The sequence below is a fragment of the Coturnix japonica genome, chromosome 5, assembly GCF_001577835.2.
Source record: "Coturnix japonica isolate 7356 chromosome 5, Coturnix japonica 2.1, whole genome shotgun sequence".
In the NCBI taxonomy this organism is placed as follows: domain Eukaryota; kingdom Metazoa; phylum Chordata; class Aves; order Galliformes; family Phasianidae; genus Coturnix; species Coturnix japonica.
In genome coordinates this window covers 9,891,064-9,950,210 of record NC_029520.1, presented here as the reverse complement: position 1 = coordinate 9,950,210, position 59,147 = coordinate 9,891,064, and the positions used below count along the sequence as shown (strand labels likewise).

Sequence of the window (59,147 nt, the reverse complement as noted above, 5' to 3'; positions counted from 1 at the left end):
GTTGCTCAGAAAACAAAAGACATTACACTAAAAGAGTGCCAAGCTGTACAGTAGGCAAATAGAAAAAAAGAGCCAAGAACCTGAGGCCACTGTGCACCAGTGAGCAGATCTGTATCTATTCATCAGGTTGCCATGCATAGCAGTGGCAAGTGCAAAAGATAAGCTTTTAAGGAAAACAGCTCACATGAAGTTGTTTCCTGACTTAAAACAAAAGCTTGGGTGAAAACTGCAAGGCAGGCGAAGGTTGGCAACAGCCAGCACACCTGACAGCTGAGCGTAAAGCGAAAGGATGAGATTCATCTGGTGAGGAAAAGTAAAGAAATGAAGAACAATTTGAAGGGTAAGCAGGAGACTGCTTATCAGAAGGCAAGGAGCTACAGGATTCTGATACCAACAATTGCACAGGGAGATGGTTTTGGAGAGTTGCACATTGAAGCTTAATTGTTGTTGCATGATTGGTCTAAATACTAGTTTTGTATTACGTATGAAAAACAACATCTTCAAAATGTATTTCCTAACTATGTCAATAATTTGCTTAATTTAAAAAAACAACAATGCACACACAAAAACACACAAAAACAAACAAACCAAAACCCCCAATATTAACTAAGGGAGAGGAAGAGGGAAAGGGAAAGGAGAAAAGAGAAATTAAGAAAATGAAGCTGAAGTTTCTGTAGAAGCATTCAAGCATCAGAAGGTCACAGTTCTATGCTCAATAGGTGAAGCCACTTTTCAGAGAAAAAGCCAGCCTGCTGGGAAAGCCTCCAGCAAAATAAAGCAATGCGTGGATGGAAGTTACCAGGATGACCAGAAGTGAACAGTGAAGTATTTTTTAAATCCCCATCTGCTGGTGATAAAAAAATGCTGAAATAAAACTACAACATTGTAGCAATTCAGTGATTGAGCTGGAACAGGAAGAAAGTGTTAACAGCTGGTTGAATAAACAAACTTTTGGAAGTTTGACTCTGTCACACAGGTTTTGCTTTTGATTTACTGGGTGAGCTTGGGCAAGGCACTCTGACCAGAAATTCCCAAACCAACTACTGGGTTTATGTGTTATACGTGTTTGCTGCCCTGCTGCCAGGGGCCCCATTACTAAAACCTTCAGAGCTCCTGCCCTTTTAAACATTGCACCTGTTTAAATTAGCTAAACTTAGATAGCCCAAAATTGAGATATCTAAGGTCTCGTTGTTTGCCCTTAGTTTCAATTTCTTCATTTTCTCCCTTTTCAGAAGATATTTCTAACTTGCCTGCTGTATTATCTACAATGAGATCTTTGAAAAGGATCATGGAAAAGTTTGAGCTCTTTGAAAGGTTTCTCAGAAATGTTTTTTTACATTTGTTTTTCACCTGCCTAGAAATGGGAACAAAAAAAAAGAAAAACACTCCAGTGGCTGGACTGAAGAACTGTACTTTTTGATACTGTCAGTTCTCTGTTGAACTTCTGAACACTTTTGCTGAAAAACTGGTAAGTAAATACTTTGCAGGATGGTCCAAAAAACCCCATGGGAGTAGCAGCACATGCATTAGAATGAGAGCTGCCTTGATATTTCTTCTGCCAAGGTGAAAGTTGTTCTCTTAGAGAAGCAGTAAATCAGATCACTTGCTCTTTTTTCACCGTGGTTAGTAGGTCACACACAAGGATAGATTGTGCCCTCTAGGCACAGGCCTGCTGCAGATACAGCCCTGTGCTTACTAGAACAGAAGAGTCACATAAGTTTTGTTTTTGGTGTTTTTTTTTTCCCCTCTGCCTTTTTAACCACGATCTTCTTACGTGTTCTTTGTATCACCCCTTTCTGAGTGTTCAGAAATTCAAGAAGTGCTGTGAATATGGCTGGAAATAACGATGCAATGCTGTGCCTTTGAAAGACTTTTAAAAGGAAAATTACAAATACCTTCCCTACTTTTATATAAATGTATGAGAAATTGGTAATCACAGCCTGAACCTCTGATTAATCAGCTGAGGCAAGTGGCAACTGTGGGAGCACAGGTGAGAATAATTTAGCTGTGCTCCCTGAAGGGGTGGAGCTTGAATCCACCTCCTCTAGACCTCATTTAAGGGCTGACCACCACTATGGCAGCATCTCTTGGAGATTGTTCTTTGGTGGAGACTTTCTCAGTGGTTTGTAGTAGGCCAAAGGCTTCCATACAGGTGAGTTTTTCCTGAAGTGGTTCTTTAGGTCTTTACTATTGTCTTTTCATTATTGTCACTATACAATATATGAAAATGATTTTAACTGTTTAGGTATGGATTTACTATTAAAACCTCAGAAAAAGCTTGTAGGATTTCCACGTTATTTGTTATTGCCTGGGAGGATTTTCTTTCTTCTTTTTTTCCTATCACAGTTCCTGAGATGAAGCTAGTTGATTTCAGAATGGCAAATATGTTGTGGCAGAAATGCTAAGTTGCAGCTTAAACCAGTGATTGTGCATCTAGTGGGAAGGTAGGGCCAACCTGGGGGAGCTCAGCTGTATGTATTGCAACTGAGTGTCTGGAAGCAGTGGGGCTGGGATTTGCCCCCTTCCCAGATCTCATTTAAGGGTTGGCAGTAGGAGCAGGAGGATCTTGCTGGGGTACTCTGTGTACCTAAGGCTTTCGGAAGGTAAGTTGTTTCTTTCCTTTGTTTATATGCCTATAGCTGTTGCACTTAAGTTTTTATTTTCTGTAGTTTGGGACCCTGCTATTCTGTTGTCCTTGCTGTGTTTTTTTTCTTCTGTTTATGTAAAATGGAAAAGTATATATTCTGGAGAAGTTCTGCTGAATCTATATTGTTTGTTATGGTAAGCTAAAAAGACAAAGTTTCTAGAGCTTCCTTTGTGGCTAAAGTTGCATGACACTTTTTTTAATAAAAAGGGTTTGAATTCAGTCTGTCTCTTCATCAGCTCCTAAATATTAATGTTAATGAAAATCACATGGATATTCCAATGGGTTATGAGACCCCTGATCAAGTTAAGTGTCTGTAGGAAAAGGAAAATAAAGTAGTTTCAGTACAATGTGTTTCCTCACAGTGCTTCAAAAGATATCCTAAATATTCACAATAGTTTCTTAGTTCTGCAATGACGGGCATTTTCAAACACCAAGTATTTCATTAGATAATGTCACCTGTATTTAAAATGTTTGACTCAAGCTATGTTTTCCAGCATGAAAACTGAATACCAGTGAATAAAGGAAAGTTTTATAGCACTGCTTAACTGTGACCATTTCTAGAACTGATAAAGAGCTGCATAAAAGGTTTATTCTGTTTTTCAGATGCAAGTGCTGTGCATCATTTTTACAACATGTGAGTCAACATTGATATACTTTGTTACTGCAGGTCAGAACAGCTTCACCCTGGAAGATAAATCGCAGAAATAAATAAATCCAGCACTTGCAATGTACAGAAGTAAGAAGATATGGAGGAGGTATGTCATTGGCTTTCCCATTTTTTCCTGCTTCTAATAAGGGGGAAAAAGCTTAAAATAAAGAGTATGCAACTTGCACGAGAAGAATTAGTAGTGAAAGAGGCCTAAACTGCAATGCAGCAGGAGTGCACAAAATACCTGAAATGAATTCAGCTAGTATTAGTGTTATGTATCTCTTAAAAGTCCAAGGCCTGGGTCCTGATCATGAATAAACAGGCTTTTAAAAGTATTCCAGGTAAACTAGCATCAGTGGTGGTACAGTTATGACCTGATCTCAAAGCTGTTTTAATTGTGGTTAATGTTATTAGTAAGAAAAACACTTCAAAAAATAATAAAAGGGGAATTCCCACTGCATGTATGTTTTGTGGTACAACTTGATATAGGGGTCCAAACGTGACTAAGAGCTGAATAGGCATGAAATGATCTGTCACCTAGCAGTGAGACTCTTCAGTTTTCAAAGTTAAACATGTGGTAAGGAGAGAAAAAACTATTTACCCATCTACAACTGAAGCAGGATTGGTTTTTGTTTGTCCTTGTTTTGTTTTCCTTATTTATAGCTAAAAGCCATGAAATCTTGGCACAGGGAAGGGGAAAAAAATTTCTTTTTAAAATTTTGTGATTTAGTGTGAGTTCTAAAGTCAATATGATGTATCACTGATGTGAAATCAAGCCTGACTCTCTCAAAGGAGGCAAGTAGAGACCGGTTTGCTGTAAAACAAAGTCAGGAGGAAGCTGAACACCAGGAGGGTGAAGATACTTTTCTTATTCTCACAGCAGAAAAAAAATGCACTAGCAATTACGACTGTTGAAGTTTCTTCTTACTCATAAGCAGTCTGGACAGAGCCCAAGGTGAGAGATGCAGGGACACATAATAAGACAAATGAGAATATGACTTACAAAGATAGGGAACTATTTAGATCTGTGGACAAACTACACTGAATCCTAATTTTTTAAGAGATTCATCTGCAGTGTGTACCTGCTTATTTATGACAGGCTTCTGGCTAGCTTTTTGACAGCAGCTCAACTCTGTGTATGAACCTAAGTCAGATGTCTGAATATTAAGTTCACTTAAATATATATGTATATATTCCATCCCACCTGTGAAGATTTGTATAATTACATGTCAAAACCTTCTTGTCTTCTCATGAAGAAATCATGCAAGTAGCTGTGCCAGCATTAGTGATGGTACAGTGGATTTAAGCTATTCCCAGCTACCCTTACAACTGCAGGAATTAATATGGCACGTTACCTTTGTGTTCTGCATTGTCAAAGGTGTGGTCTTAAAAACAAATACGCATGACAAACTTGAAACATGGAATCTCATAGGTGGCTTTCTTGGCTGGCCAATTATTTTGGATTTCACAAGGAAGTAGCAGCAAATGATTCTTCATGCAATGAGGCCTGGTTTAGTTTCTGGAATGGGCAACACATTCATGAGGTCTGGTACTTCCTCTAACCACTTATTTTCTACTTTAGCATCTTAATCCACTCCCTTATTCATAAGGTATGTAGTGCAAATGTATATGACTTCCCTCTAGTGGTCACCGTGGCACAGTTTAAAGTCTTTCTGCTGAAAGCAAATGGGGAGAGGGGTCCTCATCTCAAATCACAGGCAGGTTTTACTGCTGGTAATGCTGGGAAGCAGCATTTGCCTGACTGCACTGTCGATCATGTTGCAGCACTGGCAGTAGTTCTTTTCTGTTATTGGTTCTAACACCTTAAAGTATTTATGTAATGTATAGCTCTGCATGAATACTATAGAACTCTAGAAGTGCACACAGACAAGCTCAGTTCTTTAGCTGGTGTAAATTATTATCAGTACCACTGACCTCACAGACCACGTTATTTGAAGTGAAAACTTACCCAGCTTTGTGGTTTTTTTGCTGAAAGGAACTCCTCTTGTCCAGTAAATACGTAGACTTCCTTTTAGAACAAAGGTGCCAGTAAATTCATACATTTGGTTTATTTGTTTTAAAATTTTAATGGCTGTTACCCGCAGTTCCCTGAAGTACTTCAGAATCATGTGTGTCCTTTCATCATGAATTTGTTAATCATGTGGTAACACACTGAAGAAGACTTAAACAAAGGCAGTTGAGCCTTCCTGGTAGTATGAATGGCAAAGCTGTAAGCCATTCTCTTGGTCCTAATTCCATAAATAAGTAGTGGAGTGGCTTAGTGACTGCACCTTATGAACAGTTTGCATACATTATTCTGTGTAACTGTACATCTGGTGACAATAGAAAACATGGTACATAAACAGGCACAGCCAGGGTTACAGACAATGTATTCAGGTAATCGCTGTATTGAAGCTTTTGCAGTTCCCCATAAAAGCTAGACTATACTGGTACAAGAAAAAGCTCTAACAGCTTTCTAGGACAGATGAGAAGTCAAAAGTCAGTAACAAACTGGGTTTACCATTTTGGGGAAGAACAGGTCAAAGCTATGGGACAGAATTGCATCAGAGGGCTTTCTTACTTCCCTTCAACTTCTACAGTCTGGAAGTAATAAGATTTTAGCTTTCTTTTATCTTTGTCTGTGGAGACCATAGTTCTTTTAACTGTGCTATGCATCTCAGTACCCAACTTTGTGATCTAAAGGAAAATATTCCTTTCAGCCAACCAAAGATACAGGATAGTTGACAACATGAGGACAAAGAACCGAAATGAGAAATAATCACCTGAAAATAATTGCAGTGAAAACATTTTTTTTATGCTGTGGTATCCATTCACAGTAGTGTCCACCTTGCTAAAAGTGGTATTTTGTTCACAGAAAAATCAATTTCTGAGAAACTTGGATTGCTGGGGAGCTAGAAGTTCTGCTTACAATGTATACAGGTGTTTCATGGGGCGCGTTATACTGTGTAAGTCAGGCTGAGGGATGAACATTACAATGCATATTTTTAAAAGAAGTCTGTTACTTATATATAATGACATCTTATGTCTAATGACAGTTTTAGGACAGGGAGGTGCAGGTGGTGTATGGTGGCAAGTCTGATGTTTGAGCTGTAGATGGTGGTGTTGCTTTATGGGAATTCAGTGAAAATGGGTGACTTGAAAGGGATGTAAATAGAGGCTAACAGGGGTAAGAGTGGCTAATAAATTTTCTTTGGTTGCTTGACAGCAGTCACCTTTCTTCATCTCCAACACACTTATGCAGCATATAAGAAATGTGAGCAAGTTTGAATGCTTTACTTTCCAGTATGATTTACCAACAGAGTAGAGGAGCAATTCTAGCATGAGTAGAAAGATCCCTGTCAAATCCCATCTAGAGATTTTCTCTGTCAGTACAGCGCTTAATGATGATTCTTGTTATTTTGCCTTTTTAATGTAAACTGTCATACTTCATTTAGGTGGTGGTTTAGATTTCAAAGTATCTTTCAGAGTAGCCTTGGGTTTGGTTTCAGACAACAAGTAGGCAATTTGTAGGTAGTCTAATCTAATACCCAACACAATCAACTCATTTGGATTTGGCATTTGCGTGAATCCCATTGACTTAATATTTGCATACAAACAGTTTTAGTCTCTCCATGAACCTGTGCTCTGATCTCACTTAAGGTAATTTTGACATACTTTGTGGAGTAGAACTGGTCTGTAAAAATGTCTGACTTCATCAGTAACCGGTTTCCACTGATCTACATGGCAGAAAAGGAGGCAAGAACTGAAGCCCCTGTGTTTGCTACTGGAAATAAATGCTATTTCCAGCTACAGTCCACAGACTGGTACTGAAATGGCTTGTTTGTAGACAATCAAATGAGGGAAATTCCAGAGTGGACTGGAGTCCCTTGGTATGTCTAGGAAGATTGTCACCTTCATTGTTCTTTAGTCTGAAGGCACCTTAAAGAGAAACTGTGTGAGAAGGGTGAAGTTAGAGACTTCGATGGTGAGAAAATGCTCAGAATCCAGAGAATCAGGGATACAAATTCAGTAATGCATTGAAGTATGAACTTTGAACAAAGTGCTTAAAGAAATTTCTTAGAGCAGTTTCCAGACAGGGACAGTACTTAGATGTCATTCCTGAAACATTACTTTCAGATGTGGTGCTTAACCTAGGTTTTACCTCCTTCATAATGCTCTGAGAAAGCCTGCATTGCTCCCAGCTCTTCTGGGGATACAGAAAAGACAATGTGGATATTCGCACGAGGATCTGTCTCTTAGGCTGTGATTTTCTTTTTTTCTCCCCCGATGTCAGAGCTTGCTGTGTCCTCCTGGCAGTCACTTTTCAGCTTAATCATCACTTAAATTGCAAGTTTGTTCCTCTCCTGAGTCTTCATGCAAATAAACACTTTTACAGTTGCTTTTCCCTGCTCAGACTAAGACACTTAAATTCCTCCTTTGCTTGATCTCCTCAATTGCTGACACATGCTAACTTAAATCAAGCTTGTCACTAGCCTGAATAATCATAACAATTGCTGACCTTCGTTTAATGTCTTCAAAGAGAGGATTTTACTAATTTTGCTATCTGAAAGGTTGGAAGTGTCTATGTTATTTGTTAGGATGGTTATTCAAGTCCATTTCAGAAGTGTCACAGATGATAGATCTCTGGTAGAATCCTGTTTTTAATTAATTTAACTTAATCTACTTAATGGATTTACTTGTAAGTTACCAGAAAATTCATTCAGAGCTTATGTGTTGTAAGTTTGGGATGATACGTGGAGTCTTTTTACACACTGCGTAGAGGCTGAGTCCTTATTTTTTAAAAATAGCACTGTTAGGATTGTACTGAGCAGTGTATTTGCAGTGTATCCTACAAATAGCACTAGATCCATCATAAGTTTGCAAAGCCAGATGGCTTAAATTTGCAAAGTTCCTGAATTTAAGCTGATTATATTATAACACAATCCCAATTCAGAATTTTTTTAAGTGACCATAACAATTTCAGTGCTAGAGTATTTACTTCTAGCTAACAAACATTATTTTTATTCTCATTGCTCACAGGTCAGAAAGTTGGGTATTTACTGAATATTAATCAAATCCTTTTAAGAATACAATTATTAATTTCCCTTTAGGTTTTGCTGTCTATGGCACTCATTATAGTACCGTGCCAGTATTTCACACTTTCCTCCAGCAGCATTTATTTTTATTCACATTCTCCAGATGGAAACTGAGACAGAGTGATTTAGATGCAAATTGTTTATTCATTTTGTGTTGGGCTTTATAAATTAAATAGTTTTCACTGATGCTAATTTTAGCTGCAAGTACTTAGCACATCTGATCAGATATTTAAGAAGTAGGAAGTAATTTATGAACCCACATCAAACATGTGACTTCTTATCTTGCAGTATGCTATCTGAGGACTGTTATGCAGAAAAAGAATATGGTTTTCTGGGGTATTCTTCATTTCCTTAAACATGAGCCCATTCCCTCGTTTTTGTTATATCCACTACTTGCTGTCCAGCCTAGGAAGCAAATGGAGGAATACTATGAGGGGAAAAAAGGATAAGCCATGAAATTCAAACTGGCATATACATGAAGAACAGAAGAATTGCATTTACTTGTAAAGAACATAGAGGGATTATTTATTAAAGCTATTAAAATAAGACAGAATTCTTAACTCACCTGCTACTGTAGTAAAGGGTTTCAAGTTGAATGAGAACAAGCGGTGTGCCCAGGCATCCCAAAAAGCCAACTGTACCTAGGGTACACCAGGCCCAGAACTGCCACTAGGCAAGGGAAAGAGTCGTCCCATTTTGCTGGGCCTCACCTCCAGCACTAGGTGCATTTTGGATGCCTCAATAGAAGAGGGACATAAAACTGTTAGAGAGCTTCTGAAGGAGGGCTGCAAATATGGTGAAACTGCTAGAGTTCAAGGAGTGTTTGGACAATGCTGGTACACATAGGATTTGAATTTTGGGTGGTCCTGAGTGGAGCTAGCAGTTGGACTCAGTGGTCCTTGGGGGTACCCCCACAAATCAGGGCATTCTGTGGCTGGTGAGCTGAATTGCCATAAAGTCTGCTTGAATTAGTATTAAATGTTCTTTGAAGTAAATTAATTGATTTGCTTAATTTAGCTTTGTTCTGTCAGGGAGAACTTAGCCCAAGAAGGCTCAGCTCTTGACTACCACGATATTCAGAGGAGCACTGAATGTCCAGGTAGACTACAGGTGGGATTAAGGCTGATTGGAGAAGAAAGGTGGAACAGTTTCTGTGTTGCTGTGACAATGGGAACTATGTGTTAGTGGAAAGCAGGATAGATCTAAGTAAAATATACTTAATTCAAACAACAGCAACAAAATCCCAAACAGTAAGTTAAAATACAAAGTACTTGAATGCTGCAGTGGTGGGGACTGCTGGTTTTCTTTTCCATTTTGCATTTGAGTTCAACAAGGAAAAGTTGAAGAAAAACTGAGACAAAAGTGATTGGGTGTGAAAATAAATGGCACTGTGCATTCTCATCTGATTGCTAATAGTTTATATCAAAGCCTAATATTGTTTATACTCAAGTGAGATGTGGTTTAATATTGCATGCAATTTTAGTATGACTGACTTTGTACTTGCTTGTTTAATGAAACATGAATCTTCAGACCTTTTCCTATGTTTCTTCTTCTGAGAAAGCTCTATGAAGTGGAAGGTGAATATTCCCAATCATATAATGGGATCACTTATTTGTTTAATTTTTTTTTTCAGAATTAGAAATATTACATATCAAACTCTATATCAAAGACAATGTGGGGGTGCAAGTAGTCATAGTAAAAAGCTCTTCAGATGAAAGTAATAGGCAAACACTGAGCAATTATGCAAAGTATTCAAGATCTGTATAATTCATTGCATGGAAATCATGCTTCCTTAGCTCTACTTTCTTTATTAAAATATTATTCTACACAGAAATTGCCAACATAAAAGTAGTTAGAATTTTGCTATTGCTGTCCTTTTCAGTGGGTGTGATCTGGATCCACAGAAGTTAAATGGGATTTTTTCGTGTGAAAATGGATTGGGCCCAGTGTACTGACTGGTCCCGTAGCTTGCACATTTCAATACAAACAAGCCAAACGAAGCAGTCTGTATACCCCATTCTCCTGTTTATTATCTGTAAGGATGGTGCTTTCAGTATGGCAAGATTCAAAACTCCCTAGAATAGGTCTAAGGAATATCTCAAGGTTAGTATACCACCATAAGGAACCAGTTTGGTCACCCAGCTGTTTTCTACAGTTGCAGAATGCCCCCAGTGTTGTAGCTTATCCTAGAAATTGTGGCAGGGCAAGCCATACTTGTTTTCCATGGGAAGAGGGACTTGGTACGAAGCTGAAGGCAGCTGTGGCCACAAGATGTTTATGTATATGGCAGGAGATCTCATGATTTCTGTATGAAATCCAAGTGCAGCAGAAATGGATGCAAGTTCATAAATGCTGCTGTGCAGAGAGGCTTATGTGCTGCTGTTTGTTCCTATCCTAGGGACTACAGGTATTTATAGTTTGTAGTAAAACTGCTCTAACTGATTCCTTTTTCTTCTACTAAGTGCGGACGCGGACCAGGCATCTGCAGCCCTTACCCTATCCCTGTGGAAGACATTCAACCCATGACCTATTTTATTTATACTCTAACAATTCCTTATGAAGCACCCCTAGAAATCTCCATCAGGACAGCTGCAAAGGAGTCCCTCGGGTAACCATATCCCATAAATTTAGAGATTCTCAGATTGATTCTAACTTTTATTTTTTTAATTCCATCTAAAAACCCAGTGGCAGCTGCTACAGATCCAGAATTATTGGTATAATATTTTTTATCATGATGCTACTTTGAAAATTGTTTGTGGACTTCATGCTTTGCTTCGGTTTCCCAGGGGCATTAAGGTAAAGCCCTGTGTAAAGGGTAATGCAGCTAAGCAATCTGGAAGTGATAGAAGCAGGGATTACTATGGCAGGGATTACCTCTGAAAGAGTCACACTCTTCATCCATATTTTTATCTATATCACATGATAATAAATCTGATTGAGAAAAGCTTTAGCATCTTTCTATTTTACCTAAGCAGTAGGATTCAGCTGGCATCTTTCCAAGCTAACGAAGCCATCATGTGGGACACTTTCACGGTGGCAATGCTGTGCTAGGAATCTGGCACAGCCCTTAAGTGGTGTAAATCACCTCTGTTATCTTCTCCCTAAATTGCTAAGTACTGTCATTCTCAAAGCCTCCAATAGCTTCAGGAATCAAGCTACCATCCTCAACTTTATATGTCTGCTTCGGGACAAAATGAAAGTGCTTCTCTTAATGCCTATAAATCCCTTGTCCTCACCCTGCTCATTATTACAACGACTTGAAATTCAGCCAGAATGCTTAAGTAACTGAAGAATAATCTCCAGAGTTTAAGAGATCTGCATCAAAAACAATAGGCAAGTGATCCCTAGAGTAAGGGGCTTTGTGATCCTTCTTTAGCTTATGCAAGTCCACAGCAGCTTCACAGAAGTTACAACAGCTGAAGAATCAACTGAGAAAAGCTTCCAGCTCTATAATTATTGCTAATTGAGTCTTTTAAAATGAGGATTTTCAAATGTAGAGGGGGAATTTGAATGCGGATGGAAGGGAATTGAGTTTTCTCACATAAGGCTGGCTTATCCTTCCTGTTTTCTTTTGATCTGCCCTTGCATTCTGTTGCTGTTTTTTGGTTTTTTGTGTTTTTTTTCCTTTCCACTCTCTTCCCATATGGGGGAAAAGATTTGGGCATTAGTCTTTTAACCAGGACACTGTAAATTCTAGAAACGATGGGGCACAGACAACTTTTTTTCCCTATAAAATGAGAGCTTTTTCAAGTTTCATCAAGTACTAAACCAGCTTCGGAGATACCAGTGCTATTTCTACAGACAAGCAACTGGTTGCCCCTTTCTTGGTAGTTAGCTGTTTCACTATTTCTCTGCTGAGCTGAGCAGATCCCTAAGTCCTGGATTTGCCCAGGTGAAAGACTATATCACAAGTAAGTGGTACTACAATTACAACATTTTCTTCTCTTCCCTTCTCAGCTTTCAGACATGCTTTCTACACAACCTCCTTTAGCTTTCAAAGTCTGCTGATATTTTTGCTTCTGTTTTAAGTAGAGCAGCCCTAAGCATCTTTCTTTCCATAACTCATTTATTTCTTAAGCAGACAGATTTCTTTCCCCCGGATCTTTTCTAGGCTTCATTTTCTGTCTGTCATGGCTTTCATTCAGCCTACGTGACAAATACTCTCTTGCTGTGCTCCCCAAAATCTGGCTTTTGATCCAGTGCTCAGCCATGTCACCTCTGGGCTTCCAGTCCTGTAACTTCGAAGATACAGCATGCAGCAAGCACAACTAAGAATAATCCTTAAAATGGGCTAGATAATTCTTCTCACTATTTTCCCCCAAGGCAAACACATTGATATTTTAAGTCATATTCTGTATATAGATAGATATATTTAAAAATACGCTGATTCTCACCTGTCAAGTTTCTGCTGGCTAGTAGTATGAGTCCTTCCGAAGGCAAAAACTGGGGCAGAATTTGCTCCTGTTGCTGAAAATTTTCAGTGGTTTTGATTCTGAGTAATGGCAGGGAAAATCATTCTTCTTTTATATAAGCGAAACTTAACTGCTCTCAAAGGAAAATTATTAATCCTGAAACAAACTAATCTTATGCTAGTGTAAGTAACTAGCATAAAGATACTCTCTGAGGCCAGTGGAGTTACGAAAATGCATTAGGAAACTCCTAAGGCAGGAATCCCCAGTAATAAGGTGAAAATAGGGGCTAGGAGTCTGCCTCCTCACGTCATGCAGTTGGCATTTCTGAACTTGCTAGCTTGGGGAGCAATGAGAGGAGCTGGGAGGGCTGTGCTATATTCCATAGTAGGTGACAATGAGGAGATTGTTTCACTTCCATGAGCCAACACTTCCTTTTTCACCTTTGGTTTTGTTGGTCTGTAAATTCTTTGATCTCAAGGAGCCTTCTAAGTAGTGCCATAATGTAAGTTATAGCAAACCAAATCATAGAGAAGTCTAACTAAAAAAAAAAAGGGGAGGTGGGAAGGGGTTTACACACATAGGAATTCCTTCAGAGAAATACGAATTATCAAGGCATGGCTTATTAGCACTGGGGTTACATGACTCTAGAGCAATGAGGCTGTTTTGTTACCCCAGGACTCATTTGTCACCAACAGTCACAATGGTTTCTTAAGATGACAAGAGATCAGTCTATCAAACTTGCAATTAAGGATTAAAAAAAAGAAGCTTGATGAAAATATTTGACCTTAATTTAAAAAATTAGCGCTGTGGCAAAAAGCAAACGGAGTGCATTTTCAGTTTAATTAAAATGCCACAATTACAATGTAAATAATTACGTTTTATTAATCATCAGCATTCATGCTTGAGACTGCAATGATATAAAGATAATTAAGTTGCTGGTGCTGAGGTTGGTGCCTTAATAATTACATAGTAGTTAATATAGAATGCTAACTAAAACTGGGAACTTCTGCATGGCAATTATGTTATCTAAGGCTGCTAATTAGTCATGTTAATTTAGAATTACTTCAGTTTCCTGTGTAGACTAGGCTTGCTAAACTGCAAGTGCCTGTTGTCACTTCTGTCTGATGTAACAGAACTGTTTGGTCTTCTCTTTGTCTTTCTGTTGAAATGTATGCGGAGATGTTTCTCATCATCAAAGTGGTCTGTACATGAGACAGATCTGACAGAATCTTATTCTGAGACTGTTATTTGTCTGGGATGTGCACTTGCCAGTGTGTTCATAGCTCAGGATGTGTAATCGTTACAAGGATCCTTTTGCTTGTTAATGTCAAGGCAGAGTCCACTTTTTCCAAGTTGTTCATGTTAGTCCTATTTCAAAGATAGAAAAAAAATAAGGCTATTTTAAGGAGCGTAACAGGAATGATAACGTGAAACTACATTGAGCAGGGGATAGATCAGAGACAGAAAATAAAAGACATAGGCAACTCCTGTGTGAACTCATAATTCTGAGGTCTGTGTTTTAAGGTCTGGACTCCTGAGTCAAGATATGGGCAAGGAGCTGTGAAGCCTGAAATGCGAAATCAGTTGAGCTAACAGTAGTGTAAAGCAGACATTGAAAATAGCTTGAGCACACAGGGTCTCACAGGCAAAAAGAAACAGTAAATATGCTGCAAGGGAAAGTGAACTGGTCAAAAGGCCACACCTGTCAATTTCTTATTCTCCAGAAATGTGGAAATACAGTTGAGGAGGATAAACAAGTGATTTTCCTGTTTGTGTAAACAGTGACTGCCAGGAATAAAATGGACATGAGATGGAATAAAATAGAGGTGTGGGCTTTTTTCAGATGATTCATCTGATGGTTTAACTGTCACTGTCTTTACTAAAATGAGGCAGAAGGTTTTAACTGTGAAATGACACTATTTATGAAAGCAAGGTATACCAGGGAGCTGTTCTAATCAGAGAATTATATATATGTATATATGTGTGTGTGTATATATATATATATATGTATGTGTATATATATATGAAAAATATATATATGTGAAAGAAGAACAGTAAGTTGTTTTTTGATTGGGCTCTGGCAGATAAGTCAACTTATAATTTTGAAAGGTCCTTGGAAAGGAATCAGGTTATAGTGGGGGACTTAAGTTTTGTAGGATGTTTCTCACATAGAGGAGAGACAGCACTGCAGTCCCTTTGGGATGCCTCTACACAGGCTGGATAGAGATCTTGGAGTGTGCTTTGGAGAAGGTGACCAGGGTAATGGAGGAACTGGATCTTCATCTGTTTTGGATGATGGGAGACCATTGGGCAATGCAGGAGGAGGAGCGCAGTAAAACCCTTATTGGCACATGTCAGCATGAGATGCACCTGCATTAGAAAGTGGCTGGAAGATGGTAAGTTGATGTCCTCAGCAACTTTTATCTCATTACAGGGTTGCTGTCCCCCAGTTTGTGAATGGAGGGACATACCTTATTTGATCCTTCCCATTAGGTTTTTGAAGATACTGAGATCTCCTGTTTGCTTTTACTTTCTCTGACTAACGAACTTGTTTATGGTATCCACGTTTATCTGCTAAGATCCACATCAGCACTTGGCTCCTACATCAGCTAAAAGCCTTGGGATTATGGTCTGATTTCTAAACTCCAGACAATCTCCTCACATCTGTAGAGAAACAATCTGAGCGTGGCCAATGCAAAGCTGCAGGGAACATGTCTTTTCTCCTTTCAGAGTAAGGGACACAAATCAGGACTTACTGAAGTATTATTGCAGTATCAAAAGCTTTATACCTTGATCTATGTATTCCTTTACTTTAACAGAAGTTTATATTTTATGTTTAATACTTCTGATGTGAGAATAAGTTTCTAAAATGTTGCTCAGAGTTTGTTTTAAAAGGCACTGTGGTTGTGGGGAGTCTTCAGTGATTAAAAGAACAAAAGAGAACAATGCTCTTCACTCTTCACTCAGGCTTTATGCATGCAGGAGCTACTTTTAATATCAAATTAATGCATATGGGGGGACAGAGTTCACTTTAGAAGTCATCAGAACTTGGAAATCATATTTTGTTTTTCTAAGAATGTTCCCTGGGTAGAAGCATGGAACGTAATCCTGGCATTATATTTGTGGATTTGCCTCTGAAGTTGTTTTTTCACAGAGTAGAAGTATTTGTCAAAGAGCAGACGCTGCTCAAAGGGGTGGACTTCAGTTTGCTGTGGACCATTTCAGACCTCAGTTTAACTTTTCCTGAGTATCCATAGCTCTGGAGGCAGTGAGACCATTCATTTGAGAAGCTCAGTAATTACCGTTACCCCAGTTTTGCAGAACATGTGGATAAAAAGACAGCCTGAAAAACTCACTTATTCTGTCCTCTGGATCTGTTTCACCTCCAGAGTTCCATGAATACTAGAGTGAAGTTAAGTGCCCCGTGTTCTTAGGTACCTAGAAAATGCTCCTGGTCATCGGTAGTTTCCCTTGCAGCATCACAAAGCCTTTTGTAAATGTAAGCTAATTACATCATCCTAGGAAGACGGATATCACAACTGCAGATTCACCAACGAGGGAAACAAGGTTCAGGAAGGTTAAATAAATTTGTTAACAGGAAGTTTGTGGTTAAGATACAGACTCTAGAAATCTTTAACAAGTTTCTCATGCTCTAACTGCTGGGCTGTTCCTCTGAAGGAAATCTCCCCTGAGGAACTGCTGCTTTACAACAGCTCTCCTAGCAAACTGCTGCAGACCTTCAGGTCTCTGTCTGAGTTTGTGTGGTTATTTTCATTGTCTGTGATAGTGTCATCAGGTCTAGTCCATGCTTTTGATCTTCAGGTACAAGCAGAAGGGTCTGTTTTAGGAAACTCACCTGTCATTTGTTAGTTGTGTGTGTACTACCATGGATACCAGCTAAGAAATCTCCAGGTGAGTCACCTGAAATGCAGACCCTGTGTGGAAGCTCTGTCTAGGAATTTGGAATGCAAAACACTCCAGGGCCTGAACTGCCCTGATAGTAAAGGCATTTCCAAATGCCTGAGATATGCCACTGTGTAAGAGCAGTTGGCACAATTCAGCTGATGTGCCACAAAGTCATGCCTGGCTTGGTTCAGTACATTCAGCTCTATAAAGCCCCAACAGAACACACACTGGGTTATTTTGAAAATTTGGTCTTTTTCTGAAGACAAGTCAGCTTGCATCTGCTTCCCCTTCAAATCCCCCCAAAGTACAGACATCTGGACTTTCTCAAAAGCAATTTGGCATCCAGCTCCAAACATTTCTCAAGATCTTCTCCACAAACCCTTAGAAAGACAGGTTCTTGTGCTCATAATGTTCTCTGTATATTGAAATCAGTGGAATTACACCACTGTAAGGTAGAAGTAGGGGGAGGAAATGGCCCCGTGAGAGGCCCTTCTGGATCGCAGTGGTGAAAATGAAGCCGTTAATCATCACGCTGCATGGTGATGAGACTGCTGCCAGGCTAATAAATACTCTGATTCGGCATGGTGTGGGTACAAAACCAGATGTGTTCTTGTCTGCAAAGACAGCAGAGGGATTTCAAGGTCTACAGTGGGTCTACTGGAGACAGACGAACTATTAACAGTGTTAGCAATTTGAATAGTCAAATTGATGAGGGGCTCAGGGAAAATGTCAGTAAATTAGAAAGCATTAGAGGTGTTTTGAAGAGCATTAAGGTTGAGAATTTTGTTAAAGGACACGTTACGAAGATGACTGAACCCTGTTTGATATTATAAAATGTCTTTCAATTTCTCTTGATAGGAAGAACAAGGTCATACACGTGTCTGTAAGTGCATGCACACTCACATGCACTGACAAGCTTTTAAAAGAGCAAAGTTTCAGACAAACAAAATGAGAGCAAGAATTCGAGCAGGATGGGGAATTGAAACAGAAGCTTTTAATTGCTTCGTGATTGCTTGGGTCAAGTGTTGAATATGATAAAAGGGAAAGCAGAACAACATGATTCTGTGTTTGATTCTCTCTTCTGCTGTTCTCTGACTGGATATGGTGAAGGACTGAGGAGGTGGGTAGAGGAGAATCAGCTCTGGAGATAGAGGAGAAAAAATGCTTCCTCAAGACTTTCTAGATTTGTGGATAAAAAGTTTGAAATGTATTAAGTATTTTTTGGGGAAAAAAGTTTCAGTCTTTTGTTCTAGCAATTCCAGTAGATGAACTGATGTCAAATGCAGGTATTTATTCTCTAATTTTATGACAAGTCATTGAGGTCCAAGGAGCGCCTTCTTTTCTGTTTTGAAAGCTGAACCCTTTTATCCATTGTATTATTCATACTTACGTCTTATAGGAGTTTGTCTTTCTCTCCTGCATGAGAACAACCACAATGACACATACAACACAGGCAGGGAGGAGGCTGCGCTTTTGAAACAGCCGCATGGAGTCTTTAAGAAGCATCCTAAAGCCATGTGAGGAGTCATTAGCAGGGTTTTTCAGTGATTATCACTCTCTTCAGTCTCCCTTGGGTTTTATGTAGCTGGTGGAGTGCTACTTTAGCGAACCTTCGCTGTGATGAGCAAATCCTGTACAAGTGAAAATGAGTTGGGCCGTAACCTCACGTCCTCCTAACTATGTTTTCCTTCCATAGATATTCACTGCACGTTTCTGGAACTCCTCTCTCTCCCCGCAGCCGTCTTAGTGAGATGCTTTAAAAGGCCATTGTTCAAAGAAATCTTAATAGAAGTGAGTCACTTTACATGCAGAGCTGCTGCATGTCCCAAACTTACTGAAAACAATATGGATTTTGCACACCAAAAACAAGGCTGATAAATTCAGTCTTTACAGTGCAAAACTTAGCACAGTCTTCTATGCTCCTGTTGCCCCATTTCCCCTACAGGGTGAACGGACAGTCTTGTTCAGGAGGCAGTTTTTTTGAGGGCAGTTGAAGTTGCCTTTATTGATACATCTGATATCCCTACAGGGATCTAATTTGCAGCATGGGACTTTGTAATTTCATGCTAGAACAGCATAAAATGGAAGAATAACTCATCCAAGAGGAGGGGTTTATATAACAGTAGTGAAGGAGAATCTGCAGGGATAGTGAAGATCTTTTGGAAAGTCATGTTACTGGTTCTGCAGTGCTGTACACCTGCTAATTGGTTTCAAACAACAGGGACATACGTTACCAGCAAGCAAGAGAAAGACAGGAAGGAAAGTAGTGCATTATCAATACAGTTCACTGTCTAAACTCAATCAGATGAAAAAGTATATCACAGCTGAAGAAAATTCTCCTCTATTAATCAAGCTCATTAATGCCTGCTTTTCCTTCTCTTATTTTTCATAGTGTAACGAAACAGCAACAAAAACAGGATCTTTGACATCATTGGAGTACATCAGCAACTGAGAATGAAGGGTGAGATGCTTGGCACGGGGGTGCACACAGTCTGTTGCAGGTCTTTTCACACAGGGGCACAGGAGTGCATCGAAGATTTGGTGTGTGTGTTGATTTAATGTAAGCTCTGCCCTGGAACTGACACTTGGTAGAAAAGGCTAAAGAACTTCTGTCACACAAGAAAAGCTTTAATGAGTTGAACTGGGAAACCTCACTATTTTTTCCAATATGTGGGTGCTCTAAAATTGCCACAAACTGGTGAGGAGGCTCGACTTCTCCAGTCACACAAGCAACATGCATCTCTGATGTCATGGGCCAACATAATAAAATGGGAGGCATTACTTTTGGAGCAGCCCTCATAGATCAGCATGTGCAGCAAAAGCTCAACAGAATTCTCTGACTCAGACAAAGGAGACAAAAAAAAAAGCCCCTGCAGTTTGTGCTGATCTGAGTGAAAGTGGCAATGCGTAGTATGTGGTCCTGGAATGCCCATCCCTGCTGGTCTGCCAGCTTCTTTTACCACTTGCGAGTCTCACTGCATCCATCATTTTCCCAGACTTTAAGGAAGAACTTGGAGGAATTTAAAGATGTAGGAGAGTTTAGTGCCTTTTCTTAGGTTGGTTATTGAGGGCTTTCAGTATTGGACATTTATTTAGACAGTGCCTATTTATGCTTGGCTAAAATCTTTTGTTTGTATATTGAGAGACAACAGCCACAGGAACTTCTTTTAAATACAAGTGAATAAATAAATACCATTTTGTGGATGGAAAATTAAATCCTAAAGACCAACGTGGAAGCTGGCCAACTGGTAATCATGCTGAGCCTTCAGAATTATCCCTGGCATTTATGTACAAAGCAAGCAGATGAAGCTTGCCAGGCAGGAGCTAGCAAACAAGCAGAACTCTGAGCAAATATGATACAGGGAGAAAAAATAAATAAATAAAAATCTACAGCAGCAAAGGGAAAGCTGTAATTCCAGGGCATCGTTTTCAATGTTGTTATATGCAGCAGCTTGCAGTAGTGGCAGTGAAGAAAAATTCCAGAGATGAAAAGGCTGGAACAACCCCTTAATCTCTTTCGTGCCTGTCCTGTGTGACAAGAAAGTCTCCCTTTGAAATGAGAAGAGATACAGCCTATAAGAGGAAAGTTTGAGCATAAAGAGATTGGGCAACACTCAGAGGTAAGGTGAAGTCAGAACAAAGAAGGTTTCTGTTTAAGATGCTGAACTGTGACTCAGAGAAAGTGAATTTTCTTCCTGCCTCCTTCCTCCTTTTCCTCTGGCAACTCACTTAATCTCTGTATGTCAGTTCCCCAAGTGAATAATGAAGCAGCAATACTAAAAGAGCATCTCTTTTGATATTTGAGAGCATTTATTTGGTTTTGGTGGTGGTTTTTAGTTGTTTGTTGTTGTAGTTGTTGTTTTCTCACTTGAATCATTTTACAGAACAGAGGGAGGAAATGGTACGGTGTATAGCTATAGGAGTAGAGTGGAGGTGGGGAATGTACCCTCTCAAAAAAGAAGTGGTGATGAAAGGCTGAGAGTAGGAATCTCTTAACCAGGATTAACACCATCCATCAGAACATTTAATGCACATGTAAAAATGGAGAACACTTTGTACAATTAAGAGCTAATCTAAATAGAGACCTTTAAGTAATATTGTAATTAGATAATACTAATTGGGAGAGGTGAACTGCCTGAACGGGGACACTTGTGTCAGAGTGACTTGAACCATATTGCCCGGCAGTTCCTTGAGTACAGAGGCTGTGCCATGCCAGACTGATACTCTTTCATTTTTGTTGCCCATTGCCACAGTAAAAGCCAGGGAAGAACCAACTTTTCATTATGAACAAAGGTGAAAATGAAACATGACCACAAAAATCCATGGGAAGGGTCAATTGGGGTAGCTCGTCAGTGGGGTAGATAGCTCCGTTGCTCTTATTTTTCATCAGATCTTCTCCATCAGCTTCAGCTGCTGCCCTGTATGTGTAGCACGCTCCAGGTCTGAGGGTGGCATATATAAAACTCTAGATGTTTCTGTAGGAGCCAATGGCAGCGTTCCAGCTTGCAAGTCTATTTTTAATAAGGATTTTGACTTCATATAACACATAAAAATGTGGTGAACTCCGCACAGAACAGAAACATTTCACTGTTTTTGATAAATTGTTTCAATAATAGTATTTACAAGTGATACAGAAACAAGGTTTATCTCTTAAACTTTGCTTAAAGGACCAGAATGAGCCAAAAAAATAACATATGCAGAACTGCCCTTTCTACACTTTGCTGCCATTACGAATGACTTACAGAAGGCTCAGATAAACCTACAATATTTCTGTCTTTCCTATCTTCATTTTTAGGAAAAGAAAATTATATGCTTAATTTTCACACACACAAAAAAGCGAAGTTGTATTTTTAATTCAAACCTTTTATTTTCATGCTCTAAATGTAGATGTTAGACTCAATTCCTGCCTGGAAAACCTCTGTAGTTACAGTCAAGTGACAACACCTTTCCACTGAAGACACCACGTGCCAGAAACTGCTACACAATGCCATGAGCAGCAAAGAAGCTGAGCAGGAGGTGACTTGAAACAGGTATGTGAGTGTATGTGTTACATGGATGTGTTTTATCTGTACATTATATAATCCTTTCCTTTATTTGGATTTCAATATAACTTGAGCTGAAACCACATTTAAAACAGCCACTCATTGCTTTTAAATGTTAATTTCAATCGCCCGAAAATCTTACATATAATGATGAAGACTGGCTTTTAAAATCCTCCCTGTTTCATTTGTACCCCGATTCTGTTTGTTACTTCTTCTGGCATTCATTCTTTCCAGGCACATTCTTGCAGACAACTTGAGGTTTACATGGGATCCTGTGAAGATTCACCTGCACACCTACTTCTGCTCTGATCCCAATCACAAGGCCAATGCTTTAGTGAGTTAGTGATCAATGTGACTGTTAACCTGAGAAAGTGCAGGCCTGTGCTGTGCTGTCCTATCCTATACATACAGCTTGGTATTTAGACCTGTGTTGTGTTGTGAATATACTTTGGCAGCAGGGAGAACTTACCTTGCTAATTGTAATGAAGGAGCCTGTTGGCAGCTCCCACTTGGCACCAGTGATTAGGCCACCTGCACATCACGTATTTATCTTCTAGTGAAGCAACATGTTTATATGTGAATCTCCTTTTATTTGACAGTAGAAATCATGAATGTAATTGTTTTCTTCTACAGCAGCCCTGGAAAATCTCAAGAATATTGTACCAAATTGCCATTGAACCTCCCTGTGGGTAGGGTCTATAAGATATGTAATGTCCTCACTGGGGATCTATACAATGTTGTACAACCCATGGATATGATAGGGAGGGGAGCAGGTTTAAACTGAAAGTGGGTATTTAGATTGGATGTTAGGAATAAATTCTTTATTCAGAGAGTGATGATGCACTGGTATAGGCTGCCCAGAGAAGCTGCTAAATAATAGAATGCAGTGAGGTACACTCCCTAAATATCTGGTTTGTAATTTCTTCATTAAATTGCAGAATGTATATTACATCCTGCAGTAAGCATTGAAGATTTTGACCATGCTCTGACCTTTTGTGCTGAGCATTCTGTGCATGCTTATTGTCACAGAGATCTTGCCCCTAGAGGTGCAGATTTGTAGCATGCAAAAGGTATGTTTGTATCACCGTGTCTGGAAGTGACAAGGATGCATGGTGGGGTCAGCTTACTTACAAGATCACACAGCCTAAAGAAAGTCAACTTGGATCTACAGCAAGTCTAAGATGAATTACTACTCTTCCACTTACAGCAATTAGCTCTAAACACAAGACCAATACTTCATTAGAAGTTTCCTTTGTACACAGAAAATAAGCTGCTTCTTCACCCATATACTCAAGTGACTGAACACTGAGATGGCACCTTGCAGGATGACACCAAATGATCAATGAACAGAAATAGGAGTCCAAAACTACTTAGCTATTTGAAATATTCAGCTACAGATGCAGGCTTGTCTAGTCCAGATGTTTGAGAACACAGGCTACAGCCAACCTGGAATCTGCTTTACTTCAGGAAAGCCTCTGGTACCTAAACAGATTTGAGGCTGTTGGAAGACCATCTGTGTGTGCCCAAAGAAGGTTGAGATGTGATCCCAGAGAAATCAGAACCACTTTGTACTAGAATCCTTTCACTGCAGGCACAAAGTGTAATTGTGTCCCCAAACCTGTCACATTCAATAAGAAAGGCTGTGGAGGAAAGATGGAAATAGTACACAAGGCCACTGTATCATCTGAAAACAGGCTTCCTAAGGGAATGTTGGCTTAGGGTCTTTTTTGAGTAGATGGACTTTAGAGCTGACGAAGGTAACTAGGGTGTCAATGTGCTAATGAAGTTAGTTGTGAATTACTTGGAAAATAGTAAATTTCCTCACAAGATTTACAATTAAACATCTATCAGATAATAATGATTTCCTTGCAGGCACTTAGGCACCAAATATAAAGAGGGAGAGCTAACCAGAGAAAGTACCTGCTAATACCACTACACAAAGCCACAGCTATCTGTGAGTCTTAGTATTCACTGTTGATTGTAAGAACTAATGTCTATAAAATTTAAGCACCCAGTGGGAGAAAATATGATGTTTGACTTGCAGAATTTCTTTCACATAAAGAACTGGTGCTTCTTTTTATAAAGAACAGGAGTTGGGACAATGAGAAAGACAGGATATTGATTTGCATGTGTATCATCTTACTGAGGAGGAACAAGACATTAGCTAAACTACAAAGGGGGAAAACTGTATTTTGCTGCATGTAAGCAAAGATTTTCAAAGATGTTCAAGGTAAGACTGGATGTTGTGTTGAGGGACATGGTTTACTGGGAGTTATTGGTAATAGGTGAATGGTTGGACTGGATGATCTTTTAGGTCTTTTCCAACCTTGGTGATTCTATGATTCTATGATTTCTATAATGAGCTGGACCAAGCAGGAGTGTGGTGTTGGCCTGCACGTTGATTTCTGCCCCCTGCAAACAGCTTGGGCAACTGTGCCTTTCACCTGAATGAGCTGGGAAGTTTTCTTATGCTGAGCAGAGATTCACATTTGCACTGTTTGAACTTATACAAAATATCAGGGGAAAAAAAACAAAGAAGAAGGAAATGTGAGAACAAATGAAGTGTGAAGTGTTTTGAAGACATCCTGTCAAACAGTTTTTTTGATGGAAATTATTGCTTCCTCCTGCACCATTTCATTCTTATTTTCCATTGTTCTTCTCCTTTGCCTTAATTTATACATTGATGAGGCAGGAGAAAAGAAAAAAAAAAAAAAAAAAGGAAAAAGAAAATGGTCACAGACAAGATCCCTGCAATATTTGCCTCCACACTGGCATGGCAGTAGTTACAGGTTTGGATATCACAGCCTAGAAAGGCTGTCTGTCCATCCGTGAGACTACAATGCCAAAATCAATGTGCTCTAGTCCCTACTGTCAAATAAAGACTTCTGAACTCTCGGATTTTGTAAGAAATGAGGCTACAGGGAATTCTCCTATTTAAGAGATAATTTTGGTTTAAAAAAAAAAAAAAAAAAGGATAATCTAATTCAATAAGGAGCTGCGAAGGTTTCATTTGCAAGGCTTCTCCCTTGAGAAGAAAGCAGCTTCTCTTTAAATAAACAAACATGTTGATTTATTCATAATTACTCTGAGTAGATATTTTTGCCAATCAAACATAGCAGGTATACATTGCAGAACAACTCCGTGATGAATTAAGGGGATGCAGCTGAATAAAAACAAGCAGGTCATCGCATTTAGGCTAGAATAATGAACTGCAAAACTAAAAGGTGAGGAAGGACAAGCTAAGTAACTGCATGGCAGAAAATGATTTGAATGTTAACACAGATAACAGCCTGAATGGAGTAAGCAATGTTAAGCAGCCATAAAAAAAAAAGGCAAATGCTGCAATTTATAGGCAGTGTTATCACCTACAAAACATTCAGTAAATCTTCAGCCGTCCTTTCAGCTGCTTATTCCTCAGCTATTGGATGCCGAGTCCAGTTTAAGGCAGTTCAAGAAAGGTAAGACCTATTGAAAAAAATCAGAGGAAGACAACAGTAATTACCAGGCTTCGTCTAAGTCTAATCATAAGGATTAGACGTTACATTTAGTCTAAGCTTCATTTGCACTGCTCCCATTTTCCTGGTGCATTATAAGCGCACCTTGGGAAAGGCAGGGGGGAACAGGAGAAAATGGGAAAAAATTCTTCCCTATGATTGCAGATTGCTCTCCTGCTCTGAAGCAGCTGCCATTGGAAATTGTTTTCAAAGAACCTTTGCCTCGCCTCTGTGCTGAATGAGCCTACTGAAAAAGCTGGCACGAGCTTGATTCGAAATGAAATAACTCCCATTTTAGGGTGAACTGTGTGATGAAGATGTAGTTATAAAATAAATAATGATTCAGCTCTTTCAGCTCGAACTTTCAATTTTGTCCTTATTAAGTTGCTCAACCAGGTGTTGAAGCCAATAGAATTTGCTTTTTCCCCTGCTGGAAAGCTATTCTGAGTGCAGCGTGACTGAAGAACAGCCACTTATTAGCTGCTCGGCTGTGCTTTCGGCTTTTCTGCTAGAATCCCCCGCAATTGCTTGAACAACAGGTTTGCCAATACTCATCTAGCTCAATCAGTACCTATAAGGCTGCGGTATGAAATTATGCCGCGGTTGCGGTGGTGGTGAGTTACCTGCTGTTTAACATCTTTGTTTCATGGCATGGTGCTGGGAGGGATGCAATGCCAACTTTGAGCTTCAGTTTGTATTCAAATCTTTCACTCCTCACTCTCCCCACTTGAATTCCCCTGTGGTTTCAGTACAGTACACGACCTGGCAGGAATTCCTGAGTAACGTTACAGAGTTGCTGTGGTTCATCTTTCCTTCGGTGATGAGGGACGTAATCCATCTGCATCCCAACCGGACTGCGAGGATTAATTAACGTTCACAAAGCGCTATGAGTTCCTTGCATGCTATTGAAGTGGAAATTATTATTTGTTACAGCCAGTCTGAATGCCATATGGGATTTCCACGTTAGGGTTTCAGCTCTGTTGTGCGTCAACAAGCTTGAACCGGTACCATGAAGAAAAGATTAGCATTACACTCCACTGTTGTGTATTTGGTGCTGTGTCTACCTAAGGACAAATATTTCCTGAGAAGCAGAGCTCTACACAATTGAACTCTATGGTGTAGCTCAAAGCCTGCAACATCCCTTTCCATCTGCTGCACTTTCACTCTGGTAAGGGCCGAAGCCACACAGTAGTGGATCCCTTGGAACTTCTCAGCCACATTTGCTTGTTATTGCCTTCAAGTCAGCTTTGGGAGACTGTGCAAGAAGTGAAGGTAGAATCTGGCTCTGCGATTTGCAGCAGATGCTTTTCCCCATGTAGTTGATTTGTACCTTTGTGCTACTTCTAGATCCTTCAGGGACTCAGGACTGATCATGCCTGAAACTCAAGGCAGAGATACACAACACATGGCCATTCCACAATATTCTTGTATGCTTACAACACCTATAAAATAGAACCTAAAATGTACTTTGCTAGTTTGAAGGGGCAAATGAATTTGTTACAGGTTTGGAGAGATTATGGGAGAGATGAGAAGAATAAAGATGGATAGAGAAGAGACCTAGGAATTAAAAGAATGACATGGGAAAAAAATGACATGAACATTTTTATTACAAGATAAGTGCAAGTAATTGTCATTATAGCTTCTCTAATTACCTTTCAACCTTTTTTTAATATATACATGATGTTCGTATGTTACAAATAACAGGGTTTTATGACTTTTGTTCTCTCACCTTTCCCACAGCTTACATTCCATTTTAATTACTACACTGCTATCAGATGCTTCACTTAATGCTCTTGCTCCCTATTTGTGGTGATGATGCTCTTGGGGAAGCAAAACCACCTGCCTGGTGGCTGTAGGCGACACGCTGTTCTCGTGGACGTCCACTAGATGGCAAAGCCGGTATTTCTGTTGAGTTTACAGGCCACCTTCAGCTAATAACTAACCTTAAGGTAAGCACATAGGTTAAAATAGGAGTAATATCGACACCACGTTCTTTATCAGCTACTCCATCAGTATACAAGCTTTGTACACGCAGGCCATGTACCTAATATTGTAAGATGCATTTATTTCCAGATTTAGCCTCTTTTCTACCTGCAGAAGCAAGGGAAAGATGACTTGCTTCTTTAACAATTCTGTGGGCTGACTCGATTTCTGCTTCCAGTAGAGGAAGTGGTGACAGTGATAAGGGAATATGAGAGCCTTTCTCTTCTGGTTAGCTTGCATCTGGCATCAACTATATTTGTTCAATGGCTCCCAATCAATTATATCCTGTAGTACTCATTTTTCTGAGTATCAAGACGAGCAGAAAGATGAGGCCGTTCCCACTCCATATAGATGAGATGGCAGTGTGAAAAAGAAGTCAGTGCTATATTTGGAGCGCTCCTAATTGCACTGTTCTATTTCCAGCTGCCGAAATTCACACTAGAATTTTAATTAAGGGCTAAAATTCTTGCAGCGGATCCTAACAACAGGAAACAGTTATGTTATTTAAATAGGCTTTGAAACGATCAGATTTGATCTCCCAAAGCAGCACTCGGATGAATATTAAAGCTGCTTTGTTCTTCTGGAAGGATAAGCAGCTCACTGTGCTGCTCAAGGAGGGCACCTCATCTGGGGCAGCCATTTTGTGCTGTGGACAACTGGTCAGTGCCACAGCGGGGATGACACAAAAGCCATTTTCTACACACACACACTGCACCCTGCGGTCAGACTGTGCTCTCTCATACACAGCAGGAGGTGGCAGAGGCGTCGTGTGGGAGCTCACACTGAGAGAGGTTTCAACGCTGGCAGAAGGGCAGCACGGCCTGTGCCTCCTTCCCGTGTTCTCTCTTAACGCAGCCCAAGGGCACGCCATCACCGCCCTCAACATGGCGGCCCCGCAGCCTCGTTGCCAGCCCCGCAGCGCCCCCTAGCGGCGCCCTGCGCTGCGCCGCGCTGCGGAGCCCGCAGAGCTCAACAGCGCATGCGCAGGACACGCTAACTCATTCCCCCCCCCTTGCTAACGGCTGGCGCATGCGCAGACAGGAAGCACCGCGCACCCCATCGCCAAGGGGCTTCCGGCCCGGGGTCAGCTGACTCGCTGCCTCACGCTGTGACGGCTGGTGCTGCGGGTAACGGGGCGGCCTGGCGGGGCGGCAGGAGGAGGCTCGGCCCGAGGGAGGCGCCATGGCGACCACCGTCAGCACACAGCGGGGCCCGGTGAGTGCTGCTGGCAGGACACGGCTTCGCCCTTGGGTATACTCGCCTCTTAATCCTTGCGCGGCCTGGTGTGGTGTGGGCTCTTCCATCCCGCTTTCTGCCAGGCCCAACTCCCGCTTGCCGGCCGGTGGCCCGTGGGAGAGAGGAAAGTGAACGTGTCCGTCCTCGGTTCGATGTGGTGGCGAGGGGTGAGGCTGCCTGTGCTCCCCGGTCCCCGCCTAACAGGGCAGGGCAGCCGTCCTTCTCTCTGCCCACACGCCTCCGACAGGCTCTGGTGCCCGCTCGTGTGCCAGAGGGGCCTTCTGAAGAAGAAAACAGCGTAAACTAAACCAGAGCTTGATGTATTTCTCCTGAATGTAGTTTAGAGCTTCCTGTATTCCTGCTCGGACCGGGCAGCCTCAGACAGCTGTCCCTGGAAGCTGCAGCATGGGATGTGCTCACTCTTCAATGTGCTGAGGTAGGATGCAGCCGCAGGGCTGGAAACCGAGCGGTCCAGTTGAACAGTCCTATGAGACTGTGCTGAGGGTGAAATGGGAAGCTATTGCTGCCGAGTTTTGCTCTGAAACAACCCTCTACCTTGCATAGGTGCTGTACAGTGCACTGCACAGCTTTCGTGTTGCAGCGTTGCCTAGTTCACGTGCCATGTGCTGCTCCTGGCTGGAAGTATTGAGCAATGCTTGAGAGTTTTCTTGGAGTAAGTTTTTGGTGGAGAATTAAGGTCAAAACAGTGCATTAAGTTAATTCTTTGTATTATGGTTGGACAGCTGCTGTGCTGTGACCTATGAATTAGGCAATTGCTGTCCACGGGGGCCTGGTGTTTTAAAGTCGATGGTGTGATTGCACCCAAATGCTGTTCTTTCAGTTTGTAACAGGTATTACTAATAAATATGTATCTGACAACACTGTTTTAAAATAACACCTAGTCAGGCTTCAGTTGATGTTTGGAGAAGGTTGGGGAACTTGTAGGGAATCAGTGTGAGAGGAAGGGGCTGAAGGAGATGGTGGCCAGCTGTGATGGTTTGGATAAAGCTGGACACAAGCCTGGCTGCAGCACTGATTTGCTGAGACAACATTGTGCTGGTTGTGATACCTCCACGAAATGGAGCGGCATTTCTTTTTGTGGGAAGTTTTACTTGTTGTGCTGAATACCTTGTTGACATTTCATGTATTACTTTTAACCTTGACTTGTCTTAATCAAGCTAAAACCTCCTGTTGGGTTGAGATAAGATTTTAGGGAGGACTTCCTTGGAGTTGGCCTCAGTTTTTTCTTTCTTATATACTCCCAGCACTGTGTGTGCTTTCCTTCTTTGTCTTAACATTTTAGAAACTGGGATAATTTCAAGTGAACTATTATGCAGCATTAAGAAGCTGTCGTTCATAGGTGAGAAGGCCAATACAGTACGTACCGGCTTCCTTAATTCTCTGAAGGGCAGAAGATAGAATTCTGTTTGTTTCTCTACTTATAGTTGCATTGCAAATGAATAGCCACTAAACGGTGCTAAAGGACTGGGAAATGTTTTCCCTTCAGTGCTACAGAACATTTCTACTGTTACTGAAGAGGTAAGACAATACTCAGGATGGTTTCATGCAGCTAAGCAAGCAGTGTGTGCTGCTGACAGTCTTGATCTTAGGACCATGCTTTCTAGTTTGAGGCTGCTTATTTGGTAAGTAAATAAAGTTTTGATTGCTCTCGAGTTTTGCAGAAGAAGCAGAGCTGGAATCCTGTTTGCTAAGGGTAAATATCCTAAAATGTAGATTTCCTGGGCTGACTTCAGGGTAATAGGGAATTAGTGTGTTTTTGTGTTTTGTGTTGTTTGAAGATCAATACAGCTTTTGAAATCCACGCTGCAGCTGAAGATAGAGGGGCTGCTAAAAGGTAACTCTTTTCAAGTGATAGATATCACTAACAGTCTGGTCGGGCTTCAGATTGAGTCTTGAGTTTGAGACCCCAGTGCTGTGTGTTGATCCTTAAGCTGTCCAAACACGCCCAGAATGGGTGTCTGTGATTATCTGCAGTGCTGATGACTAAGTCAGGTCCTCCGAAGTTAAACTGAGTGCCAAACTAGAGCTGCTGAGGTTTTTGCTCCCTTGGCTTCCCTGTTCATTTCTGCTTTGGTTTGAACTCTTCTGTTGTGCAGCTGGAACGAGTGCTCGGTTCTTTTCCTGTTTTAATACTGTCATTTAACTGCGTAAGTATTGTCATCTCTGTTTAAGTGTCTGTTTTGAAATGTAGCTCAGAGCTGCTGTAAACATGACTTGAATTTAAGACGTTCATTCATTCTATCTTCATTATGTAACTCAGTTTTGAATATGATTATTTCTGCTGTAATTAGCCCAGAAATTACAAAATATTTCCCTCCTTACTAAAATAGTGTAGGTTTATCATTGCTTTTCCTTCCCTAAAACCAGTGGTTTTTTTAATTCATTAATGGCTGTGCTTTTTCACTATGGCATGTGCTTTGTAGATCTTTAAGTATCAGTGTGCTGGGAAAACTCAGAGGCAACAGCTTGTGGCAAAATATTCTGTTGGGGCTAAATGTAGTTTGTATACATGGGAAGGGGAAATGCTGTCAAAGTAACAGCTGGACTCATGAAGTGCTTGGAGATGGATGAAAGCAAAGCAGGTGGTAAATTTCTAGCAAAAAGAATCATGAGAATGAGTTAAGAACTGTCTGATAGCTTGCAGTTTGCTACCCTTTTTATTTTGCTTTATTATTCATTAAGGCTTATTAATTTTTAAAGCTTATTAAATGTAGATCTTTCCTTTGCCTGTCTCTAAATTGAGAAGCTTAAGTAGAGCCTTGGGCTACAGTTCTACAGAAGTTGGAGATTCATGCAGTAATATTAGTTGTATAGAATCGAAATTGCTGAGGCTAGACGGGGTATCAGGAAGCCAAGTAAACCAAGCTTCCTTTATAGTTGCCTTGGTGCCACTTAGTGTTGCATGATGATTGAGAGGTAACATGAAGAGGAGTCTAAGGCAGCCCAGGCCTGAACAGCTCCACAGAGCCATTGGTCTGAGTAGTAACTTGATGGTTGTGGGTGGTGGTTGTTTGATTGATACATCTGCTGCGTTTTTGCTCTAAAGAACCTCAAAATGAGGTATTAGATGTTTCTAGCAGACAGAAGGCGCGATGTTCTGTTCCTAGGTAATTCATATTCTTGATTTGCAACGCTGTCGGTAAAGCTTATTAAGAAGTGATTACAAGGCAGACTTACTGTTATGAATGCCTGCTCGACATCTGCCTGAAGAATTAAGTTTGATGGTGACGCCATTATAATTGTCTTACATGAAAAATGAATCTAGTAAATTCAGCTGTTAGATGGAATTTTTATGGCGCAGTTAATGATTGGGCGGTGTTGAATTTCACCTTCTTCCTGGACTGTTACAGTAGTAGAGGGAATGCCTCTGTAAAGTGGCACTTTAAAGACACTTGAAAATGGTTCCCTTCTGTAAAATTACTTTTTCAGCATGAAATTCTAAGATGCGTGTGAGCAGAAGTGCATCTTTCCCATCTCTCCCAGCAGCAGGCAGCCAGCACTTCCTCTTCAGTGGCTTTGATACACTTCCTCTCTGCCATGTGACACCTACTGCTGCCAGGATCCCTGAGGCTTTTCAACGGAGCCAAATGCGTCTCTTGCCAAATCACAGTTGGTGTGACTGTTGCTATCTCAAGGATGCAATCTTGGCGTGCAAGTGCTGTCTAATCTTCAAAAGGGATGTCCTAGGGGCCTCCTCGCTTCTGACAGCATGTTCTGTAGGCATGTGTTTGCTGGATACACAGTTGAGTAATCCTGTCTGAGACAGTAATGTAAGAAATTGCAATGTCTTTTGTCTTCATACGTTAGATAGATTTTTATTAAATATGGAAGCAGCTCTATAGGCAGTAGAGATGAGCTTAGTTGTTTTTCTGCCGTGCTGTGTGACAGGTGCTTTATTTATTTATTTGTTCATGCTGTCAAAACTAGAGTAAAATGCTGAGTGTTTTTCCCGAGGTTCTTGGGTCTTTTGTTCCTTTCCATTGTTTGTTATGAAAGTGGGAGCTCTAAGCTTAAAATCTTTTCTTTTATTGTTTTTTCCAGGTGTATGTTGGTGAACTTCCTCAAGACTTTCTTCGTATTACTCCAACCCGGCAGCAACAGCAAATCCAACTGGACGCCCAGGCAGCTCAACAGCTGCAATATGGAGGACCCATGAGTACAGTAGGCAGACTGAGCATTACTGTAGTACAGGTATAAATTGTACCAATAGAAACTTCAGTCATTTTTTTGTCAGTGGCCACAAAAGTCTTTGTGTTGAATGTTCTACTCAACTGCTTGGTTTTAAGGAAGCGTGTAGTTTTCAAGGTTGTGCATCAATCGTAATGAATTTAAGTGCTGTTGATTATATTCTCCTAAATTATTACATTGATAATTTATATGCTGTGTTCTGGTAGCATTTTATGTCAAGCTTCTTAATCTCAGGACTTCAGGGTCTAGAGAGAAAAATAACATGGGTGCTAACTTTCCTACTTTAATTTGCATAGCCCACATTTACAAGGAACAGTGTAAGTGTATGTCTTGAAGTATGAAAGGCCTTTCTGGCCAGAGCTGCAGCTGCTGTGCCTAAATCTGTTGCAAATCTCAACTGTTTGAACTCCTTAAACCTCCTGCAGATGAGAGGCATCATAGGCACCTTTTTTCTTTTTTTTTTTTTAAGCATAAAAACTAATTCTATGCAATCTTTTACAGGTTAGAGCAATAGGTCATATAAACCTGTGTTCTGCTTGACATAGCTGTGCAGCAGTACTTGGTGCTGTCTTTAGGACCGTCACAAACTTGTTTTTTTTCTGTTCCCCTGATGTTATAATGAAAGTATATTGGGTAACTTCAGATTATGTGCTGTATCTGTGTCCTTCCAGTACCATCACACTGAAGTTGCCCTCTGAATTATGTAACATCAAATACACGCTCTCATATCTTAAAAGTATAAACAGCTGGATTTTACTCTAAGTGGTTTCTTTTTACAGCAAACATGGTGTGATATTCTCAAATCTGTTATTTCATCCTTTGAAATATTTCAGTAAAAGAGGGTAGGCTACGTGCAATGTGGAGTTCCATTGGAGGGCAGAAATCAAGGCGAAAACTGAACATAATACAATTCCCTTGTAACCATATGTCTGCTGGTTTTATTATGAGGTAATTTTAGCTTTGGTGAAGATGTGTATTTTCTGTACAAGACACTTTAAAAAGAGTCTTGTCAAGTTTTCTCAAGCACTTAATGACATCATTGACTTTTTTTTCTCTACCTCAATTTAATGTATTTGTTTGACGTTTGATTCTTTGTGATCTAATTGTAACCACAAGTTATTGTACATATTACACGCTTAAAGGGCTTTCTTTTTTTTTTTTTTTTTTCCAGGCAAAATTGGCAAAGAACTATGGAATGACCCGCATGGATCCCTACTGCCGGATACGGCTGGGGTACGCTGTGTATGAAACCCCCACAGCACATAATGGAGCCAAGAACCCTCGCTGGAACAAAGTTATTCAGTGCACTGTTCCTCCGGGTGTGGACTCTTTTTACCTAGAGATATTTGATGAGGTCAGAATGTTGATACTGCTTTTGTTTCCTCATCCCTTGGTTGGGCTGAGGTTTGGGTGGAGTCCTGCAAGGTAGAATTGAGTTAGCAAAGGTTGTTTCTTAGCTGCTCTCTCTGGGAGATAGTGCTGATTTATCAGATTCTTAAGAGCAGCAATATGTGAAGCTGTGCTCTACTCCAAGAACATCAGCCCAAGAATGCCAGAGCTTGGAATACCATAATGTTAGAGGAGCTCCCAGCAAATAAAGAGAAGTGTCATCTGAGCTGTTCTTCACTGTCAAGATGTGTTGCAGCCTTATATTCTCTACTTCTCCTATTAAAAATAGCAACTATTTACATTGCTGGGTTAGCCTGAGATTTTTCATTGTTCTAGCCCACATAAAGGTTAACTGCAAGCCCATTAGTACTGAGAATTAACCAATCATATATGGAATGTGTAGTCACTTGGAATAATTCACAGAATCAACTCTATCTATGTTTGAATTTAATGGCAAGTCCCTCCATGTCCACTTATGTATGTTTTCCTTAACATACAGTGGTGATAAACTGTTTACAAGTTACAGATTTCAGTTTCTCGGAGATTAAGTACATCTGATTAACAGCTCAGCTGAATAATCTGCTCTGCAAACGTTGCTTATGAGAGTAGTACTGTCATAAACTCTAATGTGTTATTCTACTAGATGTTGTTATTGGCAGCAGGGAGTATGTGCCTATGTGTTAACTGTTCCATTTGGGGATGTTGACTTTGACTTAGAACAAACTTGTGTTCTCAGGTAATGTTAGAGGCTACAACTGAGGCAAATGTCTATGACTTGCCCTTCTTTGCTTCCCCTCTTACTGTGCGAGTTTAACTTGACACTGCAACAGCCATGCACTTGTTACACAAATGAGGCTTTTGGATGCTGTTTTGTGATAATTGGTTGAAGTTTCATTACTGCAACAGAGGAGGCGCATCAGTGCTTATTTCTACTGAAATTACTGGAATTATTTTAAATGTAGACAGAAACTGTTTCTTAATAGCATGACTGCTATCTACAGATATAGACTAGTGGGGTTCCACAGGACTCTATTTTTGGGGCAGTTCTCTTTAATGTTTTTATAAGTGATCTTGACACAGGAGTCAAATGCATACTAAGAAAGCTTGTGAATGATATGAAATTAGGGGGAGCTCTTGCATTCCTCAAGGGCAGAGAGCCCTTGCAGAGATGTTGACAGATTAGAGGACTGGACAATCTCCATCCATGTAAAGAAGTAAGAAGAGCAGTGCCAGATTCCCAACTTGGGATGGGGTAACCCTGGGTACGTGTACAAATGAGGGGATGAGAAACTTGGGAGCAGGCCCACAGGAGAAGGATCTGGGGGGTTCTGGTTGACAGCAAGTTGAATGCAAGTCAGCAGTGTGCCCTGCCAGCCAAAAGGGGCTTCTGTGCCTTGGGTGCACCAGACTCGGCACTACCAGCTGGGTAAGGGAAGGGCTGGGCTGCTTTGAGCTATGTGGTCTCACCTGCAGCACTGTATACAGCGCTTGGTGCCGCAGCATTGGGAGGGTGTAAAACTGGTGTATTAGAGAGCACGCAAATGAGAGCAACAGAGATAGTAAAGAGTCTAGAGGGCAGGACTTAGGAGGAGTGACTGAGGTCACTTGATTTGTTCAGCCCAGATAAAAGAAGGCTGAGAGGTGATTTCCTAGCAGTCTGAACTCTGTTACGCTTCGTGTGTGCATGTAGATAGCAGTAAGGTAAAACTGAGATGTTTCTTCTTCTGTTTTTCGTCTAGCGAGCCTTTTCAATGGATGATCGCATTGCTTGGACACACATTACAATTCCTGAATCTCTAAAACAAGGAAATGTGGAGGATGAATGGTATAGCCTGAGTGGAAGGCAGGGTGATGACAAGGAAGGAATGATTAACCTGGTGATGTCATACACGGTAAGTCAAGTTTAAAGTGAGAATGGGAGAGATAACAAGAGGAGATATTCTAGGTTAAACTAGGAGTATTTCCGTTGTATCTCGCTCTTCTGTGTGTGTTAGCGTTTAAAATATTTGTACTTTATTTTGCACATAGCAGCCAAAAATATTATGGTAGTAAATCCTTCTTGGTGAGGTAGCAATTGAATATTTATTTGGCTACTCCTCAGTCAAATAATTTGTTTTAATTTCTAATTTGATTAAAACAACAACAAACAACAAAGTTTCTACTTTGAATTTAGGTCATTTTTATAAGTAAAGGTAGTCACAGCTCTTCTCTGTGGTCTTTTTGGGAAGTTTGAGTGCACTTTCTGGTGACTTGAATTCTGATTTCCATTTTTATTTAGTGCTTGTATTGAACTGCTGACTTTGGCCTATTTAATAGCTTCTGGATATTCTCTAGTCTGTTATCTTTGTCATAAGTACCTGTGGGATGGCATGATAGCTCCTCAGTGCTTCCTACTACGCTTGCGTGTGATCAGAAGTTCTGGGTTGTTGCTGGGTGCACAACTGTGACCAGCTGCTTCTGCTACTTGAATTTCCTATTTGGCCCCACAACTGAACAATTAATTGTTCCTTTACCCCTAGGGTAAAAATTTTTATTAACTTTTAAAATGTGCACCAATGGATGTGCTGCGCACAGAATCTGACCTTCTAATGTCTTACATGATGAAAGAGAACAGAAATTGTGGTACTATAAAGGAATGGGCTTGGACATTTTAAAAAGTACTAATTTACCTAAAAAATGATTTGAACTAATGTCTACTCTTAATAAAATTCAGCTTTGCTTTACATTTTTACTTCAGATAAATAAATACGCCATGTATTCGTTTTCCCAAAATAAAGTGTGGAAATTTAGCCATGTTTTAGAGCAATTTGTTTCTGTAACAGAATATCAGTGGCCAGTTGCATCAAGCTGGTGGGAAAGGATAACTGGTGTGTGCTTATTCTGATTTACACTTAAATTGTCATTTTAAAGAGTAGCATTTCGGTTTACTTGCCAAAAATTCTGCTTAATACAAATCGGATAGGTCTTATTGTGCATGCAGTGCAGATTTTCTGTATTACAGTGTGGTGACTTCTTTCAAACGTTTTAAAACAATTCCAAAAATGCCAATTAATCTCTGTTGTGCATTTTGTCTAGTCTTTGCCAGCTGCCATGATGATGCAGCCCCAGCCAGTGGTTCTGATGCCCACTGTATACCAGCAAGGAGTGGGATATGTGCCTATAGCAGGTATGTTGTCTTTAATTGAAGACTAAAGCTTCCAAGTAAAGGGGTTTTGCAGAGCTGTCTAACAAGTTTCTCTTCCTTTTTGGAAAGTGAAGGGGATTTGTAGGTGATTTCATCCTTGACTGTATTTTCCATGATGCCAGAGGGGAGGACATGAATTAAGTGTGAGCCTTTTTGACTTCTGAGTTTGATAGATATTCAAAAGTTTGGATTCAAATGACTGTAAAGTCACAACGAGTAGCATTAAGTCTACTTTTAATGAATATGAAATCAAGCCTTATGTAAGTCATTAAATAACTAAATATACTGAAACATAGTCTGTCAGATATTGTGTGCTGGGAAGATGGTGGCAACCCAGGTGAGAAAGTGCTCAGACTTCAGAAAGCACATCACATGCATCGTGTAGTCAGAGCTGCAGCTAAAATTGACTATAAAGGGATTATCTTTCCTGTGGACCTTAAAGGTGCTCTGTTGAAAACGCAACACACAAACCACTTAACTCTGTGAATGAATAATATTAGGGAGCTCTGAGATAGATTAACGGAAGTATATCAAGAAAGCTAAAAGAAAGCAGTTGTCAGTTGTTCTGGTCTGTGTGAAGTAAATTTTTGACTTCTATAGATAGATGTGTTAAGTTAGGTTCTGTAGTTTTACTGTCAAAAGTGAGAAACTTCAAGTATATAAATAACCACATGTTTGCTTTTCTTAAAGGACTGGTAAGTAAAGTTTGGGGTTTTTTTTGTTTTATCCTGTATTAGTTTCAGCTCTTAAAAGCTCTACATTAAACAAGAATTCAGCACGATAGTCTTACTGATATATTTTGAGTTTCTTCACATGTATTTGTATGGGTGAGTGATAGAGTATATGGGACGCAGTTGCAGTATTGAGGACTGGCACAATATATTTTTCTTTTAGACTCAATTCCTGATTTAATTTAAATTTCATTCTCTGAAAAAGCAAATTTCCACAATATAAATCTGGATATTTAACTTAAAAAAGTGTGCCTCCTGTAAAACATAGAAGTTTGGTTACTTACTGAACTCCCTGATGAGAATGTATAGAATGCTTCATTCAAAGTGCTTTTATCTCTAGAGCTTCTCAGGATTTAAGTCTTGCTTGCTTCACTATCTAACTATTCTAAATTACTGTGTGTATTCTGAAGTTTCATTCCATTGTAGTTAGCTTCTGTGTTTTTCTGTTCTTGGATTAGATATACCTTTCCACTTCTGGATTCAGCACATCCTGATACACTGAAGCAGTTAGTAAACCTCAGACTTAATATCTTGTGTGTGGTTGGATAGCTGGTTAAATAGGTGGTTAAATGTTTTGCAAAAAGAAAAGTAAAGAATTCCTCGAATAGATCAAAACAGCGATTTTCATGCTGTGCTGGTGAGGCTGCAAACTGAAAATGAAGCAGAGGTTAATTCCATATGTAACTGAAAGCTGACATCAGACTGAACAGGTAAAACTGAAAGCAGGCCTTCAGATTTAGAAAAACGAGTACAGTGGTGTATCTTGAGACGAACATCTTGGTGTTCTCTGAGTTTTGTGTTGACCTTGAGGATTTTTTCAGAAATACTTAAAATAAAGAATTGATTTGCACAGGTGGACAAACAACTGATGTTTTGGTGCATGTGATTGTAATGCCTGACATCATATGGGTGTTTATGCATCAGTTTTATTGATGTATGTAGAAGTGTCTCCCTTCTGTGAAGATGCTGCATGTTTGTTCTAATTACTGATGTGAGAACTTGTATTTTTAAAATGTTGTGGAGTCCCACCATTCCATTTAAGCTTTTCTGTGCTGAGAAAACTTGAATGAACTTTGCTATCTTTATAAATACCCAATGAGATTTTATAAACCACCGTTCACCTGTTTCTATTTTTCACAATTTTTGATATATTTTTGAATATTGCTCTGCCGTGTGTTTACTATGACAGAACTTGTGGGCGCCGTGAAAATTTCTCAAAGCACTGTGAATTTTGATGCCTTTGCCTATTCACTAATCTAATGACCCACTCGTAATACTTGAAAGGATGGTGAAGTTTGGCCTCTTTGCAAGTGACTTCAGAATACTTCTGTGGTTTGAGGCATGATTGTGTAGCTTAAAGGAAGGCAGCAGTGTGTTCCTGAGGAGTGTGTTTACCTTGTTCCATCTCTTTAGTTCCAGTTTCCCTTCTACTTGTCCACTTAAATGAGTGTGGATGATAAAGTCTTATATATTTGTTTTCTTCAGCAAACTGGAAGAGCAACATGATTAACCTATTGCCTGTGTAAGGGGCAAGATTTTCCTGCTGAGCAAGGTGGAATCAAAGTATCATCAAGATGGAAAATACATTCAGTATGTGGACTGGAACAATTATCCAGTCCAGATCACAGTTATTTGTGGAAACTGTCCAAAATAATTGAGCTTTAAAGTGAAATGATAGTAAGTAAAATTTGACTGTGGCTTGAAGGGCCAAACTGTATTGTTTTTTTGTGGATAACAGAAAATTCTGTTTAAGAACTTGGCGTACAAAACTAACCTTCTAATTAAGGTCAGAGCAGCTGATACTGCTCATGCAATATTCTTGCCCTGTACGAAATCATTTTGAAGGCTTTAAAAATGAAAGAATCCTGATGATAGTGTTAGTTGCTACAAACTGCAGTCACATGGATGCTATCTGAGGGGTGGGTTTGAAAACACTGAACTTCTGTGCCGGGAGTTCTTCTAAAACTTGGCTTTACTTATGTCCTTTCACTTGCGTCTTCTAACCTTGAGCCAGTTTAGTGCTGTTGAATACATAGTGTGGTGCATTGTTTGCCAGTCAAAGCTGGTCTTTGAGCCGGCTGTGAAAGGCAGTAGGTTTAGCGCAGATAGTTCATTGAAGCTGGATTTCTTTACAGTTAAGTTGTCATTGGATAAAGTGCGTTTGCAGTTAATGCCTGTATAACAAGTGGGTTAAAAAATTTCCAAGACTAATTCAGAGTTTGGAATATTAGTGTTCTTAGAGGCCGACTTTAATGTATATGTTACTTCTTTAGGTCTCCATACTGGGTTCATTGGGTTAGTTCATGAAAGTTGTTTATTCAGAACAGCATGGATGTTTATTGTCCTTTCTGGGCTATAAAATATAATCCTTACTATAAATGCCTAGTAGCTTATTTTGGGAGTGCTTCTTATTTTTTATTTCAATAAGAAAGCACATCTAGGAGGCTTTTTCTGAGTGCTGGAACAAAAATAGCTGTGAGACTGAATCCTGCCAGCATTTCATTTTTGCTAGTGTTGGTAGTGTAGTTTTTATACCGTTACCTCAGTTTATCCAACTTTCACCTTTAGAAACTAAATGTTTCATTTCCTTTTAAATATAGATTAATGTTTCTTTCCCATGTCTTATTCCTTTTCCCTTGCCCCTTCATTTCCACTTATCTTTAGGGCTTGAATACTTTGCTCTGGGTAAGTTTCCAAGCTCTCTACTCACTCCCATCCTCATTGATTCAAGTCTATGCATGAATTCATGTGAACAGCCTTATTTACATTACAGCAGACTGTATCACAAGGTATTTCCACTTGGATGTCACAATAAAATAATGCATCTCTTAAAATTGCTAAAGTCCTTCTAATCTGTGGGAGATTCCTTAATCTTCTGCTCAACTTGAGTATATAAGGGTTAAAGTAATTGGTGTTAGAGCTGATAAAATGTGACGCTAACTGTCTTCTGAAGCTGTTCTGTGTCAGTGACTTGTTTTAGCTGGCCATGCTGGTTTCTTGCTTTAATCTTGCAGTTGTTCTGCTGCAAGATTTGGAGAGAATGAGGTAATGTCATGGCTGTTTGTTAACTTTGAATTGAACTCAGCTCTGTAATGACGTTCTGACAAGACAGCCTGTCACCTACCTTCTGTTACTTCTTAAATTAGCCTTTTTTTGTAAAAAATGCATACTGATGAAATAAGTGTTATCTATCTTACACACACCATTTTAGATTCGTGGGAATTTATGTATCTGATGTGATTCTAAGGGTGAGTTCTGTTACGGAAAATCGTTTTTCTTCAATTTAGCCTTAATTTAATATGGCACGTCTGACTTTGGAACTGTGCAAAGATATTGTGACATCCTTACCTTCAGTATAAGCATTGGTGGTCGATCAAGTGTGTTCAGAAAAGTCTAGTTTTATACATCATGAGATAAAATTATTCCTTGATGCTGCGAATCTCAGAATAACACTGTAAATGCAACAGACGTGCTGCCGCAGTGCATTTAGCTTAATCAGAGCAGTGGAGCTGTAAAACTTCTGAAGGTTCATGTTCTTCATGTCACCGAGCTGCTTGGCAGGTAAAAAATGAACTTCAAAGGAAACAGTGGTGGCATCTGTACTTATTCTTTCTGAGGCAAGCATCACTAGGACCTACCGGAATACAGATCTTGAGCCTTAAAACAAAAAATGATAATGAATTTCTTGTTAAAGAGTTTGTGATGAAGTGGCTCATGAGTTAATTTTGGAAGGATCATCCCTGTTCATGAAGCAGAGTAGTAAGGAGTTAATAACGTTAAGGTGCTTGACTGAACAGTAAAATAAGTGTGTAATGCCTTGTGTGCAGCTGGGTAATATTTACACTCTGAAGGCTTTGTTGGTGCTTCCTTGCTGCTTTTAGCGATGGACTGCTGTTGTACTTGCTTCACTTACTGGAATGCCATTGCTAATGCCAGCATGTTTGCCATTGCCATTTCATTGAATTAGAAAACAGTGCTCTGTTCTTCTGATGTGTAACACCTCTTAACTGAAAGCAACGAAGGAGCATACCATTATACTTAGAGGATGTTTCAGTTTTCACCTGTTAGTGAAACAAGCTGCTTAACATGTAAAGCAGCTTTTTACTGAACAAAGAAAAAGCAGAGGTTTATTACAGCTACTCTGATAACCGTGTTATTCATACGTATGTCATACATACCATATATGTTTATGTTAACTTACATAGTGTTTAAGTTTATGCTTAAGTCTTGCTTACTATTTTGTGAATCAGAAATAATAGATGCTTTTAGTCTGGGGCGGGGACAACAACGAAGTCAAGAATAATGTACTATTGAAATTGGCTATGTTGACTTCCATGAAAAAGAAGCATGTATTCTAAAGTGCTTATGAAATATCACTGATACTAACTTCCATTGGTGTAGTCTGAATGTGGGGAGAACAATACTGGCAAGAAATACCTCATCTCTAAAATCAGATATTTAGACTGGAAGTACTTAATGTTGCATGTGCAGATATCTGGCCACATATTTACATTGTTTTGATGTAAGCAGTAGGGAAATTGTCACCTTTATTATTTTCTTTTCAAAGACAAACTTAATGGCAAGCTATAGGATGCTGTGACACTTCAGAAGTGTACTTGATATTTCATTTGTCTTAATGTTTAAAACTAGTCTTTTTTACATACAGATCTTGAATAGCCTAAGCTGATAGCTGGATAGTCTTATGGTGTTGGTGACTGACTTTATTAAGTTAGGAAACTTCACTTAAAAGGCAATCTGAAATGCTGCTGGATGTAGTTGTATTTGTTTGTATTTTGTGCAGGGAGCTGTATTTGCAGTGTTGTTTTAGGACCACTTTGTGGTTTACTTCTGGGGTACGACCATAATCTAATGTGCCAGATGGTCAAAGAATCTGATAGTGCTAAGCACAATCTGAGGGAACGTGATTCAAATGGCTTAAGAAGCTGTAGAGCCCAAGTTCAGGCTGTTGTGGAGGGGACTGCAGGTGTCCTTGTGAGGTAGTATGGCTGGGAAGAAATAGTTTGAGTGTGTGGGTAACAAAGTTATGTTGAGAAGAGGCTTTTATTTAGGTGCCAGTGTGAACCTTTTTAAATAGATGCGGCCTCGGTTCCTTTTTTGCTTCTAATAAAGCTGAAGAAGATTACAAGGAGAGTTTTAAAATCAGAGAAGACTGATTAGCATGTCCAAGACGCTTACAATCAGTAGTGGACTTCTGCATGAAACTGAATAGGACTGAAGTCCAGATTGAAGGAAGAAACAGCAAAGAATATGTGAAGTAAAACAACAGCTGTGGTGCACAATCAAACTGTATTCAATTAGAGGGCACTGTCAACTAAAGTTTGATGTAAGTTAAGGTGGGATTTGTTGATCCAACTATTAGTATGAATTTTAATACATCATTTTGAAGGCTGGAATGATTGTACAAGTTAGTAAGCATAAACAAACAGTGGTTCTGTAGGAGCAGCTCATACTTCAGGAACTGTAGGTGTCTTGCACCTACTTGTTACTGGCCTCCACCTGGACATGGAGCCATTGACCACCACCTCTGTCTGCGGCCTTTCAACCAATTTCATATCCATTGAGTGGTCCACCCATCAAATCCACATCCCTCCAATTTGGAGATGAGGATGTGGTGGGGCACCATGTCAAAGGCCTTGCTCAAGTCCAGGTAAATGACATCGGTCGCATTACCTTTGTCAACCAACACCGTCACTCCATCATAGATGGCCACAAGTTTGGTTAAGCATGACCTTCCCTTGGTGAAACTGTGCTGGCTGTCTTGGGTCACACACTTATTCCTCATGTGATCAAGCATGTAGTCAAGGAGGATCTGTTCCGTGATCTTCCTGGGCACAGAGGTGAGACTCACCGGCCTGTAGTTCCCTGGGTCCTCCCTGCTCCCCTTCTTGTATATGGGAGTGACGTGACCCTTCCTCCAGTCATCTGGGACCTCACCTGACAGCCACGACTTCTCAAATATGATGGAGAGCAGCTCAGCAACCACCTCAGCCAGCTCCTTCAGGACCCTGGGATGCACACCATCCGGCCCCATAGACTTGTACTCATTCAGTCTCAAGAGGCACTCTCGGACTTGCTCAGCCTTCACAGTGGGGAGGGATTTACCTCCCTGGTCTCCTCATAGAGGGTTGGGGATGCAGGGCTCAGGGATGTGAGGAATACTAGAATCCTGGCCACCAGTGAAGACCGAGGCAAAGAACTCATTCAGTACCTCAGCTTTCTCTTCATCTGTTGAAGCCAGTCCTCTTAAATTTACCAAAGAAGGTACACCCATTTTGGCCTGTCTCTTCTGGCCAATGTACCTGTAGAAAGTCTTACTGTTTTTCTCATCCCTCGCCAAGTTCAGTTCTGCCTGCACCTTGGCTTTCCTGATCCTACGTCTGCAAGTTCGGATGGCATCTCTGATGTTGTCACTTGGAGGTACTTGAAGAAGTCTCATGTACTCTTGTGGGCTTAAGGGGAATTGTACTTTTGCTGCTCTGGGGCTTTGCAGGTGGAACTGGAAGGAGCTTGAAACAAGGAGGACCATTTGCTCGACACTCATTTGTGTATGTGGTTGAGTCCTTTCATGGATTTCCTTTTAATGTGATGAAGATAACATTTATTTTTTAATGTCTACTTATTGGATATATATATTGCTGGTTTAAAAAGCAGCTTATCGCAATATAAATGCAATAGGGCTTAAAATACACTTAGTATCTGATGACTTAATCATGTGTAAGCCTGGTTGATATAGGTTGTATCTTAATTCTGAGCTGTACCTATTGTTATATTGCTTACGGCTTCTGTAATGTAGCTTGGGCAGAGGACCAGTTCTAGGAAAGTGCTTTTGACTGCAATGGTCTTTGCAATCTCTGAAGCAGGTGGATTGGTGGTAAGGGATGGACCACTTCCTTCTTCGCAGTCATTTATTTTTCCCTTGTGTGTGTTTTTTTTATTTCTCCTGCATGCAGGAATGCCTGCAGTCTGTAATCCTGACATGGTACCTGTGGCAATACCACCTCCTGCAGTCAATCCTCAGCACCTGTGTAATGAAGAGGACCTGAAATCTATCCAGGACATGTTTCCCAACATGGACAGAGAAGTAATCCGCTCAGTGCTAGAAGCTCAGAGGGGGAACAAGAACGCAGCTATCAACTCCTTGCTTCAGATGACTGAAGAATCCTAGAATCACTTCCTGCATTGTGCTTTTCCTCAATGCCACTTATTTTTACTTGCCAAGCCAGGGATTTAGCTAGAGGAAGAATTTCCTAACAGTTTGCTGTTAGTGCATCCTGTATTCAAGAATATATCCCCTTTTCTCCTTGAGCATTTGGATCTTTTCACTTTCTTATGCTAAACTGAATATGTGCAGGTAGAGAATGTCCTACAGTACATCAATGAAACATCTTTGATATCACCTGTGCCCTGTTTGGCTGTATTCTGAGGGAATAATGCTGCTTTTTCTCCTTTTTCTCACTCTGTTCAGAAACATGTTCTTACAGAGTAACTCTATGCAGTATGAGATTTACTACTGATTGTTAGATTGGAAAAATTGCTTTTCCAATGGAGGGGTTGCTTTTTAATCAATTTATTTGCTGAAGTGTTTAGGTTTAACCAAGCAACCTGTTTATAGAAGAAATTGAATGAAAGGCCTGCTCCTTGTCCTTGCAGTGCTCAGTTATTGCTGTGAAATATGCAACTGCTTGTGATTGATGGAAGACTTTTGGTTTAACAAGTTAAATTTCTAAGGTTGTGCTTGTTGGTATTTCTAATGAGCATCTTGCCTTCAGTGTAGTCATTGAGCACCAAAGCAGTATATTATCTCTGTGTATTTGCGGCTTTTATCACACCACAGAACATGGTTATCTATCTTAAAATCTTTGCAAATGACTTCTTAACTTGTGCAGTCTACTGCTATAGCAGAGAGCAGGACTGAGCCTGAATGTACTCCCACTGCAAATTGCTGCGTTCCCATGACTGTTTCAAAGGATGATCATAGAAGAAACTGTTTTGTACCTGGAGAATTGGTGAAGCTGTAAAGATTGAAGGTATTGCTGTTGACTTACTAAGTGTATGTATGATCTGTTTAAGGCTTCTTTCTTCACATCTATATTTCAGCAAAATTACCATTTTATATTGGTAGACCGTTGTATTTCTTCGTGCAGTTTGAAAGTACAAGCATGGAAAACAGTCTCTATCTTTGAATGTCACTGAGTTGCCCAATGACTTTGATTGTGTTTGCTGTGGTCACAAAATGGTTGAGAATGGAGGGCATCTCTGAGGGTCAGCTGGTCCAACACAATTTGGTACAGGTGGAAATAAATTCTTCGTGGGAGAAAATGTAACATATCTGACTTTATCTGATTCCCAGAGGAGGTGAGAGGTGGCTTGTATTTATTATTAGTTTTTTCCAGGAAACAGTTCATCTTGGAGCTGCAGAACCTTACAGTAGGCACCAGGTATCCTGTCAGATAATGTTCTGCAGCGTCTTTTGGTAGGCGATAAAGTAATGCACTTTAAGTAGTACGTACCAGTTAATTTTTTCAGTGATGTGCAATGTTGCTGTTTTATCTTTTTTAATGTTTGATTTCAAATACTTTCTACAATAGCCATAAGCTGTTACATTTTCAAGAGTTGGACTGAATGTACACTTGAAATCCAGTCTCTTAACTGATTCATGAGAACTCTAAAGCAGAGTCTGGAATAGAGATGAGGGGCTCTTGTTCTCTTATTCCTCAAACTCTGCTGCATGTCACACACTTAAAATATTCTGTCATATCTGCTGAAAAGCTGATTGATTTTTTTCCCCCTATGTACACATAAGAAATATTTAGGTAGCACTGGTGGTAAAGTGTGAATATTTATTTGTTTATAATTAAAAAATGATGCTGGAACTTTTAAAATAGCGTTCAAATCTATCCTGGTTCTTTTGAAGCTGTTCTTTTTCATAATAAAGAACTTTACATTGTATTACAAATCCCCCTGCAGTCGTAAATTTACCCTTGAAAGCATAAATATGCTTATAGATCCTCCCATGGTCTTGATGAGATTCGAGGTACACTTGTCATGCTTTAGTAGTGGAGTCCCTGCAGTTTGTTTTTCTAAAATAAAACGGGTGGTCATCCAGAAACCTGTTGTCTCCATAGCACAGAAACTTGTTGATGCCCAAGAGGGTAAATATTCATGGAGTTTTAACTCTCGGACATCTCCAGGAAGACCTCCCCTGTGCTGACTTGTACTCAGAGGGAATTGATAGAGATGTAACAATTCAGGGAAAATGTATCTATTGGATTTTTGTTTTTATATTACAATGCTGGGATCCACAATAGCAGCTTTTTATAAAAGCAGCAGTCACAGTTCAACTCAATGGCTGGTAAATTGTAGTGCATCCTGTGACAGCTCTGTTTCAAGGATAAAACAAACGCTCTTCAGTTCTAACCATCAGGAGGAATGAGAATGCTAGGTTAGCTAGGCTCAGTCATAAACTGGTTTCCAGGCCTCTGAGCAAGCTGTAGCTCCTGTGAAACATTTGTTGTCGTTGTTAGTTTGTTTTATGCAAAATAGGGTAGGTAGGAGCTGAGGACAGAGATTTAGAGGTGGTGAGACCAGTAGATGGGTATCAACATGTTGTACCGTATTTAAATGCTGTTCTTGGGATTTTTATCTTGAAATACCTAAGCATTATAGCTGAAAGTGTTAGTTCAAGATCTTCTTTTAAAAACAAACACTGATTGTGATCCTACTCAGCTTTTCAACATGAATAGACGCTCAGTCAATCTGCTCATTCAGGTTTGAATTGGAAAGAGGTGGAAAAAAGGTGGGGGGGAGTAGGTTGGCCTTCCTGCGGTCTGTGAAGTGAAAGCGTTAGAACCAGAAGTCTGGTTCTTGGAATCAGTCGCCACTGTTGTAGCTTTCAATGAAATGCTGATGGGATGGTAACTATTGGACACTGTTCTTCTGCTCAACAGCTTCAAGCAGCTCAGAGCCAAAGCCAGATGTAAAGCCTGGCACCTGCTTGAAGTGAGTGCTGTTAGTACTGATTTGAGTCCTTCCAAGAGCCTGAACTTGCTAAGAATAGGAACATTTTTTGTCTAGCTAGATCCTTGCTGCTTTCTTCTCTACTGCTGTTTGCATCTGTTGATGGTACCGAATGTTTTTTCCCTTACAAATGTTATTGCTTGTTTGGTTGATCTGTAATACAATACAGAGAATGTTTTTTGCTGTAATAATTCCGAAGACATTGTTTCTGTCTGTATTGAGGTCCAGTGTCCAAATGTTTCTTGCACTCCAGAATACAAAAACTTTTTTGTTCTAATTTAATAAATGTATCATCTAAATGAAAGCGTATTGTGTCTCTATTGGAGGGCACCTCAGTTTGCTTATCTGTAGGCTGGCACAGAATTTGTGGTGCATCAGCTACGTTTGTTATGCTGCAGATCTTAGAAATGCAGTCATCCAATGGGACTGGTGCAGTGAGTGCTCAGAAGTGTTTTAAGCGTTTATCTTGAGGCGTTGGCCTTTCTTTGACTTCCAGGTGCTGCTCCTCCTGGAACTGCTGCAGTATGGCAGGTCTGGAGGACAGGCTGAAGCGGGGAAGGGGGGGGTAGGGGGAAGAGATAGGGAATAAAACTGATGTAATATTTCAGCTATAAGACAAACTGGTTTTACCTGCTAGTTTTTAATGTATTGAGGAATTTTAAGGATTTGATTTATTATTTAATTCTGTCCTTAACTGGAAGGCTGAGGTCCTTTTACATCTTCAGCAGCATCGCTATGCTCAGTGAGAATTAATGAGCTGCTAATGGCTCTTGAGTGGCCGGTCTATCCTGATTTGTGTTCCAAAGCTTAACACTTGCTTTTGCATTTCTCCAGCACACTGTGAGTGGGAAGGCAGGGCCAACCCAGGGGAGCTCAGATGTCTGCAGTGCAGCTGAGGAGTGTCTGGAAGGGGGGGGTAGCCAGGATCCACCTCTTCCCAGCCCTCATTTAAGGGTTGGCAGTGGGGGCAGGGGATTCTGTCTGGGGTTCTCTGTGTACCTGAAGCCTTCTGAAGGTAAGCAACTTCTTTTTTTCTGTGCCAACGGCAGTTGTGTTTAAACAACCCCCCACCTGCTGCAGCCCAGGGTTAGCTGCTCTGCTGCTGTTGCTGTGCTTTCCATCATGTTACAGAGAGCAAATGAGGATTAATTTACCTAAACGAATATGGGCCTTCTTGTGATGGCTGAAGCATCTGTTCAGCATTTCATTGCTTATTAGCATTTGTATTTCAATGCTGGTTACCCAGTGATGGTATTTGTGAGTACAATGAGAAGTTGCAGCATTTTGCATGATTAAAACGTCTAAGTACATCAGTGAAAACAGCCTCTGGGAAGAAATATGGGAGTGTTTTTAAAGTAGGTATTAGAAATGAAAAGTCAGAGTTGCAGTATTCTCTGCTGCACTTTTAAGTTGTGCCTCACTGAAGCACTGAAGATTTCGGCTTTCTTGGGTCTTTCGTAGGCTTGCTCAGAAACTCAGGTTGGTCCGTTTTCATGCTACAGTTTGTCTACGTTAGAAGCATGTTGCCAATTTGTGGAATTCATTTTTAAGGAAAATAAACCGTATTTAATGGAGTAAAAGAGTGTAAATTAGAAAATCAAAGTAGTGGGAGCAAACATGGATTTTAATCTGTGCTACATCCATGTGTGGGAGAACTATGAGAATGCTGCTCTGTGGACTGTTTGAAGATTTCCCTTAGGACAGATGTTTTAAAAGATTTAAAAGTGTCCTTCATAGAGTATCAAGCAGATCATCAGTGCTTGGATTAAGTGTCTGGGAAACTAAGAGATCAGATAGCTGAGAATGATATCAGTTCTGATATCAGCAGGGATGTTTTTCTCAAGCAAAATTTGGAGAAGTTGCATGATCTAGCAATATCGAGTAAGAAGGAATTCCCCTCTGGTGGGTGGTGATGCTTTGCAAAGCTCCGTGTCTATGGCAGAACTAGGGAAGTAGTTACTGTTAGTTTTCTTTAGTGAAGAAAATGACCGGTAGAGGGCAGCTGAAGGCTTGAATTGGAACGTACTCCTATTGTGTTAATATGGCACTAAAATTAGCTCAGGAAATCAGAGCTAAGGACACATTGTAGTTAGTGAGCATAGTGCTGAGCGCTCAGGAGTCCAGGGATTAGGGAGCTGGGGAGGAAGGAAATACGTGCATCTCACTGGCTTCAATATGAACTCAAAGGCAATGTTGAAAGCACTTTAGGTTTTGTGAAGTGTTGCTGTTTTTTTTTCAGCCTGGACTGGGACCTGTCAGCACTGCAGGCATCAGTTTGCTTTGGCTAAGGCTGATATTGCTATCTCAGCATTGTAGTGCCAGGCCTCACACAGCTGGTGAACGTGAGTGCCTCTCACACAGTGAGCCCTCCTGCAGGTGGGAGTGCTGGTTGCTTGCTCAAGTACAGTTCTGGATCACAGCAGGATCTCTGTTCCATGGTGCTGTGCCCAGAGTGCTAAGTGCTGTGGAAGTAGCACTGAAGCTGGCCAAGTGTTTCATGCGCTGGGCACTCTTCAGGACTGATGGGCTGTCTTGTAGCAATACCTGGTGTTCAGGGCTGCAGTGGTGAATTTATGGAACTGTTGGTGCACAGCTGGTCTGGATTCAGCCTTTATTCCCCATGGCAAGTATGTGAATCACTGGGTTGGAGATGGTGCAGGAAGTGCTGTGTGCACCACTGCCCTACCTGGCAATCCTACCTGCAGACCTACTGCGGGCTGGGCAAACTGTAGCTGTGGTATGGAATTCAACAGTAAAATGTGAAGCTCCTTACTGGTTAATCCCAGTATGATTATCAGGTCATGTCTGTGAAGGGCAGCAGAGAGGGTTCTACTGATACCATTAAGGGATTCATTTCACAGAATTATAGAATCATCGAATGGACTGGTTTGAAAAGGACCACAATGATCACTGAGTTTCAACCCCCTGCCATGTGCAGGGTCACCAACCACCAGACCAGGCTGCCCAGAGCCACATCCAGCCTGGCCTTGAATGCCTCCAGGGATGGGACATCCACAACCTCCCTGGGCAACCTGTTCCAGTGCATCACTGCCCTCTGAATTTCAACCTAAGCACACATTAAATGTGTAATTATCAATGACTCCTTAGTTTTTCAGCTAAGCCTTCGCATCAGATGTCAGGTTTCGTTTTATAACTGCTCTGAGCAGTTCAGGTAAATATGATGGAACTGCTGTGGGGGAAATGCAGCTGAATTTCTCTCCAGTGTAAATCCTTTCAAAAACTAGTTAATGTCAGAAACAAGGGCACAGTTCAGAAACTATATCCTGAACTTGTTTGTAAATGTTGTTACAAACAACAGGAGAGTTGCTTGGATCTACTGAAGTAAATGACTTCACTGTAAGTATTCTTTAACTGATTAAACCTTTCATTTATATGTGGACTATTTTCTTCAACTTGAGAAGGGCTGCTTTCTTTGTTTTGGTCTAGGATGTGGAGCAACAGCAAACCAAGTTTTCTGTCTTGTTTTATGCTTGTTTTCTGGATCTCACTGGACAAACTACCAGTGAAGCCTCCATCTTGGCTTCCTTATTTTAAGCAGAAAACCCCACCTCTTTGTCACTGAACTTCCCTCTATTTAGACAGTGAAGACAAGTATTGGTCACTGAAACTGAAAAATGCTGAAAGTTTTATTGATTGACATAAGAGACAAGATGAACAGGGAACTCTTCCCTGCCACCGAGTGATGTCTTTTAAAAGCATCGTATCCATAAAAATGCTATGCAATAAAACTTTCTCTAGTCATAAGAGCTGAGTGCAATGTTACCCACGATGTTTTCTGGTTTTGCTTTTGGAGCCATTAAAACTTTTCCCACAGTGTCAGTTTAGTGATCGTACTGATACATACTGATATATTTGCATAATATACAGAAAGATATTTTACATGTTTGTCTCTCTTTTGCCTTGAAAACTATATCACTTAAATAGGAAATTATACTGAAGGGTGTTTTGGCCTTTACAAGTGGGAAAAAAAGAGAAAGTAATAATAAACAAATATCAGTTAAAGAAGGAGCAGAGTTTATTTTGAGGAAGGTATGGTTCCAGCTTTCCTAGGGTCTGTTTTTGTTGCTCTTGCAATGATCACACCAATGTTTGGCTGATTTTTGATTGGTAATCATCTGCTTCAATGGTTTGTGGGTTGCATGCATTTATACACTGGCACTGATCCACGTAGACATAGCTATAATTGATGCTCGTTCCGTTTTGGCAATTCAGGGTCACCTCTCTTCTGTGGCTGCTGAGCTCTTGGCAGCAAGTACAGTCATGTTGCATCTGGTTTGCCTTAAGAGAATACCTGCGTTCCACCAGAAAAAGAAGACTTTCTCATTAAACAGCAACAAATAGGAGCATCGTGTGAATATGATTTTAATATAAGAAGAGTGGAACTCTTCTTGCTTTGTTTTAGTCTGATTCTGCTCTAGAGACTCATACACACGTTAATTTTGCTGCTGTTCTATGACTGATTAAATTAAGAGAGACCACAAATACAAACAAGGTGGAAGAGATTCTCAACTTACATGGAGGAGCCAGGACAAGTCCCTTCACAATAAGTCAACTCAACAGCTTCAGAAGATTCGCAGTCTTCATGTTGGATTACAGTTTTTTTGCTGTAAGTTTTGCAGTTAGGAGCTTCAAAAGAACAGGGAAAAAAAGATAAGCGTGCCTTAAATCTCTAGCTCAGAACTGAATGCTAACACAACTTCTAAGTGCATGATGTCTCATTGCTGAGACTATGTGCAGCAGGCCACAGCAGATGGTGCTGTATACTGCAGCTGGAGCTTTCTTAGTGATTTTTTGATCTTGGCTGTACAGCATATTTGGAAGACAGAAGCTGAGGACTGAGTGTTGGGGGTTTGATTTGTGATATTTGCTGACCAGGAAATTCACTTATTCCTTCTGAAGCAATTATATTGAAAAGGTTACTGGTAAGTGGGAGCTGGGTCTGTGAACAATCTTTTCTCCCACTCAAATACAGACAGAAGTTGAGTATAATTATCTGTAAGAGGAAAACACTTAGCTGGGCATTACTTACGTTTACATATCTTGCAGCAGCCATCAGCAGTAGTCTCTGCTTCATCCTTTGCAGAAATAAAGGATTTATATTAAAGCACAGATTATGATACCAAGCGTGTTAACAAGTTAGCATCACTAACACTCAGCAAAAGGCTTCTTTGTGATGAACACTGAATGAAACCATGGGTGCCTCACTGCTGATCCATCACCCCAGGAATCTTGCATCATTGTGAGCTCATGTAAAAATACTGAGCTTCTCTTTGTTAATGTTATTACAGCAACATTATTTTCCTTCTTAAAACCTTCCTGCAACTTCAATGATAAAACTTGTTGTATTCCTCCTTACTTTCTTGCCCCCTTGTTCTTCTATGCTGTGTTGAGTTAATGCTGAAGGGATAAAAACTTACGGGATCGCACTCCGCTGGGCCGTACTCTGGACATACTTTTTTACTTTGAACTTTAACATATTGATCTTCAATTAATTCACACTTGTAGTGGCTGCAGGGATCAATCGGCAGAGTCTTACCAACCTGAGATTTTAAGAGAAGGAAAAATATGTTTTTTTCCATTGTAATCAGATACTGTATGGTTGCTTCAAAAATGTTTGAGTTATGCTCTCACACCTCAGAGATTTTTAGATGAATTTGGACTTGTTTCATGTGGCAAATGGGAGAAGCCTAATTTTGCAAACTGTGGCTGTCCTGAAAATTCATATCATAGATCTTGGGACCAAACCAGATTCTTTCCAGGGGCATCCAGCCATAGAACAAGGGGCAGTGGGCACAAACTGGAACACAGGAAGCTCCATACAAACTCAAAGAACTTATGTATCCTGAGAGTGACAGAGCACTGCAAGAGGCTGCCTGGACAGTTGTCTTTTCCAGAGGTGTTCAAGAATTTCCAAGTAAGTCTTCAGTTCAGAAACTTATATTTTTAGTTTGTATTAGTGTTGTTTTCAGAGTAATTTCAGTGTTGAATAAATTCTGACTGGAAAGGGGATATATTACCTGGTGGGAGAAGGAAAAGATTACTTACTTCAAGCACAACAGTCTCGTTATTCAGCTGAATTCTGCAAGCTTTTTCATAACACTTCCCACAGCACTCTCCATCCTCAATCCTATATTCGTAACCCTACTCGCAAGAAATAAAAGTATGTTGAGTTGATGGTGGAGGGTTCCGGTCTCACTAGAATACAACTGTTTGAGGGCTGATAGGGCATCCCATTGAATCTCAACTCACCGGCAGGCAAGATGTTTCACACTTAAGTGGTTCACACTTCATAATACGCTTCCCAGTGAGTATATTTTTCTCAGAACTGCAGGTACAATTCTTACATGAATGAATTACGGATGTTCCAATCTGGAAAATGGGAATGAAAACATAATGTTTGTTTATGAAGTGTCTTTATAATGCACAGGCGAAGGTGAAAGACTTGCTGTATACTATTAAGCTTTCTAATATGCAAGTGATTAAAAAAAAAATCTGGCTTTGTTTCTGAAGGTTCATAGGGTTATTTCAAACAACATCTGAGCTTTCATGATATATCAGCTCCTTTAGAAACAAAATATTAATTCCACAAATGGAAGAAAGCTTTTTTTATGAAGTACATCACTAAAAATGATGCGCTCCTGTTTGAAGCTTCTTGAGGAACGGAGGTTAGGGTTATAAAATGACGTGGATCAGGAAAAGAATTTTCCAAAGGGCTTTTGTGGTAGAAAGGGTGTATGTTTAATTTCTAGTAAAATGCCACTGTAAGTATGCTGTGCTCACCTCATATATTTTATCATCAATCTCACAGATGTCAGTTCTTGGCTCTGAAAAACAACCAAAATAACAATCAGCAAACTCAAATTTTGGGAATGCATAAGAAGTAAAGATGTTTATTGACATTTGTTAATAACATAGAGATTACGGAAAATTTGAATTCAGGCTCTCTATGTGCACAAACCAGTATAGCTGGATGTTAAAGACTGTATCTTTTAATTAGCTAGAAGAGTTGAGCAAAAATGGCACCAAGCTTGAGCTAAACAAAATAAATCTCTTTCTTGCCCTTTCCATAAAGGATCATGAGTTGTTTTCTGTTTGAACACTTTTAAACTGGTAATCTTCAAAGATGCCTTTGTATATGGATGCCTTATGACCTCTCAGAATGGAGCTTGGATGTGAGATCAAGTGGAAAAGTGGTATTTTTTTTACAGTAGTAATGCAGATTGATGACATGGCAGATTCCATTTGTGGCTCTCACAAAATAACTTCAGACTTCACAGTTCATTGGTTTTTGATTTTCCTCTTTCAGGCTTACGTTGTAGCTACTTTATTATTATTATTATTATATTTTTAAACAATATGTATATAAATAAATATATATGACCAATGGACTATAAATTTCATTAGTGTTCTACAATACCATAAGAATAAGTATTATTTACTGTACATCAGCAATTCAGTTTCTAATTATGATTTACTTTATTGCTTCATATTACCATATGACCATAGTAGTGAACTATGAAGATCTGGCTCATTGTTATGTTTATGTATCTGTTTAGCTGCAGTTAGACTCATGTTAATGTGCTTCAATATTTCCATGATGGAGGTAGGATCTGCTTAGACATTAACAAAAGCACAAAGGTAACTTCCCACAGTGCAGCCTGATGCATACATTGGTATTTTTAGTACTTACGGCATTCAAGTTCAGGACAGCACAGGTCTTTTACTGGTACTAAAGGTAAGGCAACAAATCCTATGCCACAAACTACTTCCCGAGGTCTTGTGCATAGGCGAGGCTGACAATGCGCTGTAGCAGTGAGTGAATCACATTCACACTCCTGGCACTCACTTGTCCATTTCTCTCCAGGCTGAAAATACATAAATGATTTATTGTGATGTGCCCTTTCTCTCTAGTTAGGCCACCTTGACTTAGACATTCACGCTTAATAAGGATTCCAGAATAAAGTTTTGGTACCATACACTTTCCAACCTTAAGAGCAGGCAAGCTGGGAACAATAAAATAACTGTCTTCTATGTAGGAAAAAAAAACCCTAAAACAACAAATTCATAGCTGGTCTACTTATTATTATGATGTTTGAATATTCCCTATTCTTAAAAAGTCTCTGCTATGGTATTAGTGAACTTTTCTATCTCTAGATGTGTTAGAAACCTGGTGGTACAAGGTTGAATTATGTTTTATCAGGATATTCTTCCATCATCAACTTTGCTATTGAAATAATGCATGCTGATTTGAGTTGAGGATAGAGGATAGAAGTTGGGCTGTTTTTGCAATGGTGATATATTAAAATAATGAAGGGAATCACCTTTCGTGGAGGACTGACATCAGTACAGTTTCTTTCTAGTGGAGTTGTGAGGGATATTGCTGTTGGTGAAGCAGAAGAAAATGTATATTCTGTGGATGAAGAGGCTTGTGTTGTAGTCTCTGTGGACACCGTAGTTAAAGGAGTTGTTGTAGGGCATGGCCCCTGAAATGGGGCAATTTCACATTCGCTGCTGCAAAGTGCATAAAAATTACATCCAGCCTTATCGGTTCTGTTGTATACAACTTCACCTGTAGAGAAAAAATTAAAAAAAAAAAGGTAAAAGACTAATAAAAATGCTAAGGAAAGGTCCAAATAACACAAAATATTGTGAAAACATTAAGCGTATTACTCTGTTAAAATGATTGATATGTTTAAGATGACTTTGAGTAATTATTTTTAATTGAATACATTATTAAGGGATCCTAATGCTTATGAAGATTATTATAACCATTAAGTAAGGGGCTTACCAGGAGAAAACAAATCACCAAGCACATGACAGAAACACGGAGTCGTTTCACTTGATTCTGTTGTGGAAGGTGTGGTGGGGGAAGAAATGAAGACTGTAGAAGTGCTTGTGCTGTGGCTTGTCTGTGAAGTACCAGCTGTTGAGAACAAAAAGGTTTCGTTCAAAGCACAGCACTTGGTTCTCGTAATTGTTACATATTACAGGAGTCTGATCAGAATCTGTGCAAACCAAACCAATGTTTGGTTTCATTCCAGTATTTGACCCCCTTACTAGAGTAAAGTAGAGACTGTGCAAATCTTAATGCCAAATATCATTTGGGATTTTGCAAATATTTGGGCCTCCAGTATTAATATTTTTTAACATTTCAGAGCAATGTCACCTTAACGGTCAGGGTAAGAAATATGAAGCTATGGAATCTGCTAAAAGACGTAGGATGAGCACAGCGGCTGATAGAAGAAAAATTCTTTCTGTTAAAAGAAGCACACGTAATAGTAGAAGACACAGAAGAATACTGTAGCAGTGATATTCCAAACAACTAACAGCAAAAATAGCTTTCTGATTTAGATGATGACCTACCAGAACTCCTTGAAGTGGAAGACTGTGCAATGGTCTGTGTTACTCCAGTGGAGATTGCTGTAGGAGAGAGTGTAGTTGAAGAGCTGGGCAGTGAGCTGGTAGAAGTAGGGACAGTGGATTCCCTGCCAGAGGATGTTGTTTTGGAAGTGCTAGGACTGTTGGTAGGTATGGTTGCAATAGTGGTTGGATTTCTGGACAGAGTAGGAGAAGTCTTGGTAGTGGCAGAGCTGCTGGTAGCTGCAGTGCTCTGTGTAGATGTGAAGATGGTGCTGGCTGTGCTTTCTATAACAGGAGTGGTCAAAGTGGTGCTGACGCTGCTGCTAGGTACAGTGCTCTGTACGCTTGTGGATGCGGTAGTGTAAGTATCTTTTGTTGGAGGGGGAATAGTTTTTGTTGTACTTTCAGACGTGATTGTGGTTGTGCCTGTTGTCGGGGGGCTGGTGGTCTTGGTGGTGCTGGCAATGCTAATAGCTGTGGTGATTCCTGCTCTTGTGGATGTGATGGTAGTCGTACCTGTTGTGGGAAGGGGTGAGGTCCTGGTGGTGCTGGCACTGCTGGTAGGTGTGGTGGTCCCAGCACTTGTAGATGTAGTGGCGGTTGTACTTTTTGTCACACGGGGTGAGGTCCTGGTGGTGCTGGCACTGCTGGTAGGTGTGGTGGTCCCAACAGTTGTAGATGCAGTGGTGGTTGTACCTGTTGTCGGAGGGAGAACAGACCTTGTACTTTCAGACATGACTGTGGTTGTGCCTGTTGTTGGAGGGCTGGTGGTCGTAGTGACTACTGTGGTGCTTGTGGTGGTGGTCACGGAAGACGTGGAGACAGTAGTGGGTCTTTCTGATGTCTTTGTCTCTTCAGTGGAGCTTCCTGTAGGAACACTACTAGTTGAGGTGATTGGCATGGTGCCTGGAGTTGTTACTGTTGTCGTGCAGTGTTGGCGGTCACAGCACAGCACACTGACCTGGTAGTTGAAGCAATTCCACCACATCCTCACGCACACAGGCTGCCAAGCCAAATCTGTACTGGAACACAATGGTTTGATGTGGAGTTTTCCCAGACTCTGGAGCCACAGGATGGAGACTTTGAGAGACCTTTGCAAACAATTTCCCGTGTAGCCGACTTGGTTTTGACCATGTTTGCGCCCAAGAACCACAGGACATCAGGTAGCGAGTGCTGCAAATATAACCAAAAGATAAACAACTGAGAGGAAGCCCTGGAGAGCTTGGCCAGAAGTGTCAAGTGCAGCCTAGGAATGTTGGCCTTCGGAGTGCAGTAACAGGACCAGAACAGCAAGTACCCCTATACTACACCATGTGCTTCACTACAGTCCAGTGCTTCTGCTGATGTGACAGAGTCCAAAACTGGCACAGAAACAACAGTAACACATCAGGAACAATGCCCAATGCACCTCACTAGTCAGCTCTAGTTCCTAAGGAAAGCTCACTAGACCAACCCCACTTACAGAAAAAGAACCATCTACCATATCCTCTTACTGTCACAAAATTTCTAGAGAGTCAACCAGTTAAAATAGAGCACCACAGTAGTCAAACTACGAAACCCAACACAGCTCCACATCAACAGAGCAACAACCACAATCATATCTGAAAGTACAAAGCAAACGCCTGGTCCAGACTACTCAAACAAAGTACAACGCCAACTAATCTAACAAGTGCTGGACGCACGCACGCCTACGCAGCAGTGCCACAGCCACCAGGAAACCTCAGCCTACCTATCCAACACCAGGTACGAC

The 59,147-nt window shown here is 40.3% G+C and overlaps 2 protein-coding genes across 4 annotated transcripts; one reads left to right on the top strand and one right to left on the bottom strand.

The window, feature by feature from the left end:
• The first annotated feature begins 28,264 nt into the window (after window positions 1-28,264).
• TOLLIP (toll interacting protein) lies at window positions 28,265-48,320 on the top strand. Of its 3 annotated transcripts, none has more exons than XM_015863890.2 (7): window positions 28,265-28,444; window positions 32,528-32,677; window positions 33,846-34,028; window positions 35,803-35,955; window positions 37,139-37,229; window positions 40,643-40,663; window positions 44,950-48,320. In XM_015863890.2, exons 1-7 carry the CDS (start codon window positions 28,412-28,414, stop codon window positions 45,162-45,164), a joined length of 846 nt encoding a protein of 281 aa, XP_015719376.1. In that variant the 5' UTR covers window positions 28,265-28,411; the 3' UTR covers window positions 45,165-48,320. The 3 variants fall into 3 exon arrangements, with proteins under 3 accessions (XP_015719376.1, XP_015719377.1, XP_015719378.1); XM_015863892.1 differs by lacking the exon at window positions 28,265-28,444 and adding an exon at window positions 28,881-28,901; XM_015863891.2 differs by lacking the exon at window positions 40,643-40,663 and having other exon boundaries at window positions 28,267-28,444; window positions 44,950-47,102.
• Window positions 48,321-51,635: 3,315 nt separating this feature from the next.
• LOC107314550 (mucin-5AC-like) lies at window positions 51,636-58,322 on the bottom strand. The gene is made up of 11 exons (XM_015863889.2): window positions 57,401-58,322; window positions 56,826-56,960; window positions 56,359-56,606; window positions 55,728-55,902; window positions 54,818-54,861; window positions 54,287-54,406; window positions 54,083-54,178; window positions 53,455-53,577; window positions 53,067-53,112; window positions 52,552-52,663; window positions 51,636-52,328 (listed from the first exon to the last, which is right to left on the bottom strand). Exons 1-11 carry the CDS (start codon window positions 58,296-58,298, stop codon window positions 52,115-52,117), a joined length of 2,211 nt encoding a protein of 736 aa, XP_015719375.1. The 5' UTR covers window positions 58,299-58,322; the 3' UTR covers window positions 51,636-52,114.
• Window positions 58,323-59,147: the final 825 nt, after the last annotated feature.

Bases quoted from the DNA above. Each gene is read 5' to 3' on its own strand.
- LOC107314550 (XM_015863889.2), bottom strand. From the start codon at position 58,298: ATGCCAATCACCTCAACTAGTAGTGTTCCTACAGGAAGCTCCACTGAA. The intron at 55,903-56,358 runs GTGATTCCCTTC...ATGTATTTTCAG, and splicing joins ATGTCAGTCCTCCACGAAAG to CCTGGAGAGAAATGGACAAG. The intron at 53,113-53,454 runs GTAAGTTTTTAT...ATTTCTGCAAAG, and splicing joins GCCCAGCGGAGTGCGATCCC to GATGAAGCAGAGACTACTGC.
- TOLLIP (XM_015863890.2), top strand. From the start codon at position 28,412: ATGGCGACCACCGTCAGCACACAGCGGGGCCCG. The intron at 28,445-32,527 runs GTGAGTGCTGCT...TGTTTTTTCCAG, and splicing joins TCAGCACACAGCGGGGCCCG to GTGTATGTTGGTGAACTTCC. The intron at 37,230-40,642 runs GTATGTTGTCTT...ACTTATCTTTAG, and splicing joins GGGATATGTGCCTATAGCAG to GGCTTGAATACTTTGCTCTG.